The sequence below is a fragment of the Haliotis rufescens genome, unplaced genomic scaffold, assembly GCF_023055435.1.
Source record: "Haliotis rufescens isolate VD_foot unplaced genomic scaffold, xgHalRufe1.0.p SCAF_23, whole genome shotgun sequence".
NCBI classification, from domain to species: domain Eukaryota; kingdom Metazoa; phylum Mollusca; class Gastropoda; order Lepetellida; family Haliotidae; genus Haliotis; species Haliotis rufescens.
Window position 1 is genome coordinate 10,414,369 of NW_025963924.1, and position 72,089 is coordinate 10,486,457.

The following is a 72,089-nucleotide window of genomic DNA, read 5'->3' on the forward strand; positions in this document are numbered from 1 at the left end:
GTGGGACAGTCCACCCCACTATACCAGGGCTGTGTTGGACAGTCCAGTCCACCCCACTATACCAGGGCTGTGTGGGACAGTCCACCCCACTATACCAGGGCTGTGTGGGACAGTCCATCCCACTATACCACTGTACGACATACCTTGGCCTTTCCTGGGGCCTTGAACCTTGGCCTTATACAGGATATAGGCCTGATCATGAAAGAATTCAGAACAAGAAACATTTATATTTTTACAACATCATTTAATGTTCGTATACCGCATAGTTGTAAATGTGAGAAAAAAAATTGAAGATATAAATTGCACCAATCAAATGTTAAAAGATTCACCTAGCTGGTCTCCTAGTAATGAACATGGCACATTAAATATAGAATACTAAACGAGCTCCCGTGTAATACCAATTTTATGAAACGAGTGAATAGTTGTGGTATCTGACGAGCGAAAGCGAGTCAGATACCACAACTATTCACGAGTTTCATAAAATTGGTTTTACACGAGAGCGAGTTTAGTATTTTATTTATAACTTGTCATTTATAATGTTTTTAGAATTATACTGTTGAGTGTAAATAGGCTGACACCTACACGATCCATGGCATAATCCAATTGAGTTTAACAGAATAATACTTCAAACACGTCAAAAGTTGAAACGTATGAATTTAATATCATACAATGGTCCACCTTTAGAATTCAGGCGCTCGTCCCACAAAATTATCGTAGTGCTAAGGCTATCACAACTCACATAATTTAACTTAGACTAAAGACTCTCGTTGCGCTAGAGTACGATCGCCTTGTGGAACGGGGCCTTGCAGCTCAAAGTTTACAATGACGTCACAATACCCGATGACGTAATTTGTTGAATTTTATTGCAAGATCCATCGGCGAAACAATGCCATGTGACGTCAGCCTAGCAACAAGGTTGCTGGGGTCATCGAGTGTGCATAAGCTCCTCCCAGTGATCTATTATCTCCACACACAATGTCGTTGAATACGCCAAGGGATGTTGAGAGCTTTCAATATTTGTTCGTGAAACGTGTTCCGAGAGTACATAAGCACGCGTTTTGGTATTACACAATGTGTAATAAAGCTGAATGTTTATTAAACGGGTGATCTCTTCACGGGCAAGTAATAATAAACAATAACACAAAGATGGAGAGAAAACTAACCATGGTCAACAAGGTACAGACCACAATGAGCTGTGTATCTGCATAACATATGCAAATATATTCACTGTTTTAATTAGTTTAATTTAATGAAGTTGATGAAGTTTTATAAAGTCAAATATTTCATATCTTGTCTAAATTACAAATATCCCTCAAGTTGATACTGCCAGGGAGGCACTAAGGCAGTACCATGTGACCATGGCAGGTTTTTGCAGTGTTCAGTGTTATACCAAGCATACACCTGGGTCTAATAGCTTGAATAGAGGTCCTAACATGTGTACAATTGTACAGAAAATGTTCCTGCAAAGTTTTAACGAACTGACTGAATTAACAAACTTATTTTTTAGCCCCGACTATTTGTTGTATATATGCGGTATGTGCTTATAACGAACTACGGCTATTACGAACTAAAATTAGTGGTCCCCTCTAGTTCGTTATAACGGTAGTTTACTGTACTGCTCTGAGATGTCACTTGAGCTCCTCTGCTATTGCAGCCATCTTAATGACGGGTCTCCAAGAATGGACTTCATAGTGTGCCCAGATTCACATCAGATGGGATGAAGAAAAAACACAATGTTGAAGAATGAATAATAACATTTACGTTTGCTAATGAAAAATACTTTTACCAAAAAGAGAGCTTTCTCTATATTATACCGGTATTTCATAAGCAGTACAACTGTGATAATAGTCTAAAGTGTAAACAGCTATTGCACTGTTGTCAGACATTATGTCTCAGATAGTTCATGCATATCATTATGATAATGATTATTGTAGATTTTTTTTAAAACAATCTGAAGTATGTACACAACAACAAAAAATACAACAGAATCTTGACTCATCAGCGTAAACAGTTGAAGCAAAAATACTTTGAACACATTATTGAAACAAAAAACAATGTTGACATATTTACAAAATCAGAGCCAATACATTGGCTCTCACTGTCTCAAACACGGGGAAAACATGTTTATCCCACACCCAAAATCCCAGCAACAGATCCCCTGGATATAACATCACACAAGGTTAATCAAAGATTTTGTTGTTTGTTAGTTGCATAACACTGCACTCAGAAATAGTCCAGTTATATAATGGTGGCCTATTAATAATCAAGTCGGAACCAGACAAATCCAGACTGTGCCCAAAACTTGAAGTCCGAAGATCTGGGTCAGACTTGATCTTCAGCAACCCATGCTTGTCGTAAGAGGTGACTAAGGGGATCGGTTGGTCAGGCTTGTTGATGCATGTCATTGTATCCCAGTTGCGTAGATCGATGCTCATGTCAAACTCTGGATTGTTTGGTCCAGACTGCCGTCAAATATTGCCAAGTTTGGGGAGAACAAACAAAACAGACCAGAAAGGGTTTCTGCAATCTGTAGTTATGATATTTGAATGACTGACTCAAAAGAGAGGGCACTTCATCAACAAGGGATGTACCGACTTGGCTCCAGGTGCTGATGTTACTCATCAACTTACAAGGATTGTATGTGATACAGATGATGCTCCTGAGGAATCCACCATACTGTACCTGTTGTACCTCTCAATCATTCTGTTACAGAAAATCATGAACTATCAGATTCTGACGTGTATCTCAATGTGTATGTCAACATGCATCTTCCAGTTAAGTGACCTTGTCGAACTAGGCTGGAATTATGGAGTTATATTTGGCTGGACTAACGAGTCAATGCATTGTGCAATCAAAATTCTGAAGGGTGAAACTTGAGTCAGTTAACTCCCTTGCCTCTGGAAGCTGGTTAACATGCAATACTGAAACCCTCCCTGTATCATCCTCAATAATCCAGTGTATTAAATCTCCAGGATAAATACCCTGGGCCCATCACTGCCATGGGTCCTCGCCTGTTTCAGCAACCAGGAAAACATCTTTTCCAGACAATAGTTTGTTTTACTTGATTAAATCTCAAGGGATTCCTCTGAGAGTTTGCATGTAGAACTAACCAAACAGGTGTTTAGTAGAAGCTATTTGATTGGTCGGTTAAATCAAGCTCATGATTGAGAGAAGTCCAGGGTCCCGTTCCACAAAGCGATCGTAGCTCCAAGACGATCGTAACTGCCATACTTTAACATTGACTTACGGCAGTCTTAGCGCTAAGATCTCTTTGTGGAACAGGGCCCTGGCCCAAGTTAGTGAGGGATTAAGATGGTGACATCTCTTCCTAAATGAAGCTTTGGTGATGAGTAGGTCCAGGGTATTTGCCACAAAAGAATTAAGATTAAATACACTGGATAATTCAGACAGTCCAGACAACTGTACACAAATGATGGATGTTAAAGTTCAAGATGCCTGTTTCGTCTCTGGTGTAGCCCAGTCTTTGAACAGCCTGCGAATTGAGCGTAGCCCGACCACCATAGGACTCTGAAACGAACAAGAAGCATGTCTCATGTGCTATCAAACTGTCTCACGTACAACAAACTGTCTCATGTACATTCTAATCCTTCTCTCAAATTGTGTCAGCTAAAGCTAAAACTATATGCTCTTTGTTTAGACTAACACTTAGCTTCTGAAAGTATAAATATTTGACAGAAACAAGCAGCTACATTTAAATTGAAAAGGAGCCCCAGAGAGATGGAGATCCTGAACCCGTGGAAAATCTAGACTTGCTTCATTTAGGGCTATAGCATTACAGTAAGGGCCGGATGGAAGGGAAAATAATATGGTTCTGGGACTGTGAGACAGACTACTCTTTGCTATGCATATTGGTACTTGGTTCACAAGGCACAACATAGGCAATAATACATCACTGGGATACAACTAAAAATAACAAGTTGTTTATTACCAAACTTAATTCTTGTCAAATGTTCATGTAATGATATACCAAAATAAGATATCTGAGTGAAACATCGCAAAGAACAATGAAGAACAAAGCAGTGTTTATTTCAAATAAAACATTGTTCTATCATGAACTCATTGTTTGAGATTCAAAAATGCGCTCGCAACTTTATGACATAGTAAAGAGGACGACATTATTTTTGAGATGAAAGTATCTAGTGAGTTGTTCACCGTAGATGTACCTGGGCAACACAGATGAATGCTATGGCCAAATGATCACATTCAAAGGTGGGTGTAATATGACAATCGGTATTGGGAGAAAAGGTACAGATAATCATTACGAAATATGTGAGGAAATGTGGAAAATACCAAATGTAACAACCCTGTTCAAAAAATGGACTACCCCGACATTGTTGTGGTCAGGCAGTGTTCAGGGAGTCAACATTATTAAAAAACAGGTTAATATTTTTATAGCTTGTACATTTTAAGAACATCCTTATAAAAGAGGCTTTACAAAATGTTCATATCTCATATAAGAAATAAATTGAATAATTGAAAAGACTAAATAATAAACTATTCTTTTCATTTGTTAACTTGAGAAAGACAATCAATACCAGCTTGTAAACAATCTAAAATATCTGTATGGCTGCGGAAACTGTATCTAGGTTCATCTGTGTAGTGACAAGTCAGCTTCAGAATCATGTATAGGGACAGCAGAGATACGGTTACCATGGCGACATCTGAAAATCTCTTCAGCTGAATCCCAGTAAATCAGTGAGTTCTGTTTTTTTCAGGCTTTTTGCCACACACAGCAATATTTCAACCATATGACGGCAACCTGTAAATAATCCAGTCTGGACCAGATAATCCAGTCACTGATATTATGATGAGTAATGATCCACGCCAAAGGGGTCAGTGACACACATCCACCAAGTCATCGAGTCTGAGCACCCAATCCATTAAGTTGCCTTGTGAGACATGGATAGGTTCATGGAGACCAATTCTAACTCAGAATCCCCTCTGGGTTTCAAAGAGCCAAGTATGGAATCTCACCTTTCTGATTGTTTTGGACAAGCTTTCTCTATCATTGGACAGGAGGCAAGGAGCAATGATGTTGAGATTCTGAACCCATCCTGGGATTTTCATACCCTCCTTCCTCTGCGGGGGGCCTGGGGATACACAGCTATCATCACTTGTGTCAGAACACTGAGAAGAGTTGAGCCCCGGACTATGTGTATTCTGTGACTTTGGCCCGGGACTCTGCTTAGTGTTAGGCTGTGAGTTGTTTCGAAACAGACTTGGGCTCGTCTGTGAAGTGGTGTTGCCTGCTAAGGATTGAGAATTGTCGTCCTGTTCATGCAAGGTGATCCACGGGCAGAATGTGCGATGTTCATCAGAGGGATCAAAACTGTCTTTCTTTTCCTGTAGACCAAAGAAGACATGTTGTTATATTTGGGATAACACTTTCATATTAAAGTACAAATTCTAGAACTTTTTTGGATTGTGTTATGCCACATATATCATTTGTTACATTTGACCACTTTGTGCATTGTCTATTCATAATAAGCTTTTATTCAAGTCAGCCTTCAACACAATGATAACATCAAAGTTCAGAACCATTGTGATAACAATAATCATGAAAACATTGGATCTACCAGTGATAAAGAACTTAAAGATCAATGATTCAGGCAAATTACTTTAGTTTACTGATTTTATCATCCTCATATTATAAAAATGACAATGCATTGAAAGAACCATCTTCCTGATGCAAGGGAGTTAACTGACTTTAAAGTTTCCACCCTTGCCGAACCAGAATGAAATTTCAAGGCCCGATTGTAGCGCCACCAGTTACGAGTTCTTTGTCCCTCCTATTGACCAATCAGATTCTATCACTTCTATCACTTATATTTGCTTCAAACAAGATGGTGGTGCCCAGTCAAGACGATCTGATTGATAATCAAAATCTACTTTGTAATAAAACACGTCTTACTTTGCAAAGTGCATCAAATCAAGTGAGCACCTTGATTAAAAACATGAAAAGATTTGGAAAATATTTGTTGATGCCGAGTTGGTGGTACACATGTTTTGCAAATCCTGCAACTGACCGATATCTGCATGGCAGTTTTCGAAGAGGATGTCAATGTTTTGGTTGAACTATGCATTAACTCATTAGTCCAGTCAAAATATAACTCAATTTTCCAGCCTAGTTTGGTAAGGGTGGAAACTGGACTTTCATAGTCAGTTAACTCCCTTGCTAAGGAAAGATGTGAAAGAACAGAAAGGTAACTTTGTGAAGTTCTTATCAAGTATGCAAATTCTCTATGTACCAGTACATCTTTTACAATGAAAAATGTTTGTGTTTAGGAAAAGGTACTTTGTGCAATCCTTTTTCTAATCAAAGAGTATCACTATCAGGGGAAAAACGTTTTCACAATGTACTACTTTGATTTACAAACCAATTTCTGTTTCTTCAGGGGAGGATCGGAGTCTCCATTTTGGTCAGTGCCATTGTTGATCTTCACCTTGAAATTCCACAGCCCTGCATGCCTTTGACAATACTCACACACCAGGGTATCGTTATTACTGAAATGACATATAATTTGATCAAATTTTAGTAAAATCTAAATATTTTTTACTTTTATAATACTTTTGTACTTATCCTGCATTACCACTCTTATTTTCCTGACCTAGGAGACGGAGCTGTGATAGTTCCTGGCTACAGAAAACGTTGTACTTACCAAATTGTGCGGCTTGCACCCTAACAGCTACCCCACGTGACCGGAAGTGATGTGAAGAAGATATGTCTGTGAATTTGCTCCCCAGGTCAAGAACCAGACAGCATCCTCTGCTTATCTTTTTGACATATCCTTGGATAACCAATATGTTCTCTATCATGTAGAGTTTATTCTGGTGTACTAGGCTGGTCCAGTTAGGCATACGATAGCATGTTTAGACTACCCACGGACGTACATATATTGTATATACGTCTTTGGACTACCTTAGGTTTTCCCACACTTTTTACAAAAAATTGCAGCAAATTAATAACGGTTCTTGCCAATGAAATTAAAACTTTGTGAATATTAGTTTTCTAAATGTGGAACAACTTCATTTTTCTGAGTGGCGGTCGGGTAGCCTAGTGGTTAAAGCGTTCGCTCGTCACGCCGAAAACAACTTCATTATTCTGAATAGAGATGGCTGCAGGTAGGCCCACATTTAGATACTGAATAGGTGTAGTATGTTGAGTGTGTTATGCACATCCTCTTAAGTTGTTTAGTGCTGATAATCAACTACTAAAATGTTGGCCCAGTTTATCCCCCTGTCATATATTGTGATGTAAACAACTGGGCCCAGTTTCCCCCCTGTCATACATTGTGATGTAAACAACTGGGCCCAGTTTTCCCCCTGTCATACATTGTGATGTAAGCAACTGGGCCCATTTTTTCCCCCAGTCATACATTGTGATGTAAACAACTGGGCCCAGTTTTTCCCCCTGTCATACATTGTGATGTAAACAACTGGGCCCAGTTTCCCCCCCTGTCATACATTGTGATGTAAACAACTGGGCCCAGTTTCCCCCCCTGTTATACATTGTGATGTAAACAAATGGGCCCAGTTTCCCCCGTCATACATTGTGATGAAAATACAACGCGGCCCAGTTTTCCCCCCTGTCATATATTGTGATGTAAACAACTGGGCCCAGTTTTCCCCCTGTCATATATTGTGATGTAAGCAACTGGGCCCAGTTTTCCCCCCTGTCATACATTGTGATGTAAACAACTGGGCCCAGTTTTTCCCCCTGTCATACATTGTGATGTAAACAACTGGGCTCAGTTTCCCCCCCTGTCATATATTGTGATGTAAACAACTGGGCCCAGTTTCCCCCCTGTCATACATTGTGATGTAAACAACACGGCCCAGTTTCCCCCCCTGTCATATATTGTGATGTAAGCAACTGGGCCCAGTTTTCCCCCTGTCATACATTGTGATGTAAACAACTGGGCCCAGTTTTCCCCCTGTCATATATTGTGATGTAAACAACTGGGCCAACATTTGGAAACTACAAAGCTTCATTAGCATGATTAGAGCTGATAATTCATTTCTAAATGAAGGCCAACCTATTTCCGTCATACTGATTGCAGCAGGAGGGACCACATTTATTAATCCTGAAGCTTCATCAGGTTGGCTAACTGATAACCATTGTCTAAACTAGGGCCCACTTTCTTCCGCCACATATAGTTTACGAAAAGGTGGGCCCACATTTGTAAAACATGAAGCTTCATTCGATTGGTTTAGTGGGCCCACATTTGTTGTCTTATTGCATGGATATAGAACTACAGATATTATTCTTGTTTTGCTATATTCATGCAAAATGTCTGCAAATTATTAAGTGTCATGACCTCCACAATAGAATGAAGTTTGAACAGGGTCACCAGCTGATCACTCATTCGATAACACAATTTTCCGAAAATAGTTACAAAGCAAGAAACTTACTTCAAATTAAACTTCAAGAGACATTACCAACACAACACAACAATCTATTCATAATAGTCGTTCGCCATATGAACAGGAAATTTATGTATAAATTTGGATGGAACTCGGACATGAGACAAGTCCATGCTTGATGACCTAAAACGTTTATAAAAGACAACCACTCATGAACATTTATGAGCCAAAGATTAAGTTTTGTGATGTTTTGAGTTCTGCTGTAGTTTCTACACATTTCTACCTTCAAATCCAATTAAAAGTCAAGAAAATTACTTTATGTTAACAAAATAGTAGATCATAAGACACGTTTTTGGACGTAGTTCATATTTTTCATAAAGAAGAAATGCCTTCAGTTCGAATGTGGGGCCACCTTGCACTTTCAATTAGGGAAGCAGAGTTAGCTCCCTTCTCGATCTATCAATATTGACGTTTCACCGATAATTTTATTGAAATCAAGGATGTATAATATCTAGGGCTGGGACGAGTATATATTTACTACCCGGGTACCCATCCCCACTTACCCCCTTAAAAAAGGGTACCCGCTGTAGGTCTGAAGAGATGGGTACAAAATGACAGATTTGGAACCGTTTGACCAGGGCTACTTGCAAAAAAAGTATTTAGGTACACTATAAATGATCTGGTCATGCATACACTGGAGTTGACTAAAGCCTTTACTTTATTCAAACATACATACTCGTATATAAGTCAGAAGGAATGCGTTCATAGTAAAAGAAAATGCGAACATTAGTGACTTGTAGTGTAACCATGGATGTGACTAACCACGGGTCCTTGGCAATTCAATATATTTCATCACCTGAATGGTAATGACAACTGGGCTGCAGTCAGCAATATTCCAGCTAAATGTAGTCATTAAGATTATGTCTTGACCAGGCAAACAGCTGCCTGACAGCATGTTCAGTGATTTACAGCATCTGGGAACAATGACAAACCATCATCAAGTCACACACCAACTGATCCCCTTACAACAAGCACCTACTGCTCTGGATGCATGTGAGATTGGGCATTTTATTTTCCTAATGAACATTAAGATGCTCACCAGAGAGGTAATTTTAACTCTTTCCCGAGAAGTCAATTTTTAGCAGTTGTTCGTGAGGTTATTATAGCAATCTGGTCCTACTGAGAAACCCTGGAAGTAGCAGGCAAAGCCAAAGATTGATGGTTGACTGTTTGTTGTTTAAAGCCTCACTCAGCAATATTCCAGCTATATGATGGTGACCTGTAAAAATCAAATCTGGATCAGACAATCCAGTGATTGATATTACGAGCAACGATCCACGCCACATAGCCCAGCCACCTGATCACTGGCCTCTTCTGACAAGCATAGGTTGCTGGGGACCGATTCTAACACAGAATCCCTACTGGTCCAAAGAAAACATAACCATCTTGCAGTGGCCTGGGTCATAAGAATGCATGATGCCTATGAAATAACATAACTGTCTCCAGTTTCTCACCTAATGGCCCAGCCAGTGACTGCGAGCGCTGCGGCCACCTTCGTCCCCTCTTCACTCGACTTATCCAAGGAGAAGGTCAGTCGCCCACAGTGATATGTGTCAAAACCCTGCAACATTCAACTCAGTCTTACAATTACGAGACCTAACTATCGGTAATGTTGCCGTTGTTCGGTATCTACACATCTGGACCTTTTCCGTCAGGCAACTCAAGTAAAGAAATATTTGATGAAAATACTGCTTCTAATTGGAAGATAACTTTGTGTGGTTTCAGACTTTGGGATGTTTTTGAGTATATTAATTATGACCGTATATCTGGAAAATTCACTTGGAACTGATACACACTCCCCGTCAGTTTTCCCTACCGAAAACCAATAATGCTGCCGTACTGACTGTTTTTCAAGATCTGAAGAACGTGGTTAACTATTGTGTCATGCACTATGCACATGAATCCAGGGCCCACTTGCACAAAGCGATTTTAGTGTAAAGATGATCGTAACTCCCATACTTTAACACAGGCTTACGATAGCCTTAGCACTAAGATCCCTTTGATCCCTGAGTGTCTATTCACGTCATCACTCACATTGGGTATTGATGGTTTTCTTTGGGTGTTCAATTTGTCCCTTGGGTCCAGTCTATTGGGTATTGTTAAACCAAGGAGTTAACTCTTTTGCTAAAATGATTCTGTTCAAACTTCTATTTCAGGTGATTTCTAATTTGCATCTGTTCAAGTTTTTCCCAGCTCACAACAGAAAAATACATGTCTCCATTATATCCCCCGCCCCTGTTGCAGAATTTATGACATAATTAAATCTAAACAAACCCTAACCTTTTTTAACCGAGGTGGAACTTGTCATGAAAATTGTAAAAAAAAGATGAGTTTGGAACCTAAGTCCATCTTGTTGCCATGGAAACGTAAAAAATAAAAATTTCAAAAATTTCTCAATAGCAAAAGGCACCAGTTCAGCATGTACCTGACAGACCTGCAACGTTTGATGAAAAAATATTGAACGGTTTATGAGTTATGCTCCGGAAATGAAACGTGACGGACGGACGGACGGACGGACTGACGGGCGGAGCCCGTTTCTATATCCCCCACCAACTTCGTTGGGCGCGGAATAATAAACAGGATGTAGTGCTTTTGTGCACAGTTCACTACATTAAAGTTCATGTACATGTTATGCCAGAATTCAATCATTAACAAAAGATCAGAAAAACAACACAGGCATACAGTCATAACAAGCTATTACATGTTGTTTTTTACAAGCATATTTGTATGCAGGCAACTTGAAATCAATTCGGTAATGGTGAAGTGATTTGTGTATTTCACCCAAATATGCAAATCATGTGTGTACAACTTACAAACTTGGCCAGACTGTCGTAGTTGATGTCTGGTAATGTTTCCCTGGCCTCCTTCAGCCCCTTGTACCGGGTCTGGAAGTCACGCCTCACCTCCTCCGGGTCAAAGTGGGGAACATGCATGTACCAGTCTGAAACACACATACAGCATCACAGTTACCATGGCAACCTGCATGTACCAGTCAGAAACATAGACATACAGCATCAGTTACCATGGCAACCTGCACGTATCAGTCTGAAACACACACATACAGCATCAGTTACCATGGCAACCTGCACATACCAGTCTGAAACACACACACATACAACATCACAGTTACCATGGCCACCTGCATGTACCAGTCTTAAACACAGGCATACATCATCACAGTTACCATGGCAACCTGCATGTACCAGTCTGAAACATGGCAATAGACCTGTATGATCAAGCCAATCAACTCACATAGTTTCCATGGTAACCTGCAAGCAAAAGTCTGAAAGACCACAATTGGCACTCTAAACACAACTATTTGTACAAGGAGTAAAATAATTTATTTTATCTGTAAGCATGATAAGTATAAAACATCAAAGTTAGTTAGTCCTTATGTTCTAATAAATGCATACTTTTCCTCCATGATAATACAAAGAATATAATGAGTGAGTATGGTTTTACACCGCTTTTAGAAAATATTCCAACAATATTCTGGTGGGGGGGCACCAGAAATGGGCTTCACATATTGTACCCATGTGAACCTAGGCCTTCGGTGTGACGTGTAAATGCTTTAACCACTAGGCTACCCCACCACCCCTAGCAGTGTGTGTATGACCAGTAGTCCGACAGATCACCTGGAGCAGGGTTGGTTGACCAGGAACAGATCTTCTCATGACTGGCACAGACAGACTTCTTCAGCTTCACCCAGGCTTCCTTATCTGGAACACAGGCATCATGACATGACTATGTATAGGAGAAACCATTTCTACGAGGGATTACCAGCGATTGTAAACCCTGACATGAGGTGTCATACCGAGGGGGCCGTAGGCCGTAGGCCCCCGAGGATTGTCACCGAATGTCAGGGTTTACAATAGCTGGTAATCTTGAGGAGAAATGGTTTGTTCAACTTATAAACCAACTCATCGCATAGACAACATTTTTAATCAAATAACTGTAATAAAAACTCTCAAATGTATAACCTGTATTGGAGATGAAATATCGCCTGCAGTCGTGAACTCTGTTCAATGAAACCGGTGACCTCAGCACGTGGATTTCGCAACGGTGCGAAATCTGCACGTGCATCTCGCAATGGCACGAAATCTGCACGTGCGTCTTGTAGGCTGTTCGTAGTTTTTGTTCTATCAAGGGTTTACAATGATTGTAAGCCCTCCTGCGAGGTGTTACAATCGTTGTAATACCTCCTGCGAGGTGTTACAATCAATGTAATACCTCCTAAGAGGTGTTACAATCGTTGTAATACCTCCTACGAGGTGTTACCACAATTTCAAAAATTCCATATCGAGTTACACAAACAGCCAGTAGGTTTATAATTAGTTATAATGATAGAGTCCAGCGCAAGAAATTGGCACTAGTCCTATAGTCCATGCCAAACTGCCCAATAGTTAAGGTGTCATAAAGACTAGTAGACATTTACTATTTTAGGGGGTTGCTATATGTTGTCATCACAAGACTAGTTGTCTAAAACTTTAGTTTCTATCACTGATAGAATCATATGAAAAGGTAATGTGTCAAAGTGAGTATGGTTCGACTGTGTATTTATATGTCCCATGAGAAACTCAAACCCAGGTCTTCTCATGAGGCAATGGCTTACCCACTTGGCCACCCCAGTTCTCCTGCCATGTAGAAGAGAACACTATTTTGACAATCATTTTAATGATATGTAGGATAAAGTCACATGAAAATGGACTGTTTGTTGTTGTTTGTTGTTTAACGCCTCACTCAGCAAAATTACAGCTATATGATGGCGGTCTGTAAATAATCGAGTCTGGACCAGGCAATCCAGTGATTGATATTATGAGCATCGATCCATGCAAATAGGATATGATGACATGCATAAACCAAAACAGCGAGTCCGAACACTTGAATCCGTTAGCAACCTCTTACAACAAGCACAGTTGCCTCTTACAGCAAGCACAGTTGCCTCTTACAGCAAGCACAGCTGCCTCTTACAGCAAGCACAGTTGCCTCTTACAACAAGCACAGTTGCCTCTTACAGCAAGCACAGTTGCCTCTTACAGCAAGCACAGTTGCCTCTTACAACAAGCACAGTTGCCTCTTACAGCAAGCATGGGACTGATGCAATAAGGTGAAACCATATAATGAAACTCCAATGCACCGTGGGGGTTCGATCCCCGGCCGCGTCATATCAAAAGAAGTTAAAAGATGGTACTTGTTGTTACCCTGTCTGGCGCTCGACATTAAGGGGCTAAAACAAGGACTGGTCGGCTCGGAGTCAGTATACTGTGTCTGAGTTGGGTATTCATGTTAAACTGCATGGTATCTCAGTGAGCTAGCACTATAAATCGGCATCAGTCCGGACTAGTACAAGCAGCCACATTCAAACACACGTGCATGCACGTCGCTATATAAGTGCAATCATCTTGGACGCGACGTTAAACCCAATTTCACCTCACCTCACCTCATCAATGCACCGTGATACGTTGCCTTGGATACATTACCCGATACATGACAAATATACATAATTTTGACTCACTTAACAAAGAATAACACTCTATTGCTACACAGGCTATGTGCTCTTAATAAACGTTCACCAGCCGTCAACTTTACATCTGTCTTTTTAGTGGTTCGTGTTCACTCAACTGCCAATCACAAGGCTTTAAACATAGGGCACTTTACACACAAGCTAAACATTGTGTATGGGCATAAATGTGGGACAGATATGAGAAGATTGCGATCATAAAGATTAAGTTATTTAATTTTTATTGTTTAATTCTTATAAACATTTCGTTATATATCAGCATAGCCAGATACATATTGCTTTCGGCCTTCCGTCTTGTTGCACCTGAATAGTGAGTGAGTGAGTTGAGTTTTTAACGCCGCTTTTAACAGTATTCCAGTTATATCACGGCGTGTCAGCTTAATGTGGGAGGAAAGCCCTAAGTGATGCAGGTCTCTGACGTTTACCACTTCGGTGAAACCAACAAGCATGGGTATGGTGCTGACAAACCTAGAAACATAATCAGGGCAAACTGGGATTCGAACCCACAATCATAGGTTTCTGGTGTGCCCAAGGGATGCAACTCTGCACAGCGAATCGTGGTGCACCTGAATAAGTGAGTGAGTATAAGGTTCTACGCAGTTATTAGCAGCACTGCGGTCATAACCAAGAATAGACATGACACCATGTGGGGAATAAAACCTGGGTCTCCTGTATGATAAGGCAAAGCTAAAACCACTTGGCTACCAAGCATATACCATTTCCAAGACTGTAACGATAAAACTGAACATTGAAGATGCATATTAGGTGTTAAAGGTTGTGCTTGTTCACAAACTGTGAAATTTTCTTCTTTTAATCTTGACTGAAACTAAAGGCCTAAAACTGAGATCTGAATAATTTGTTGTCATCATTGATTTGAAGATAAATGCAAAAGTTGCAGTTACCATGGTTACCATGGTTACAGATTCAGACAAAAGATATTAATGCACTAAATAATCAAATGAAGGACAAGCTATGATACAGCTCACTTTAGTTTGTGTAAGTTTAAAGTGGATTACCGTATTCGACGTAATAAGTGCCCACGGCAATATTTGCTAATATATTGGCTAGTGAACAATCCCAATTAGCACCCCTTCCGATTGATCAATGTACACAAGACCTATTTATTCGTGTATAATACGCACTCGTGTGTAATATATGCCTCAATTATGCGCAATTAAATTCTGGAAAAATATATCTGTCGTATATAAACATTTCAGGTTTTTTTCACCAAAATAATATTCTAATAAGAGCCCCCTATTTATAATTTTTAGAGCGCCCTGGGTGCTTATTACGTCGAATACGGTAAATTGCTTTAATCCACAATACTCACATGCAACCTGGTCGGTGTTGTCAGGCAGCTTCCCACACAGGAAGGACTTACAGCTGACACATCGCAGCATGTCCATCTCCGTGTTCTCCCAGCCATACTGAGCACATACCAAGGGGGACAACTCTCCTGGTTTAGCAAACCAGGTCAGAGGCTAGTTGTAGATTAAGGACAAATTATGTGGGCATGATAAGCTATTCTAGTCCTGAACACTCTGTGTAATTTACTCATGTAACATGGTCATGAAATATATGTAGGACTCAGATCTATGGTTGGACTCTAATCTGTGATGTATTCTAAGGATCCATGGCAGATTCTCATTGTTAAATGCTGTCATGTTTGCAATGATCTCTTTTCCATGAATGGACAATCACTCAAATGACATCATGCTTGAGATGACGTCACAACACCTTGCTTGTGATGACGTCATGTAAGTTCAACGTCTATTACTGATACTGGTGATAGACACTGCAATCAGTGGGAAACGATGGCGCTGGACACCACAGAAAATGAGAGGTTTCTTATGACAGATCCATGCCGGCAGAGGAAGAAAGGAGTATCGAAAGACCCTAACGCCGAATCAGTTTCAAATGATATTTAAAACGAAGAAATTTCTTGTGTAATCCCGCAGTGGGGAACCGTGAAAATATTCAGGATTTTATCAGCTCCGGCAAATGTGAGGATGGTGCAGAGTAAAAACAATTTCTACAATAAAACTTTGGCAAACGTTTTTAAGAAAGGTATCGGTATGCAATAACTGCACCGATGATGCTATGCCAATGGAAAAACCATAAGAATGACCCAGAAAAATCACAACTTTGATCATTGAAAGTCTACTGCTATATACAGTAGAACACGGATATAACAAACTACTAGGGACCAGAGAAATCAGTTCGTTATATCCATTGTTCGTTATACACGTTTTCGCTCGGAAACGTCCACCATCTTGGATAAGACAAAACACAATACACACGTAACTGCAGCATTGATTTGTATTAGCAGTGATCATTCAACTGATATCAATTTACAACATTCATTTAATAACATTAAATTCATAACATTTTCTGAAGATTGTTATCAAATACATGTACAAAATTTAAACATATTTATCATTTTTCGATTTACATACGAGATGTGTAGTCTGTGATTTTACTTTGGCCTCGTTTCGCTGACTGCATTCTTGAAACGGCATCATTCAGATCCGCCAAACTGTCAAAAACTGTTTGTTTTACAGACAAGATTACATGTACAGGTAAGATTAACACAATGCAAATTTAACAAGGTTGATCCGTCACCACTGATTGTATTGATTCGCCGCCATTGTTTTGATTCGCCGCTGATTGCATACAGCCAATTGTCAGTGACACTTGACACTGAGTGAGATTTCTCAGTTCGCTATACACGTCGCTAATAAGTGATAAATGGGCTTGTCGGTGATCAGGTATCAGTTCGCTGTATCCGTTAGTTCGCTATAGAGAGTTCGTTATATACGTAAATTTTATATGATATTATATAGGAGATAAATCGGGGATTTTTTAACAGTTCGTTGTATCCGTTTGTTCGCTATATCCGTGTTTGTTATATCCGTGTTCTACTGTATATGAATCTATACAACATTTAGCGCTGTAGAAATTACCAATTATTAATATTATATGATAATCTGCCATAGATCTGAGTATACACCAATATCCACACTATTTGAGGAATCTGCCATAGATCTGAGAATCCGCCATAGATCTGAGTCCTTCATCAGGCCTCAAAGTTTAAATTTTCACCAAGTAGCCATATGGCTACAAGTATTTTTTTTCAGGTAGCCAGTGGTAAAATCAAGAAGTCAAGCCAATATTGATCTTTATCAAATAACTATTATAATATTTACAAGTGACAGCACTAGTCTTGAAATTGTATCTTAATGGAAATGTCCTCGCTTATTCAATGAGCATTGTTAACTAAAATAAAGTACTTACATTAATTTTTATGTATTTTGGTTCACTGTCGACTTTAGAAGGAATTATTTGCGAGTACAATTATTAGCAGACGTGTTTTCCAATATCAGCCGTTATTTATTTTTGTGTCTACAGGTGTTTAGCAATAGAATTTAGTCGCCACAAGATATTTTTCTAGGTAGTCATTTTCTGAATTTTAGACAGTAGACAAACTGAAATTTAGGTCGCATTCGCTACCGTTTTAGTCGCAACTTTGAGGCATGTACATACATATGTAATAAAATAGAACCGTTACCTACACCATGTCCATATACAGTTGGACGTCTCAAAATATATTTCTATCAACAACAAACCATTGTGACTTTATCATGTTTATTAATTTAATTTATTGCAATGAAATGATGAAATTATAAACTATCCATCATAAAATGGATGCACAATGTTCCTGATTTTTGTTTGTGTATGTGTGAATGAGTGCATGTGTATGTGTTGTTTAATGCTGCACACAGCAATATTCCAGCTATATGGCAGCATTTATTCACCTGATGAAGGAGTAAGTATATACTCTGAAACATTGTGTTCCTCATAATAAAGAAATTGTAATCTATAAATTCTCTTCCTTATGTGTATCACTACTTAATTAGGCAAACTTGCAGCTCAGGCACTTTGTTGTCAATGTGCGAAAGCCAATGAGAAATGCCAACAATAACAAATTCACAAACTACAACCCTCCTTGACTAGGCGCCATCTTCAGTTATGCACAAATGTCCATAAGACAAGCAAGAAGCGACTTGATCAGATTGTTTCATAGGCAGAGACGCAGCAGTCTTCAAATGAAAATATTTACACTACTGATAATGGCAAATGACAAGAGCGGAAGAGCTGCTTCCCTTGAATTGAGAAATTGATTGATATTTTGGAGTTGATGGCAATTATTAAAAAGTAAAATAATAATTTTTCAGCCATTATTTTTTGTCAAATCTATGAAAAAGAGTTGTGGTGGATCAGTAAAACAAGAAAACCCATTGGTCTGGCCTTACTTCAAAGGATACAGAAAATGTGGCTACTCTGGCAAAGAAGGCATCCCTGCTTCTCAAATTAGGACTACTATCTTGCTTCTTCTCTGTGACCTTATTTTCCTTGTTGGGCTTTGGTATTGTTCCAGATGCAGTAGCCGTAGTTTCTGACCTGCTTCTAAAGGACAAAAGCGAAGTTACAATAGAGTAAAAATGTCCCCCATGTACATCATTCCAGCACATGATGTATGTCGATAAAAGTACATGATGTTTATGTTCATACAAAATTGATAAAAGTTATTTCTTCCTTAGGGGAACAAGACCTTGTCAAAATGTACCTGGTGCTGGTTGACTCCACTGAGTCCACTGAGATCCCATGCCGCAGTTTAACATATATACCCCACTCAGACACATTAACAGACTCAGAGCCAATCAGTCACTGTTTTATCCGTCACATAAAACATTTTATCTTGTCACATTATAACAGAAATGAAACCAATTTATTTCCAGGGACAGAAAAAAGTTCATTTGCTCACAGTTTCAAAAACACAGAATTTACAAAAAACAATAGCAACGGGTCTGTGGCCAGTAGGAACTTGAACAAGAATTGAAGTGATGTGTTGTTGTGAGCATAAATATGTTCCAACTGAACATTTGTTTTGTTGGAAGCGATATACCAGGAGTTTTGTACCAGTTGAATTTTGTTCCTGGGTATATATTCTATAGGAAGAAAACTCCTGGTAATATCCTTGCGTAACATAAGTTCGATCACATAAGCAATCCCGCGCCGTACTAGCGGGAAACAAAGCAAACATAAAGAAAACGAAAGCTCACCTTAATTACTGTTTATTAGCGTCCATATTGGCAAAGTTCCAGTGAAATCCACTGTCAGATCGATCGCTACTTCGCCCGCCATGTTTGAAGTAAACAAACATGACCTAGAAACAACGTCACATAAGTTCGGTCACCTGATTGGTTGGCTCGCTCTCCCGCATACAGTGGAATGTATGGAGTCCTATCCGTGTCACAGTACATCACACAATGCCACGTTGTCGGATTTATCGTTTTTCTTGTAATGTTTAGAGAAAATCCCACACAAATGTTAAAATTTGAAGAAAACATGAAAATTAACATATTTACACAAGATACAGTCTGGATATTATTCTTCTTTTTCGTTATGACAAGGGCACCAGAATTCTGAGTTTCTTCTGACTACACGCACTGAAGTGCAATAACGAAGGTGTACCCAATGCTGACAGGTTGGATGAGTGCATTGAGCCCAGCTAGTGTAAAGTTCTGAATAACAGTTGCCAATTGCCTGTGGCTCACGTTTGCTGCAAACACAACACACTTCATTATCTGCCTCTCTGTCGCTGTCAGAAGACCAATCCAAAAGATCGCTATCGTTGATAGATACAGGAGAATTATTTGCCGCTTTGCTTGTTGACGGTCGGGGCGATGCCTGGGTGCATTTCTTCTTCTTCGAAATTGGTTTGGAGGTTTTAGGTGGTTGAGATTTCCTCTTTGGCACATATGTCTTAGCCTGATGTGAAACTATTTTATCCAGAATTGAAGACTCTGTTATCGGCTTACCACCAACAACGGCACTGAGAACGTTTCTTTTCTTGGTAGGCACTGCCTTCTTGCTTAAAACATCTTCTTTGTCTTGAAAGAAAGTTGTAACATCTGTCAAGGAACTAGTTTGATCGCCGTCATCGTTTTCGCCATTCGACTTTGAAGCTTGTTTAAAGACTGTAGACGGGGCAAAGTTGATTTTGGTAGTAGTTGACTTGTCGAATGGATAGATTCCACATTTTCGGAAAGAAGACTGTAGATTAGAAGTAGTGAGTGAGAGATTATAGGCCTTGCATGCTAATTCACAAATCGAGTGTTTGTCAATTGATGATGAAGCATTCTCACGCATGGACTTGTGACGAAGGTTGTTGTAAACCTTAGAAAAGGGTCCAAAACAACCAACATCCATCGGCTGTAAAACATGTGAAGTATGAGCTGGAAGCACAAATAGAACAATATTATTTTCACGCGCCCAGGTAATAAGTGGAATGGAAATATGGGACTTGTGACCGTCGTACAAGACCAACAACGGAAACTCTTCAGAAGCGGCGACAGCGTGTTTCTTGAAATGAGATTGTAGATAATGCTGGAAAACTTCCGTGTTTGACCATCCAGTCTCCGTAACAGTTCCAGTCGATCCTGGTGTACAACCTGACAAAAGCTCCTCTCGCATTCTTTGTCCCTTAAAGACGAAAAACGGGGGAATAGCATTTCCTGACGCATTACCACATCCGATGACAGTTGTCGTGCTTGACCTCGGTGCTACAACAGCTGTTGGCACTTGTTGACTTGAAACTATGGAAGGTGGAACGTGATTTTCTACAAGTCCCTTTTCATCTACATTATAGATTCTCTGTGGACTGTCCTCCAACCTATATTTCTTCAAAATGCTGCCGAGTTCATCAAAGTAATGGGTAATGGTTTCCTCGGATGTTGCCTTGGCTCTTTGAAGATCTAAAGATCGGGGCTTCTTAACACGAAGATCAGGCCATCTCTTAACAAAACCGTAAAACCACTGCATAGAAAGAGGTGGATCATCTTTACTTCTTTTTCCAAGATGGATCGCAAGATCAGTGGCAATAGCGGTAACCTCTGCCCTGGAGTAACCATATCCAAAGTTAGCCATGACGTCGATGTGGTCAACTAATAACTTTTCTTCCTCAAGTGAAAGAAGAGGCTCCCTTCCAGTTGTGACACAGTCAACTGACACTTTCCCGCTAATCCGATCATGTAAAGTTGAAAACGGTACACAAAATTTCTCAGAAGCTCTCCTTATAGCCATCCCATCAATAACAGCTTCATATGCCTTGTCTAGTGCGTTTGACATATATTGACGGTACTGGCCCCTCCCTGTTGGTTCTCCATCGAAGATGGCCTAAAATATTAAATTCATTCTTTGAAATAACTTGCATACACTTTAAAACCCCTAATATAAAAAGTTCACGTCGACCAAAAAGCTTTAAATTACGTGGAAATCGAAATAAGATATGGCCCAGTGAAGCTTCCATATATTTTTAATCTGGCGAGGGCGTGACCTATTGTGTCATGTGACTTCCATTGACCAGATAGTAAACAAAGCAGACGACGTTTTCTCTGACATTTACGATGGCTCATTTCTTTAATATTAAGATGTTTTGTTTGTGGAAAAAGTGAGTTAAGGAATCCTTGGTTAAAAGTACATTTTTTTATAATAATTTGGATTAAACTTACGTTGTGCATTTTCACACGAAGCATATTTAGTCCAGTCGAAGCGAAAGGCTGCCCCTCTCGATGAAAGCTCCAGGTACCGCAAAATCTCGTACAACAACGCGAGAGTAAGTGATGAAAATGGCTGATCGAACTTATGTTATGATCGAACTTATGTTACGGAAGGATATATAGCTTCCACCAGAACAAATGTTCTGCATGGACACATTTATGTTTACATTTTACACACCACGTTCGTGTTAGCTAATCGGTATAGCCCTAGCTATAGCTTCAAGCTGACAGCGCCAGTTCGATCCTCCTCTACAACTGCGGCGCTAATTGGAATGCGAAAAAGTACCCTCGTGCCCTGCACTGAAATAAAACATTAAGTCCCAACATCACAGGTGACAGATGTTGTGTCTTGTGATAAAAATTATTCGACATTTTTTGAGAACCTGCATCATTACAGTTGACCAGAATACCATAAACGTCTCACATCACGTACTCATTGTCGTTTCCTTTTTTCGTTCCATCGCTCAAAAACGATGAAAGAATTTTTCGAACCCGCTCCGGCGTTACAGGACATGCATTGGCAGCCATGATGTTTATGACAGGAAGTGAATTAACTTACTTCCTTAACAGTTATGAGGTGTTTTCATTGGTTCAGAGAAACGAGACTGTCCAATGAAAGGATTGATACAGTATAGTATTGGCATGATAAATATGGCGGCGTCCATGGATGTTTACAAATTTTCGCATATAGAACCATCAGTTCCTGATGGACAACGTATGTAATAAGACCTTTGCTTTCAAAACTACTGTCACTTCACCCTGGTGTCATCATCTTACCTTTTTTTCATTTTCATTCGATTTTCATTTTAAAGAAATTGTGTCTTCGTGGTCTTGCTCGTCATGTTCATGAGTTATCTGTCAAAGCTCCTTTACTTGCTCTTCCTTCAAACTCTCTCAGCGACTTTAGGGTGATGTGATACACACGATCAGTATAAAAAGCTGGTATACTCACTTAATAATAAGACTTGTCATTGCTGTATCTATTAAGAGGGTTTACCTTGACTGACAAAACATTTGTCCAGGGGACACCCAATACAGGGCAACAATGCAGTTAACCGGGCGCAGCCCGAGCTCTACCATCCGCTCAATTACCGCGCTATAGTGCCACCGCTGTCTCGTTATACCGTGACTCTGGTGACTCTCGCTTCACGATCCAACACCCGTTTTGGGTCTTAGGGAAACTTACACATCTTTACGATCAAACACCCGTTCTAGGTCTTAGGGAAACTTACACAACTTTACGATCCAACACCCGTTTTTCGGTCTTAGGGAAACTTACACAGCTTTACGATCCAACACCCGTTTTCGGTCTTAGGGAAACTTACACGTCTTTACGATCCAAAACCCCTTTTCGGTCATTAGGGTCAGCTGGCTTTGGGCAAGGGTTAGCCATAAATTCTTACCTTTTCAAGCGTTAATCCAGTTAATCCCATTGGTCGGTCATGTTGACATAAACAATTGCGGGTGTGGTTTCAAGAAAAGATGAATGGGAGAGCAGGCAGTGACGTCACACGCATGCGCAATTCATTGTTTACTGAATTACGCATGCATGTCAATGGGGATTCTAATGACCTGTTAAACGAGCACTGATTACATGTGATAGCGCCTGTGGTTCAGTGGTAGAGCGTAGGCTAATTAACGCATTAATTAGCAGAGCCGGTGAGCCGGCGAAGCGCGTTCGAGCCCCCCCAGCGCTAATTGGATCTGAAAAAGTGCGCCCAGTAAAGTGCACTACTCCCCAATACAGTAGAACACGGATATAACGAACTACAAGGATTTGCCCCGATTATGTTTCTAGGTTTGTCAGCACCATACCCGTTCTCGTGGGTTTTACCGAAGTGGTAAACGTCTGAGACCTGCATCACTTCAGGCTTTCCTCCCACATTAAGCTGACACGCAGCGATACAACTTGAATACTGTTAAATAGCGGTGTTAAACCAAACTCACTCACTCACTCTAAACAGGGAGGGAGTATGGAAAATTGAATTTGATGTTGAGTGTTGACCAATCTGCCTTTTTAGTTCCTCTTTGCTGTCAGTTACAGAAGACAAAAGTTATTATTTACAATGTCTGCTACTAAAACATTACTTAAAGAGACAGGAATTCAACCGTTCTGAAGCTTTGTTTGTAAACAATAGCTGATAACTTACTCTGCTCTGTTCGCCTTTTTCCGTGACAGAATGTTCTGCTCCAGTGACCACACCACGGGTGTAGGCTCATCACATGACCAGACTTTTCTCTTGTTTCTAAACAGACACACATTTTCTCAAATAAGAACACACAAGCCTTCAGTGCGCTTTACAAATTATTTTCATTATTATACAGACATACTTCTTCAACTGCGACAGTGAGGTGCATGACAATATAGCTTTACACCTCAAATATAGTGACCTTATCATTAGCTCTCCAAAGGGCTTCTATGACAGCTCGTGGAGGATAACCACACAAATGGAAATAGTTTGTCACGTTTCAGGATATTTTGTCAATGAAAGTTGTGTTTATCTAAATGTGTAGACTCATAAAAAAATGAAAACATGAATGGACTGTGTAAGATGAGACAATGTGACAAAAAATACAAGACTGGCCCCAAGGAACTCTGGGTAGGAGAGTGATTGGCTTCATATGACAGAAGCCTACTTAAATTGTAATCTGTGCTTTGATAAACACTGGCTTTGAATCTAATCAAGCTGACAATTAGTATTTTGTAACTCATCTGTAAGAAAAACACACAAACTTTCACTTAAATTTACGTCTAATAAAACATTACTGACACCGGTTTAGTCTGCACAGCGCTTGCCTTGTCAGCTACACTATGTGGAGCTCCATTGTTTTGGTTTGAGAACTGAATTGGGCATGTGACGTCACACTCGGGAATTATTTCATGCATGATTTTGAAAAACACACAACCATCAACATTCTATCCCTTTTAATAAACAGCTGACTTGGCTGAAGATTCCTGATCAATAAATACTTCCTATGTTGCAGGTGGTGAGGGTGACCTCGCTGATCAAAGTATACCGGTAGCGAGGAGCGGACATCGTATAGTGGTGACAGATGGTGACTTGTACTCTCTCGGGGGCTACAATCCCAAGTACTGGGATGTGGAAAATACAGAGGAAACTTACTTTCCACTTTTCAAGGAGGCAAGTTATCAATTGGAATTCATAAATTATCAGATTTATCTCAGGTTGTTTTAATTTTTGTTTAAGCTTGTAGCTCACCTGACTGAAAATCAGCTGAGCTTCTGTTGTAGAAGGTTATCCGTCTGTCCGTTGTTAACTTTTGCATTTTTGACATCTCACAAACTAACAGACTTTTGGTGAGGTGAGGTGAAATGGGGTTTAACGTCGCGTCCAAGATTATTGCACTTATATAGTGACGTGCATGAACGTGTATGTGTGTGTGGCTGCTTGTACTAGTCCGGACTGATGCCGATTTATAGTGCTAGCTCACTGAGATACCATGCTGCAGTTTAACATGAATACCCCAATCAGACACAGTATACTGACTCCGAGCCAACCAGTCCTTGTTTTAGCCCCTTAATGCCGAGCGCCAGACAGGGTAAAAACAAGTACCATCTTTTAACGTCTTTTGGTATGACGCAGACGGAGATCAAACCCCGGACCTTCCGCACTACCACTAGACCATGGAGGCGGTCTAACAGACTTATGGAGTTGAAAGTGTTTAAGGATGTTCCCATCTATGGTGCTCACAAAATTCTGATCCATTTTTAAACATGGTTACCGTTTTGGCTATTTGAAAATGTCACTTTGTCCGTTACTCGGCCATTTCTGCATGTATCATTATGTAATTTGTAATAGAGCAAGTATGTGTTGTGCAAAATAGCATATATACGTTTTGTGTCATATTTTGAATTTTGATCAAGCTACCTTTGACTTTAATCATATTCATACTCCTGTTTTTCAAGTAGTACTGCATTTTCGGCATATCCTCTGAAACAACAAGGGCTATGAAGATGAAACTTTGTATTAATCATGTTAATGATAGCAGCTTTAGTTTCTCTAAACAATTTTAAACACAGCTGCCACAGTGTTAATTTATGTGGTCTTTTTTTACCATTCACCCTATAATAGTGTGAACCACTGATTAGCTGAATTTATCCTAATTTTCTCCCACCATGTCTAGTTATGGCAGTTCAACTTTGTGTCGCGGAAGTGGAGGAAGCTGAACACAACAGGACACATGCCGCTGGAGCTGGCCTCACATGCAGGTGGGTGGACCTTGTACCTTGTACCTTGTACCCATGTCTCACATGTAGGTGGGTGGACCTTGTACCTAGTGGCCGTGTCTGACATGTAGGTGGGTGGACCTTGTACCTAGTGGCCTTGTCTCACATGTAGGTGGGTGGACCTTGTACCTAGTGTCTGTGTCTCACATGTAGGTGGGTGGACCTTGTACCTAGTGGCCTTGTCTGACATGTAGGTGGGTGGACCTTGTACCTAGTGGCCGTGTCTCACATGCAGGTGGGTGGACCTTGTACCTAGTGTCTGTGTCTCACATGTAGGTGGGTGGACCTTGTACCTAGTGGCCTTGTCTCACATGTAGATGGGTGGACCTTGTACCTAGTGGCCTTGTCTCACATGTAGGTGGGTGGACCTTGTACCTAGTGGCCGTGTCTGACATGTAGGTGGGTGGACCTTGTACCTAGTGGCCGTGTCTGACATGTAGGTGGGTGGACCTTGTACCTAGTGGCCTTGTCTCACATGTAGATGGGTGGACCTTGTACCTAGTGGCCTTGTCTCACATGTAGGTGGGTGGACCTTATACCTAGTGGCCGTGTCTGACATGTAGGTGGGTGGACCTTGTACCTAGTGGCCGTGTCTCACATGTAGGTGGGTGGACCTTGTACCTAGTGGCCGTGTCTGACATGTAGGTTGGTGGACCTTGTACCTAGTGGCCTTGTCTCACATGTAGATGGGTGGACCTTGTACGTAGTGGCCTTGTCTCACATGCAGGTGGGTGGACCTTGTACCTAGTGGCCGTGTCTCACATGTAGGTGGGTGGACCTTGTACCTAGTGGCCGTGTCTGACATGTAGGTGGGTGGACCTTGTACCTAGTGGCCTTGTCTCACATGTAGATGGGTGGACCTTGTACCTAGTGGCCTTGTCTCACATGTAGGTGGGTGGACCTTGTACCTAGTGGCCGTGTCTCACATGCAGGTGGGTGGACCTTGTACCTAGTGGCCGTGTCTGACATGTAGGTGGGTGGACCTTGTACCTAGTGGCCGTGTCTGACATGTAGGTGGGTGGACCTTGTACCTAGTGGCCTTGTCTCACATGTAGATGGGTGGACCTTGTACTTAGTGGCCTTGTCTCACATGTAGGTGGGTGGACCTTGTACCTAGTGGCCGTGTCTGACATGTAGGTGGGTGGACCTTGTACCTAGTGGCCGTGTCTAACATGTAGGTGAGTGGACTTTGTACCAAGTGGCCGTGTCTGACATGTAGGTGGGTGGACTTGTACCTAGTGGCTGTGTCTCACATGTAGGTGGGTGGACCTTGTACCTAGTGGCCGTGTCTCACATGTAGGTGGGTGGACCTTATACCTAGTGGCCGTGTCTCACATGTAGGTGGGTGGATCTTGTACCTAGTGGCCTTGTCTCACATATAGGTGGGTGGACCTTGTACCTAGTGGCCGTGTTTCACATGAAGGTGGTTGGACCTAGTACCTAGTGGCCGTGTCTCACATGTAGGTGGGTGGACCTTGTACCTAGTGGCCTTGTCTCACATGTAGGTGGGTGGACCTTGTACCTTGTGGCCTTGTCTCACATGTAGGTGGGTGGACCTTGTACCAAGTGGCCTTGTCTCACATGTAGGTGGGTGGACCTTGTACCAAGTGGCCGTGTCTCGCATGTAGGTGGGTGGACCTTGTACCTAGTGTCTGTGTCTGACATGTAGGTGGGTGGACCTTGTACCTACTGGCCGTGTCTCACATGCAGGTGGGTGGACTTGTACCTAGTGGCCGTGTCTGACATGTAGGTGGGTGGACCTTGTACCTTGTGGCCATGTCTCACATGTAGGTGGGTGGACCTTGTACCTAGTGGCCGTGTTTCACATGTAGGTGGGTGGACCTTGTACCTTGTGGCCATGTCTCACATGCAGGTGGGTGGACCTTGTACCTAGTGGCCTTGTCTCACATGTAGGTGGGTGGACCTTGTACCTAGTGGCTGTGTCTAACATGTAGGTGGGTGGACCTTGTACCTAGTGGCCGTGTCTCACATGTAGGTGGGTGGACCTTGTACCTAGTGGCCGTGTCTCACATGTAGGTGGGTGGACCTTGTACCTAGTGGCCTTGTCTCACATGTAGGTTGGTGAACCTTGTACCTAGTGGCCGTGTCTCACATGTAGGTGGGTGGACCTTGTACCTAGTGGCCGTGTCTGACATGTAGGTGGGTGGACCTTGTACCTAGTGGCCGTGTCTCACATGTAGGTGGCTGGACCTTGTACCTAGTGGCCTTGTCTCACATGTAGGTGGCTGGACCTTGTACCTAGTGGCCGTGTCTCACATGTAGGTGGGTGGACCTTGTACCTAGTGGCCTTGTCTCACATGTAGATGGGTGGACCTTGTACCTAGTGGCCTTGTCTCACATGTAGGTGGGTGGACCTTGTACCTAGTGGCCGTGTCTCACATGTAGGTGGGTGGACCTTGTACCTAGTGGCCGTGTCTGACATGTAGGTGGGTGGACCTTGTACCTAGTGGCCGTGTCTGACATGTAGGTGGGTGGACCTTGTACGTAGTGGCCTTGTCTCACATGTAGGTGGGTGGACCTTGTACCTAGTGGCCGTGTCTCACATGTAGGTGGGTGGACCTTGTACCTAGTGGCCGTGTCTGACATGTAGGTGGGTGGACCTTGTACCTAGTGGCCTTGTCTCACATGTAGATGGGTGGACCTTGTACCTAGTGGCCTTGTCTCACATGTAGGTGGGTGGACCTTGTACCTAGTGGCCTTGTCTCACATGTAGGTGGGTGGACCTTGTACCTAGTGGCCGTGTCTCACATGTAGGTGGGTGGACCTTGTACCTAGTGGCCGTGTCTGACATGTAGGTGGGTGGACCTTGTACCTAGTGGCCTTGTCTCACATGCATTACCTTGTACCTTGTTACCATGTCTCACCCTGTTACAGCTGGATTTTGATATCATCAGCACTTTTGATATTAACATATCTCAAATTCTTAAAGTACCAGTTTTGGGGTTCTGTACAAATCTAATGGTAGATTTTCCAGATATGTTTACTACACCTTGTCAAGTTTTACTTATGTTTTACTCATCCGCCCTTTGAGGATTAACATTTTTTTAATGGAAACATCAGACTCACGTCAGATACTGGTGCCTTTAATTGTGAAATGTTTGCTTTCCTTGGAACATGAAAGATTGTTACATGAAATACTTTTGGCAAACATTGTGTAAAAAAGACATGGGACAGAGCTCTGTGACCATAAAAACTGTTTGGCTTGGTGAAAATATGAATGTAGATTTGAGCATCATCTGATCATATTGGTGTTGTTTTATAGTCACTGATATGTCACAGAATATTTTTGCATATTAGGTAAGAGGATGCGTGATCCAACCAATGATAAATAATGGCCTTTGTGTAGTAATACCAATAGTAGGATGTGACTCGGACCAGAGACTGTTGTGCTGATGTGCAGGATCTTGAGACAAGTTCACGTCACCATATCCACAAGGAGTGTAACGATATATTGAACTAGCGATGCTTTGCAATTGTTTGCCTGACGATTGTACTTTATCTATAGACATTTAAAGACGCGATGGTATTGTTGATAGCAAGCATAACAATAATTAGTTTCAATAGTCACAATTAGATATAAATAAAACATAACTTATGCATCAGAAAACACAGTTTTTAATGTGGAATTTCAAACTACCTTGTTGATTAACTTAATGTTAGAGTTACTTCCCTTTGGATTGAGCAGCAACAGGGAGGAAAATGGCTGACTTTTTTTTATTGTCAGCAATACTTTATTCATTTCTGTTACATTGATTAATATATAATAATCAAGACTTACAGTTGGTTAATTCTATCACAATACTATTGCAATAGTTGACGTCTATCACAATACTATTGCAATTGCATGGGTTACTTTTTAATACTAATATAACTATCTCAATAACCCTAATAGTCACCCCTAATATCTATTATATATTTTGTATATCTCCCAAAATTAACAATGATGTATCAAGCTGATGTTTACTTCTTGTTCCAGCTGTGCGAGACAACAACAAGCTGCTTGCCTATGGAGGTACTGGAGTGCCGTTCGGCGAGGCCAGCAGCAATGACCTGCATGTGTGTGGCCTTACCAGCCACAAGTGGCAGCATTTCAAGTGTACAGGGCAACACCCAGAGAAGAAGTATGGCCATGTAGGTGTCTGTGGTCTTGGTGTTCCTGGTGATACTCAGTAGTGCGCTGATTCATTGATACATGGGCAGTCGGGTGGCCCAGTGGTTAAAGTTTACTCGTCATGTCAAAGACCCGGGTTCGGTTCCCGACATGGGTACAATGTGTGAAGCCCATTCCTTGCGTCCCCTGCCTTGATATTGCTGGAATATTGCTAAAAGCAGCGTAAAACAATACTCACTCACTCACTCATTGATACGTATCAAAGTCAGGATGCGTATTGAGACAATGCAGTAGATCGATAAACAGTTACATTTCATGATATGTCATGATGCAAAACCTTTAAACAGTCACAATAAATCAATATATGTCAGAGATTTGTCTCAAGCCTGCAGCACATGCAGCCAAAATTCCCAAATTGTTCAGACATACGTAATTGTGAAAGTGTTGGCCTCCTCAAGGAGAAATTTTCAAAACAAAATACAGACAAGTAATTGTACGACTGAATGAAATGTATCAACACAGGTAGCTTGGGTTGTATAATGAAAATCAAGTGCACTATGATTATTCTCTCTCTCACTCACTCACAAAATACTGAATATGGGACTTATTTTGGTGTTATTTTCATATTGATGGAGTGAGTGGGTGAAGAGGTTACATGTACATCAAACTGTGCCTTTTGGTGTGACAAGCAAACACTTGAATAACTGGGCCACCCCACTGCCCCTCATATTGATGGAAATTGTCACGTTGTTTGTAGGCGATGCTGCTCATAGGCAGATACCTGTATGTATGTGGGGGCACTACCGGGTTCGTGTACAACATGGACGTCCATCGACTCAGTCTCGACACCCTGGTGTGGGAAAAGCTATCCTCGGACCAGGAGAGTCCCTCGGACCCAGACGGCAGGTAGGCACAAAAGTAGGAGCGTCCAACTGATCAGAGCTCAGGGACAGGAGAGTCCATCTGGTCCAGATGACAGGTAGGCACAGGTACAGGAGAGTCCATCTGGTCCAGATGACAGGTAGGCACAGGTGCAGGAGAGTCCATCTGGTCCAGATGACAGGTAGGCACAGGTGCAGGAGAGTCCATCTGGTCCAGATGACAGGTAGGCACAGGTACAGGAGAGTCCATCTGATCCAGATGACAGGTAGGCACAGGTACAGAAGAGTCCATCTGATCCAGATGACAGGTAGGCACAGGTACAGGAGAGTTCATCTGATCCAGATGACAGGTAGGCACAGGTACAGGAGAGTTCATCTGATCCAGATGACAGGTAGGCACAGGTACAGGAGAGTTCATCTGATCCAGATGACAGGTAGGCACAGGTACAGGAGAGTTCATCTGATCCAGATGACAGGTAGGCACAGGTACAGGAGAGTTCATCTGATCCAGATGACAGGTAGGCACAGGTACGGGAGAGTCCATCTGATCCAGATGACAGGTAGGCACAGGTACAGGAGAGTCCATCTTATCCAGATGACAGGTAGGCACAGGTGCAGGAGAGTCCATCTTATCCAGACAACAGGTAGGCACAGGTACAGGAGAGTCCATCTTATCCAGACAACAGGTAGGCACAGGTGCAGGAGAGTCCATCTTATCCAGACAACAGGTAGGCACAGGTACAGGAGAGTCCATCTGGTGCAGATGACAGGTAGGCACAGGTGCAGGAGAGTCCATCTGGTCCAGATGACAGGTAGGCACAGGTACAGGAGAGTCCATCTGGTCCAGATGACAGGTAGGCACAGGTACAGGAGAGTCCATCTGATCCAGATGACAGGTAGGCACAGGTACAGGAGAGTCCATCTGATCCAGATGACAGGTAGGCACAGGTACAGGAGAGTTCATCTGATCCAGATGACAGGTAGGCACAGGTACAGGAGAGTTCATCTGATCCAGATGACAGGTAGGCACAGGTACAGGAGAGTTCATCTGATCCAGATGACAGGTAGGCACAGGTACAGGAGAGTCCATCTGATCCAGATGACAGGTAGGCACAGGTACAGGAGAGTTCATCTGATCCAGATGACAGGTAGGCACAGGTACAGGAGAGTCCATCTGATCCAGACAACAGGTAGGCACAGGTACAGGAGAGTTCATCTGATCCAGATAACAGGTAGGCACAGGTACAGGAGAGTCCATCTGATCCAGAGAACAGGTAGGCACACGTACAGGAGAGTCCAGGCAAAGGTACAGGAGAGTCCATCTCATCCAGATGACAGGTAGGCACACGTACAGGAGAGTCCAGGCAAAGGTACAGGAGAGTCCATCTCATCCAGATGACAGGTAGGCACACGTACAGGAGAGTCCAGGCAAAGGTACAGGAGAGTCCATCTCATCCAGATGACAGGTAGGCACACGTACAGGAGAGTTCATCTGATCCAGATAACAGGTAGGCACAGGTACAGGAGAGTCCAGGCAAAGGTACAGGAGAGTCCATCTCATCCAGATGACAGGTAGGTTCCTGCATGGAAGAGTCCATCTGATCCAGTCCAAATAGATGGTGGTCACACAATGCACTTGGTCTTTGGAGTGAAGCTGACCAGCAGTTGTCATTGTTGTCATGAGTGAGGTTGTTGAAGTGGCCCACCAAGTGTGCTGTCTGACATCAGCATGGCCAGAATCACGTGAACAATGCTGACCTAGGTTTATATACACTTTAAACTTAAACATATGCTATACGTTCAACTCAGGTGACATTCTGAACAATGGACGTCATCATTTCTTGTAGACTGCCTCCATGGTCTTGTGGTAGAGCGTCCGCCCGGAGAGCGGAAGGTCTGGGGTTCGATCCCCGGCCGCGTCATACCAAAAGACGTTAAAAGATGGTACTTGTTGTTACCCTGTCTGGCGCCCGGCATTAAGGGCCTAAAACAAGGACTGGTCAGCTCGGAGTCAGTATAATGTGTCTGAGTGGTGTATTCATGTTAAACTGCGGCATGGTATCTCAGTGAGCTAGCACTATAAATCGCTATCAGTCCGGACTAGTACAAGCAGCCACACACACACGTGCATGCACGTCGCTATAAAAGTGCAATAATCTTGGACGCAACGTTAAACCCAATTTCACCTCACCTCACCCCATCATTTCTTGTTTGTGTAAGTTTGTTAAGTTATTTTGATCAATCTCACAAATGTGGCATAAATTTAAATGTTCATTCCAGCCAGGCTGTTAACGTATTTCAAAATAAGTCAATATAGGAAGGGAAGTAATCGTTTTTATTTTATTTATGTTTCATATCTTTTCTATTTCAACCATCCAGTTAGATTTTTTAACTTATCCTGCAATACTCCTATATGCATTTCCTGCTTTCTTTTGACAGGAAAACAAAGCTGTGTGAGGTCCAGCTGATGAATAAGTTGTTCCAACCAGTTGTGAGGCAGATCCCATCTCAAAGCTCCCACGTGACCATGGAAGTGATGACATCACGGATACTTCACATTACTGCTTGACACCGGACAGACATGTTGTGTTAATAAATTTATTCAGTAAATTTTGTGTAACCTGTTGATTCTTTCATTGTATCAAAATAAATGTGAATTATCTCCAATCATCATCCAGTTGGTGTTTTCATATTCTCCCATGTATTTTTTGCAATAGCATTAATATTTTGCACCTGAGGGTGACGTGTATTCACTGTAATTCTCATGTGATTTGTTGTTCCACTCCTTCATTTTGGATATTTTGTATGGTCTCTTACATCGAGGCATATGTTTTTATTCTTTTTCTGGCTTGGTAATTATGTATATTGAATTACTTAAAGCTTCTCCTTGACGTCTACGTTTATTTAGTGTAATTATAACCATTTAATTTGATTAAGTCTCTGGATTATTATCCTTCATATTTGGGTACATTTTGGTTATCGCAACTTCTGCTTATATTGCAGATTGTTGTGTCTTCCATTGCCATGGAAAAAAGTCACTTAAGGACCCAAACCCACGGTGTCTTGATTGTACGGGTATCTGTTCGAGGGGACTGAAGTGTAACTTTTGTTCTCCCCTACGCCTGTCGAGCTTTGCAAAATATCAACAGGTCTAATAAAAAGCGCCGTGCACAAATGACCCTACGACATACGAGGAGGATGTCAGACTCTCAAGAATCCCTTATGTAGGAGACTCTAAAGACTTCTGTTATTGCATCGCAGCCACCTAAATTGGGAGGAGCGCTACATACGCCATCTCATCTGAGCGCTACTCTATCTGAGTAACCATTGATGCTAGATATTCCACTGCTCCCTCCGCCTACCCAGGCGCTGAGCATTGTGTCACTGGATGGCCGACCACCTGGCTGCGATAGCGCCTCCGCCAGATACGGGAGTTGACAAGAATGACACAATATGCTGCATATGGTCACAGCGCTGGATGAGGACTTTGTTCAGCTTTCTCCAGCCTTCAAGGCCCAGGTTCAAGAGGGAAGACTTCCCCATCCATGCTTTTGAGGTGGCAGACCCTGGTCAAGTCTTGGACGAGAACCTTCATTGGATGATGGTTTTTTTTAAATCAACTACCTGGAAGATCCCTGATTCCCGATTGGCGTTCATCGAGACGATATTAGGTGCTCTCTGAAACCATTGTTGGATCTGACTTCTTCATCTCGTGCCATAGACCAGGTTCTGATTGAGATGAACGTCAACCAAGGGGAGCATCTCCAGACGGGTGTCTATTACCAGAAGCAGGCAGATTGACCACATTTGCCCTCATCAACTGGGTCTCAAGTTATGTCCAAGATGAGACGGCTCTCAAAGCACTTGAGTATGTCACCCAGAACTCAACGTTCTTCTAGGACTGGCAACTACCGTGCTCAGTGCTAGTACCTGAAAGAACAGGCTCCTGACCAGTGGTCTTTTCAAGGGAGGGGATGTTTGAAAGGGAAACCTCAGGGGTCCTATCAATCCCACAGTGGCAAGTTCCAGGGCAGGGCTGGACCCAGGAAAGGGAAATAGTGAACCCACAGACAACCACGACTGGGTCCTCCCACCCCTAGTCATCCACTTCTGTTCGCCAGCATCAATGTTTCGTTGAACATGAAAGCCAATTAGATTGTGAATGCCCCAGCCATATGTGCAGCACATATGGCACATAAACAATCTGGAGTTGGAAGCACTGATTCTAGCGATATCACACTGGCAGGATTGCCTCCAGATCACCCAGCTTGCCATTTCCACCGACAACATCAAGGTGGTTTGGTGTCAACCAAAGGACAACTCACTCTCACTCCTTGCTACAGCAGATGTTCTGTTTCTTTCATCTGGTTATTCTGCAAGGGCAGCGAAACCCATTGCCATGGCACAGAGACCTTAGACCCGGGGCCTTTATGATGATAAGTGCTACTCTTTTGAATCTTATGGCAAGGAAATAACATCAAGACCCCATTGCTGCGTCCCCACAACTCTTGGCTGAATACCTGTTGTATCTGTGTAGTAAGTGACACCTGAAGGGCAGCACCATCATGACCTGTCTGGTGGCCATTTGCTTTGTCTGCTCCTTCTGCCCTGAGGATCAGAAGGCCACGTTTCGTCCTCCCACTTGGGATCTGAACGTGGTAATTTGGTTTCTGTGTGGCCCTCCATTTAAGCCTCAACTCAACCTCCTTCTATAACCTCACCCAGAAGATTATCTTACTCTTGGCGCTGTCTATGGCAGCAAGGGTCAGCAAGCTTCACATGCTCGACGTTACCCGTGTCCAACTTGAGGGCAGGGAACAGTTCACCTCGGGCTGTGATGCGCTGGATGGCTGCCTTGATGTTCTTGAGGGTCTTTTTTTGGTAATGACCACATCTGAAGGTATTCCCACCGCTGTACCTTCAAATTCAGATGCATTAAACTGTAATACAGGATAACTTAATAATTTACTATTTGTATTGTTAATTATCCTGCATTACTACGTCTGAGGGCCGACCTTTCACAGAGCTGCCTCCCCACGGTTTCTTCAGATGTTACGATTCAAGCAGTAATGTGAAGTTTCCATGGCATCATCACTTCGTTGGTCACTTTTGAGCTGTGAGATTGGGTCTGCCTCACAACTGGTTGGAACAATATTTTCTTCAGCTGGACCTCACACATCTCTGTTTTTCTGTCAAAAGAAAGCAGTAAATGCTTTAAGGAGTTATGCAGGATAAGTATGCAAATGTAAAAAATATTTAGATTTTATTAATTTTCTTCGATCATACAGTTTAATAAAAATAAAATCTAATGACAAACTAAGTTAAGAAAAGAGGCCTAATATTGCAGTAAATAGTAAGGCAGTGGCGTGGCCATTGTTTTGATCATTTAATGAATTAAAATTTTATCAAAGAATGAGACAATTTTTACATACAGTTAGACTGTATGATGTCATAATGCCTAGTATTGTGTACAGATATCGACATGAGATGGCGTGCTTCCAACATCGACTGTATATATTTGGTGGAGGAACGGCAGGGGAGGCCTACAGGTTTGAGCTGGTATGTACAACACACTGCTACTGAACTCATTTCTTCTGTACTGCTTAATTTATGTTTGTGAACAGTTGTAGAGATTAATAGGCAATTACATGAATGGGTTATAACTATTGAATAGTTGAACAATGGCTGAATATTTTATGTTGATAAAGAGGATTCATTTTGAGTGTTTTTTTAATGAGTGTTAATTAATTAGTATTTGTCAAATATTTGATAAAAACTACAAGTGGTTTATTCTAGTTATTGTTCCCCCTTAAAGTTTTCACATTTTAAAGCAAATACCGTATTCGACGTAAAATTTTGCTTTCAAAATTAGAAATAGGGGGCTTCTTATTAGAATATAATAATAGTTAGAAAAAAACAATTGAAAGATCGTAAATTTCGTGGTTTATGCTGACAGCCTTTAATGATACAAAAGAAAAGTCTGTGCGTATTAGACACGACAGATATATTTTCCAGAATTTAATTGCCCATAAGTAAGGGTGCATATAACACATGAGTGTGTATTATACACGAATAAATAAGTCTCTTGTACATTGATCAATCGGAAGGGGTGCTAATTGGGATTGTTCACTAGCCAATATATTAACAAATATCACCGTGGCGCTTATTACGTCGAATACGGTACACAAGTTGTATTCTATTTATGCATTATCAGTTTTCCTTCAATAATAGCTGTGTGAAGCAACAAAAAGCAATACCTTTTGGTGAAAATCCATTTGCCAAGTAATATGGAAGATTGACTGTATCACGGTTTTAAGCCAACCCTCCAATTGGAAAAACAACCCACCTTCATGATCAGTGCTTATGAGTTTTCTCAACCCAGTAGTGTTGTTTACACCAGGAGACTTGAGAAGCTGGCCACTAAGTTGTTTTGCTTCCATCCAGATTCCGACGTTCTGTCTGACAGAGCTGGCGTGGGAGAACATCTCAGCTGTACCTGATAAACGATTTGGTAGGTGCCAAATGGAAAATCTTGAAACGTAAATTCACAGGGACATTTCATCACCCCTTTTAGTTGCGACTTAGTTGTAGTTCAGTGTCTGCAATATCTTGAAAATTATAAACAAAAAATATTTGCAGTCCAAGAAAGTCTTTATCATTCATTTGGATCTGATAATGTACAAAATCAACTTCAGCAAAACATATTCTTGAAATCAACGGGATACACACTGGTGAAGTAATAAAAATGGTGGTTTGTGAAATGATTGACGAGATATATGAGCAGTTCTTCTTCATTTAATTTTATTGACCATGGAACCCTTTTGACACAGTTTGTTTCGTTACGTAAGATTAGAACTGGCTCATTTGAAACTGCCATCAATTTCAAGGATATATACTGTTTCAAAATACACTTTTGATAAAGAAATAAGACTGTTTAGTGTAGTATGTGAAGTCAATGTTCTATCAACTATTGACAATTCATTAAACTGACACAATTCTTATAAACCAACTCAAGTCTGCTCTCGTATCCCAGGATTCCCTGCTCCACGCAGATGCCACAGTTGCTGCCAGCTGAATAATGGTGAGATAAATGGGTACTTCTCTTTGCCAGTCTGTTCATGGTTTTTCCCCATCCATCTTCTCAGTTATGGCAGCCTTCGAAATTGGCACTAGTCCTATAGTACTTGCCAAATTGCCAAATAGTTAAAGTATCATAAGGACTAGTAAAAATGTGCTTTTTAAAGGGTATTGCTGTATGTTATCATTATAAAGACTGTTTCTGTTTCTGTATGGCCATCTCCTGGTGACTCCAATGGGTATCGGTTGGTCACAAGAGGTCACCTGGCTGTTTGTGTGCCCCAAAGTTGTGGATTGACAAACCCCTGTTTCTTCTTATCCTGTATCACTCTGTGACGTGATGCGCAAGTCTGAATCCCCAGTCTAGTAACTTTTCATTTGGTCCAGTATACTCAGCTAATGATATCACACATTCTAACCGTTGAGACCAAATTAAAAAAAGGTGATGAAGAGATGACTTAATTGGATCTGATCTGAAATTGGTCTGATTGGTTGATTGCTTGTCGTCATACAGGCATGGGATATTTCCGTCTAAAATCGTAATCGTCTTTTTTATCATTTTGATTGTGATATTTCTATATCGAACATGCATCTTTAGATTTTTGGTTAGATTAAGATTGTCTTTCTTCGACCACGTGCCTGATCATACCTCAATGGCATGGGATGCTGCTCATAATATCAACCCCTGGTTAGTCGGCCAATACTCCATGACTTAAAGGCTGCCGTGATATAGCTGGAATATTGCTGACTGCGGCATTAAACAACAAACAAACAATCATATTTGAACACAAAAAATCTACTGATAATGATGCCAGATGACAAACAAATTCAGTCCAGCAAACTTGGGTAGATCGTTGTGGCACGGCAGATAAATATTACAACAACCTCATCGGCATGACATCACTGGGGATTAGAACTGGTCCTCAGCCATACCAGCTTAAGGGATCGGGTGATCAGACTCGATGATTGGTTCAGAGCATCCCTTGTCCAGACTTGATTATTTATAGACTTCCATCATATATCTAGAATATTGCTGAGTACAATGTTAAACTGTAAACAAATGACACAATAATTCACTGTTCCTGCCCGGACAGATGTGTACATGTGTGGGGGGATGGACGGGGTGAAGATCCTGCCGGACCTCTGGCGCTTCTCCCTGGCCACCCACACCTGGCTCAAGATGTCCCAAGACATGGTGCTGCCCACCTACTTCCACGCTGCTGACATAGCTCCGGTAAGTATTACTGCCCACCTACTTCCACACAGCTGATATACCTCTGTTAGTATTACTGCCCTCTACTTCCACACAGCTGATATAGCTCTGTTAGTATTACTGCCCTCTACTTCCACACAGCTGATATAGCTTTGTTAGTATTACTGCCCTCTACTTCCACACAGCTGATATAGCTCTGCTAGTATTACTGCCACCTACTTCCACACAGCTGATATAGCTTTGTTAGTATTACTGCTACCTACTTCCACACAGCTGATATAGCTCTGTTAGTATTACTGCCACCTACTTCCACACAGCTGATATAGCTCTGTTAGTATTACTGCCCCCACTTCCACACAGCTGATATAGCTTTGTTAGTATTACTGCCCTCTACTTCCACACAGCTGATATAGCTCTGTTAGTATTACTGCCCCCTACTTCCACACAGCTGATATAGCTTTGTTAGTATTACTGCCCTCTACTTCCACACAGCTGATATAGCTCTGTTAGTATTACTGCCCTCTACTTCCACACAGCTGATATAGCTTTGTTAGTATTACTGTCACCTACTTCCACACAGCTGATATAGCTTTGTTAGTATTACTGCCCCCTACTTCCACACAGCTGATATAACTCTGTTAGTGTTACTGCCCCCTACTTCCACACAGCTGATATAGCTTTGTTAGTATTACTGTCAACTACTTCCACACAGCTGATAAAGCTTTGTTAGTATTACTGCCACCTACTTCCACACAGCTGATATAGCTTTGTTAGTATTACTGCCCTCTACTTCCACACAGCTGATATAGCTCTGTTAGTATTACTGTCACCTACTTCCACACAGCTGATATAGCCCTGTTAGTATTACTGCCCACCTACTTCCACACAGCTGATATAGCTCTGTTAGTATTACTGTCACCTACTTCCACACAGCTGATATAGCCCTGTTAGTATTACTGTCACCTACTTCCACACAGCTGATATAGCCCTGTTAGTATTACTGCCCACCTACTTCCACACAGCTGATATAGCTCTGTTAGTATTACTGTCACCTACTTCCACACAGCTGATATAGCCCTGTTAGTATTACTGCCCTCTACTTCCACACAGCTGATATAGCTCTGTTAGTATTACTGCCACCTACTACCACACAGCTGATATCCCTCTGTTAGTATTACTGCCCTCTACTTCCACACAGCTGATATAGCTCTGTTAGTATTACTGTCACCTACTTCCACACAGCTGATATCCCCCTGTTAGTATTACTGCCACCTACTTCCACACAGCTGATATAGCTCTGTTAGTATTACTGCCCACCTACTTCCACACAGCTGATATAGCTCTGTTAGTATTACTGTCACCTACTTCCACACAGCTGATATCCCTCTGTTAGTATTACTGCCCTATACTTCCACACAGCTGATATAGCCCTGTTAGTATTACTGCCCTCTACTTCCACACAGCTGATATCCCTCTGTTAGTATTACTGCCCTCTACTTCCACACAGCTGATATAGCTCTGTTAGTATTACTGCCACCTACTACCACACAGCTGATATCCCTCTGTTAGTATTACCGCCCTCAATTTCCACACAGCTGATATAGCTCTGTTAGTATTACTGCCACCTACTACCACACAGCTGATATTGCTCTGTTAGTATTACTGCCCTCTACTTCCACACAGCTGATATAGCTCTGTTAGTATTACTGCCACCTACTACCACACAGCTGATATTGCTCTGTTAGTATTACTGCCACCTACCGTATATCGCTGTGTATAAGGCGAGTTTTTCGTACCTAAAATAAGGGGGCTAAGAAGGGGGGTCGTCTTATACACGGAGTCGAAGATCTAACATTTTTTTCCCACTGGCGATGTCAACCGGCGTCTGATAGCCAGCCCAGCATTTGACAATATAACTTCGCATTTCGTCCTCAATAACTGTTCCAATAACTATTTCCATACATAAACATGATTTGTATCTCTTTCCCTTGAATAAAGTTTAATAATTTCTGCAAATAAAGTTGAAATGACCCTCGCCTCGATGCAGATTGACACGGTAAAACAATCAACATCCGCGAGTAGAGAGCCGGAAGTACCGGTAAGCATTTGCATATTGCACATGTGACCTAACATGTGATAACCGGTGAAGCTGAAATCAATTCCCGCTGTTTTTATAGTTGTATTAACAAGTGTTGGAGACGGTGTGTACAAGTGATTGTGGAATAAACACGCTGAATGTGAAGCAAACATAAGTCTAGTTAGTTACAACATAGTTAATTGGCGATTAAATTACTCACCATTGTCTCTTATATGTTATTACTTCATAAATGAATTTTATTTTACGGGCCCCAATTTGGTGTCGTACCGTGTAAACACAAAATGGCGACGTGTGCTGGAGTTACACACGCGACCTATCGTTGTAGAAAAAAAACAACGCAAGATAAACATATTTTTATTGCATATATAAGGTTTGTGTGCGCACTTGTAATGTGTGCGAAATACGCATCAGTCGGAAAGCGCACGTTAAATCTCCAAAGTAACTAACTAACTTCTGATGTCCGTGTGCGAAATACGCTACAGTCGGAAAGCGCACGTTAATCTTCTATATCAGTCAGACTTGTGATATGTTTCATTCCCGGTCGCCTTATACACGGAGTATAGGATTTTGGGTTGATTTTTAAGGCGTGTACAGGGGGGTCGTCTTATACGTGGGGTCGCCTTATACACAGCGATATACGGTACTTCCACACAGCTGATATAGCTTTGTTAGTATTACTGCCCACCTACTTCCACACAGCTGATATAGCTTTGTTAGTATTACTGCCCACCTACTACCACACAGCTGATATTGCTCTGTTAGTATTACTGCCACCTACTTCCACACAGCTGATATAGCTTTGTTAGTATTACTGCCCACCTACTTCCACACAGCTGATATAGCTTTGTTAGTATTACTGTCACCTACTTCCACACAGCTGATATAGCTTTGTTAGTATTACTGTCACCTACTTCCACACAACTGATATAGCTCTGTTAGTATTACTGCCCTCTACTTCCACACAGCTGATATAGCTTTGTTAGTATTACTGTCACCTACTTCCACACAGCTGATATAGCTTTGTTAGTATTACTGTCACCTACTTCCACACAGCTGATATAGCTTTGTTAGTATTACTGTCACCTACTTTCACACAGCTGATATAGCTCTGTTAGTATTACTGCCCTCTACTTCCACACAGCTGATATAGCTCTGTTAGTATTACTGTCACCTACTTCCACACAGCTGATATAGCTCTGTTAGTATTACTGCCCTCTACTTCCACACAGCTGATATAGCTCTGTTAGTATAACTGCCACCTACTTCCACACAGCTGATATAGCTTTGTTAGTATTACTGTCACCTACTTCCACACAGCTGATATAGCTCTGTTAGTATTACTGCCACCTACTTCCACACAGCTGATATAGCTCTGTTAGTATAACTGTCACCTACTTCCACACAGCTGATATAGCTCTGTTAGTATTACTGCCACCTACTTCCACACAGCTGATATAGCTCTGTTAGTATTACTGCCACCTACTTCCACACAGCTGATATAGCTCTGTTAGTATTACTGCCCACCTACTTCCACACAGCTGATATAGCTCTGTTAGTATTACTGCCCTCTACTTCCACACAGCTGATATAGCTCTGTTAGTATTACTGCCCTCTACTTCCACACAGCTGATATTGCTCTGTTAGTATTACTGCCACCTACTTCCACACAGCTGATATAGCTCTGTTAGTATTACTGCCACCTACTTCCACACAGCTGATATAGCTCTGTTAGTATTACTGCCCTCTACTTCCACACAGCTGATATAGCTTTGTTAGTATTACTGTCACCTACTTCCACACAGCTGATATAGCTTTGTTAGTATTACTGCCCCCTACTTCCACACAGCTGATATAGCTCTGTTAGTGTTACTGCCCCCTACTTCCACACAGCTGATATAGCTCTGTTAGTATTACTGCCACCTACTTCCACACAGCTGATATAGCTCTGTTAGTATTACTGCCCTCTACTTCCACACAGCTGATATAGCTCTGTTAGTATTACTGTCACCTACTTCCACACAGCTGATATAGCTTTATTGTTATTACTGTCACCTACTTCCACACAGCTGATATAGCTTTATTGTTATTACTGTCACCTACTTCCACACAGCTGATAAAGCTTTGTTAGTATTACTGCCCACCTACTTCCACACAGCTGATATAGCTCTGTTAGTATTACTGCCCCCCTACTTCCACACAGCTGATATAGCTCTGTTAGTATTACTGCCACCTACTTCCACACAGCTGATATAGCTCTGCTAGTATTACTGCCCCCCTACTTCCACACAGCTGATATAGCTCTGTTAGTATTACTGCCACCTACTTCCACACAGCTGATATAGCTCTGTTAGTATTACTAACCCCCTACTTCCACACAGCTGATATAGCTCTGTTAGTATTACTGCCCCCCTACTTCCACACAGCTGATATAGCTTTGTTAGTATTACTGTCACCTACTTCCACACAGCTGATATAGCTTTGTTGGTATACTGCCCCCCTACTTCCACACAGCTGAGCAACCTTGTCCCTGCTGTTATCAACTGCACTTGATTCTCCATGATCTGACTCCAGACAGTTATATGTATCAACAATTAAATACTCTCCAATGCTGATTCCTTGCCTCCATGTTTCAGAATGGGTGCATGTACATATTTGGCGGAGTCACAGCGATCGACAATGTCAGAACAAGTGAAATCTACCGGATATGGCTGAAAGTCCCCTCTCTACAAGAAATAGCCTGGAATGGTTTGATTGGCGCTCTGCCAAACACGGACAATGTTGATAAACAGAATCTGGCAGAGCTTGGAGTTCCAGCTCACTTTCTTGACAGGATTTCATGACTGCAAGGATTGTCTCCCTTTGTAGATGTTATTCCCGATGAAAGGACAAAGAATGACCCCATTGCTTGAAACCTTTTTTGCAATGGAGCTTACATGTTATGACGTTTAATTTATGACTGATAGATCGTATATTCATGTGTATGTAAGCAAGGCCTGAGTACAAAGCTTATGTGATATATTTGTGAAGTCTTTCATCGACAACTGCACCATCACCAGCCATCGGTTAACTCACCATAGACTGGTTGTGCTGGATAATGGTATGTACTGTAAATCTTGAAATTAGTTCGAATTTAGTCAGGGCCTTTTCCACAATCTGATCTTAGCGCTAAGATTGTAACTCCAATACTTAAACATAGACTTACAAGACCCATAGCACTACGATCGCTCTGTGGAGTAGGACCCTGATCTTTTCCTCTGATACGAGAAGTGTGTGAAGGTGTGACCACCTCACCATAAGAGAAGAAATTACATGTTGGATATTTGCATCCTGTGATGTATATAAGGGGGTGGGATAGCCTAGTGGTTAAAGCGTTCGCTCATTCTGTGTTTTACTGCAGTCATGGGTACAATGCATGAAGCCCATTTCTGGTGTCCCTCGCTTTGATATTGCTGGAATATTGCTAAAAGGGGCGTAAAACTATACTCACTCACTGTGATGTATTAGTGATATATTCAAAATGGCCATACACCATCATTTATTCTTTAGATACCTGCCCCCCTGTCACTGCAAGAGTACCGTATGTCTTTAGATTAGAAACAGGATATATTTCACTGACTGTTGAAACTACCCAAAACACATAGATTCAAGCACTGGCATAGCATTCATTTTATTAAACATGCTAAATTAGAAGGAAGGAGTGGATGAGATTGGTTCAATGCTTCTGTGAACATTGATTCAGTTTTGTCAAGGCATATCAGGTACAATTGGAAGAAAGTCCCAAATTACAAAGGCTGTATGTATTTCCCATGTTTGTAAAACCCCAGCATGGGTATGGTGCTGACAAACCAAAGTTCACAATCAGGACGAATCAGGGATTCAAACCCACAATCATCAGTAATATCAACACAGCAAAGGGGTGCAACTCTGCACAGTAAATTGCAGCACTTTATACCCCTGGGCCACATGTGTAGAATGTAGACATAACAAAAGCTGGGTGCCGGCATTCTTTTCATCTTCTGCACTGTGCACATTTCTGTCAGGATAATTGCTGAGTTTGGAAAAGCTTCTGATGAATTGGTTATGGCATGTCCTCAGATCTTTGTTTTGGGGTTGTTTTGTACAATGGCACCCAGGTCTGCCCATACTGCTAAAAGCAGCGTAAAACAATACTCACTTACTCACTATGGCGTGTGATTCTCCAGATCCATCATGTGTTGTACGGGTGTGCACTGCCCATGAGAGTGTGTTTGTTCTTGTGTATTTGAACCCGTGAAGATCCGGGTTTGAACTGTTCTCATCAATTCATGCTTGTGGTAAGGGGTGACCATGCTTGTCGGAAGAGGCGACTAACGGGATCGGGTGATCAGGCTCGCTGGCTTGGTTGATGCATGTCACCGTATCCCAAGTTAAAGGTTTTGTTGCTTGGGTTGCTGAAATAGATTGAAAATGGATTATGTAGAATTTATCAATGTTGACTTGTTCATCTTCACAAAGGTGATTTTGCTGATGTGTTTGAATTGTGATTGATGTCATCCTTAGTCTGCATCAAGTAAATATGTTGTAAATATATTACTAAAATCGGGTGACCTGCATGATCAGTAGTGCATTATAGAAGGTTTAGGGCAGTTTAGCGGATGAATTACCTCCCTTTTCAAATGATGGCTGCCAAACAAAATGGGAAAAGGGGCCACTCGAATATAGAAAAAGACTTGAACACTTAGCATAACTCTTTTCTCAATGTTGAAAAAGTCGATGGTAGTCCTGAGTTTTATTAAAAAGAATTTTGCAAATTGAGGTTATTTTTGGACAAGTGTCCATGATCCAGGATTCATGTGACAGTCACATTACAGCGCTTCCTCACTGGTGCTACACCAGCACACTTTGAAAACTCAAAGTGTATGTGAAGTCAGTCCAGAAACTATTTATGTGGCCACATGTCATCAACCTGTCTGTCACGTGTTTGTCACTGGTGCAAACCAGAGTGCATCATTGCTCAGAATATCAATCACTGGATTGTCTGGGCCAGAATCGACTGCCATGATATAGCTGGACTATTGCTTAGTGTGGTGTTGAACAACACGCAAACTTGTTTATAGTGTGCTGCATCAACTGAGGTCATGTATCACTACAATCAGGGTGAAATAGTCGCAAGATATTGCCAACCAGGTGGGCTAGCTACTCTAAAATGTTACTAGCCAGTTTCAATTTTCACTGGTTGAATATGCAACAATTTGTTCTTTTGGGAATTTAATTCTGCAAAGATATCAATTAAAACCAAGATTGAAATGAGGAAAATATTGTAATGGGGGATAACTCTGATCTCGCCACCTCTATTCATTACGGATAATAATTTGATTTTTGATGGTTGTATTGATCTACAGAAATGGGAGAAGTTTTATATTTTGAACAACTAAGAGGTGTGCATACAAAAATCATTGTTAAAATTTCAGTAGCCAGTTGGCTAGAGACATTTTAGAATCTTTGGTCCTGCCTAAATTTTGTAGCCATGGACTAGTTGGTGGCCGGCTTTTTGACATACTGACTCCTAATGAAGACTATGTAATATGTGAATCAATTGATTTGTTTGTTTATGATTATGATGATGTTCTGTTGTCTTCCCTTCCAGTATCTGTAAATATGAACCAAGTCAGTGTGTACTTCTCTGTGCTTATGAAGACACAGAACATTCTGCAGATATCAAATGTCTTTTCTCACAGCCATGATCATCTTCCCCAGGCAAAAGAGTTAACTGACCCTTGCCGAACTGGGCTGGAATTCCTGGACTCGATTGTAGCGCCACCAGTGGCTATTACTAGTTATGTGCCTTCTAAGCCTCTCCTATGGACCAATCAGATTCCACCCCTCTTATCACTTGCATTTTTTTCAAACAAAATGGCGGTGCCCAGTCAAGACGACATGATCGATAATCAAGATCTATATTGTGATAAAACGAGTCTTACATCGCGAAGTGCATCAAATCACATGAGCACCTTGATTAAAAACGTAAAGATTCAGAAAATATCTGTTGATAAGGAGTTGGCGGTGCACATGCTTTGCGAACCAGACTTCGATTTCATTGCGCAATTTTGATTGGACTATGCATAGACTCATTAGTCCAGCCAAAATGTAATTCCATAATACCAGCCTAGTGGAAACTGGACTTTTATAGTCAGTTAACTCTCTTGCCTGGGGAAGATGAGCCATGATTGGTATTTGTCTTCATGTTAATTTGTTCACAATGGTCATTACATGTATATTCTTTTGCATTTAAAAAACATATTGAGATAAACCGTGGCCACAAATTGTCTGCATCTGGGCTCAACGCACCGTTTATCTTGAGATACTCACTGGGCAACCTTCTTTGGTTGGTGTGTGCATGTATGATAAAAGGTTAACTCATGACACCTTTCTCAATAAACTTAAACAGAGTTTAATGTACCCTTGTTTTTCAGTCTGTGTTAATGAGGGGATGTTTCTCCGTGTTGCTAGGATGTCGTCATGTGTGGTGAATTTCACCTCAGTGGTTAATTGTTTCTTGTGGGATTATCGAATAGGTTCTCGGAGACCCGTGCTTGTCTCCATGTGGGGATTCTTGGACAAATAGGTTCTTGGAGACCCATGCTTGTCTCTAAGTGGTGATTCTGGGACAAATAGGTTCTTGGAGACCCATGCTTTTCTCCATGTGGGGATTCTGGGAGAAAAAGGTTCTTGGAGACCCTTGCTTGTCTCCATGTGGTGATTCTGGGACAAATAGGTTCTCAGAGACCTATGCTTCTCTCCATGTAGGGATTCTGGGACGAATAGGTTCTCGGAGACCCATGCTTGTCTCTATGGGGGGATTCGGCAACAAATAGGTTCTTGAAGACCCATGCTTGTCTCCATGTGGTGATTCTGGGACAAATAGGTTCTCAGAGACCTTTGCTTCTCTCCGTGTAGGGATTCTGGGAGAAATAGTTCTCAGAGACCCATGGTTGTTCTCTATGTGGGGATTCGGCCACAAATAGGTTCTTGGAGATCCATGCTTGTCTCTATGTCAGGATTCTTGGAGAAATAGGTTCTCAGAGACCCATGCTTGTCTCAATGTGGGGATTCTGGGACAAATAGGTTCTCGGAGACCCATGCTTGTCTCAATGTTGGGATTCTTGGACGAATAGGTTCTCTGAGACCCATGTTTGTCTCCATGTGGGGATTCTGGGAGAAAAAGGTTCTTTGGGACCCATGCTTGTCTCTTGTAACAATGTAGACAGGGGACTCTTGTAACAATGTAGACGGGGACTCTTGTAACAATGTAGACGGGGACTCTTGTAACAATGTAGACAGGGGACTCTTGTAACAATGTAGACAGGGGACTCTTGTAACAATGTAGACAGGGGACTCTTGTAACAATGTAGACGGGGACACTTGTAACAATGTAGACAGGGACACTTGTAACAATGTAGACAGGGGACTCTTGTAACAATGTAGACAGGGACACTTGTAACAATGTAGACAGGGGACTCTTGTAACAATGTAGACGGGGACACTTGTAACAATGTAGACAGGGGACACTTGTAACAATGTAGACGGGGACACTTGTAACAATGTAGACAGGGGACTCTTGTAACAATGTAGACAGGGGACTCTTGTAACAATGTAGACAGGGGACTCTTGTAACAATGTAGACAGGGGACTCTTGTAACAATGTAGACGGGGACACTTGTAACAATGTAGACGGGGACACTTGTAACAATGTAGACAGGGGACTCTTGTAACAATGTAGACGGGGACACTTGTAACAATGTAGACAGGGGACACTTGTAACAATGTAGACAGGGGACTCTTGGATCAATGTAGACAGGGACACTTGTAACAATGTAGACAGGGGACTCTTGTAACAATGTAGACAGGGGACTCTTGTAACAATGTAGACAGGGGACACTTGTAACAATGTAGACAGGGGACTCTTGGATCAATGTAGACAGGGACACTTGTAACAATGTAGACAGGGGACTCTTGTAACAATGTAGACGGGGACACTTGTAACAATGTAGACAGGGGACTCTTGTAACAATGTAGACGGGGACACTTGTAACAATGTAGACAGGGGACTCTTGTAACAATGTAGACGGGGACACTTGTAACAATGTAGACAGGGGACACTTGTAACAATGTAGACAGGGGACTCTTGGATCAATGTAGACAGGGACACTTGTAACAATGTAGACAGGGGACTCTTGTAACAATGTAGACAGGGGACTCTTGTAACAATGTAGACGGGGACACTTGTAACAATGTAGACAGGGGACTCTTGGATCAATGTAGACAGGGACACTTGTAACAATGTAGACAGGGGACTCTTGTAACAATGTAGACAGGGGACTCTTGTAACAATGTAGACAGGGGACTCTTGTAACAATGTAGACGGGGACACTTGTAACAATGTAGACAGGGGACTCTTGTAACAATGTAGACAGGGGACACTTGTAACAATGTAGACAGGGGACTCTTGGATCAATGTAGACGGGGACACTTGTAACAATGTAGACAGGGGACTCTTGTAACAATGTAGACAGGGGACTCTTGTAACAATGTAGACAGGGGACACTTGTAACAATGTAGACAGGGGACTCTTGTAACAATGTAGACGGGGACACTTGTAACAATGTAGACAGGGGACTCTTGTAACAATGTAGACGGGGACACTTGTAACAATGTAGACAGGGGACTCTTGTAACAATGTAGACAGGGGACACTTGTAACAATGTAGACAGGGGACTCTTGGATCAATGTAGACAGGGCATATATATGGCCTGATGAGACTCGTACGTGGTACGAGTTGAAAGCGCTAGCCTATTAAAACTGTGTTCAATCTTACTCCACTTATTTAATTATTACTATATATATATATATCCTGCAGTTTCCAATATGCCTCTGTTACTTCAGTTATCATCATCATCGTCGTCGTGGTCGTCGTCGTCAATTAGGGCTGTCAAATTGGTTCAGGATATTAACTGGCACAGATGGAGCGCAGTGTCTTAGAGATTCAAGATGAAAATTACCATGAAATGGCATCATCGGTCATAAGGGAAACTATTCACCTCATGTAACAAGCAATGCCGTGCTGGTGAAACAACCCATGATTACCAGTACTTGCCGTGTAGAAAGAGATTACATCTGGTTTCGTTCATCAGTGTCTGACAATTTAGACGATAAGCAGATGACTTTATGTCTTGTTCGATGGATTTTCTTGGTTAATGTGAAAAGAGACAGGAGCCACAGACTTGCTGTAAATGTTGACATATATTAAAAAAGGAATGAGTTCAATACCCTCGGGATAGGTCATTACCGGTCTATGAACACTTTGACACCGTTCTTTGGCTCGTTTTCATCAGAAAAGGGGAGCTTGCTATTATTTGAGAGAGTGAGTTGGTTTAAGCAAAGACGTATATACAATCTATATACAGGGTTTGGTTTAAGGCAGCTTTGAACTGTTTTGCAATTGTATTTAGTTTTTGTATTAAAGGCCGAAGTGATGCAGGTCGTTACCGCGTTGGTGAAACCCACATTCACGGGTATAATGACAACCCTAGAAGCATAATCAGGACCAGTCTAGGATTCAAACTCACGATCATTGGTTTCTGTGTTAAGGGGCGCAACTCTGCACAGCAGATTACAGCGACTCATCAAACAGGAGTGATATTTCAAAGAAAGATGACTTTGGGCCCGTTAAAAAGAAAAACAGTCAAAATTAAGGATGCCTTTTGACTGTAATGTTATTGGTATTATTTTCTTAAAATCATGTTCTTGAAGTGCAATAAAACTAAAACTACTGACGAGTTGAAAACCAAGACAGACGAAATCTGGCAACACCAACGAATGAAATATAATGATATTTAAGTGTTCATGACCTCGGAAACAACGCTTTGAGAGCTGACACAACTGACAGGTTTGTTACTTTTCATTTTCAATAAAAACATTACTGGATTTTGTAGGAATTTTAAACACATTGGCCTCTGTGGAATAGACATTTTAAGGTATTTGTACATTGAGATGCTCACTGCAACATGGGATTTTTATGTCGTAAACTTGAATGAATGTCGTAAAGATAATCAATTTCAAAGGCGATGCCGCAAGAAAATTGCTCTTGTAATTTTCAGTCCCAACAATCAGAAATAATTTCGGCCGTACATGCATTCACACACGGATGCACGCACGCACGCACATTTACACGATTAACACTTTCACTACGACGTAAAATTACAAAGTACCCGATTACAACGCCATGTCCTGTCCGAGACACAAGCGTTGAATATTTCTCACAGGTGTTCATCGACCAAATTGTCACGTGATGTCATGGTTACGCGATAACCAATCAGGAATCGCCTAGGTTGCACGCGCTTTCAGTGCGCGTTAATGCCAGACGCTATGAATGGAAGCAGAAGTGACGCCCCTTCAAGTATACACCAAATAAATTCAAGAAATGTGAAAATTCATTAGCAACCGAAACGAAAACGAAAATAGATACTTATTTCTGACGTTTCTACGACGGGAGGGCTACAAAGAAAAGTAGATACCTTTTTCAACGTGATTTCAAACGTAGACAAAACGATTTTGAAAGACTGATAAGATGTAACTATTCATAAATTCACCAGTTGTAACATTTCGGGATATGATGAGTGACTGAACTAGTCACTGGTAGATCAAGAGGTATGTGTGTGTGTGTGTGTGTGTGTGTGTGTGTGTGCGTGCCCGGTGCGTGCGCACGCGCCTGTGTGCCTCCCCCGCACCCAATCTAGTGGTAGAGCGTCCGCCCGAAGACCGGAAGGTGCTGAATTCGACTCCCGACAGCGTCATACCAAAAGACGTTAAAGATGGTACTTGTTATTACCTTGTCTGGCGCTCGGCATAAAGGGGCTAAAACAAGGACTGGTCGGCTCGGAGTCAGTAAACCCCATTTCACCTCACCTCACCCATCTTCTATATTGGCTGCGCCCTCGGTATTATGTGCAGCCCCCGTCTTCTAAATTCTGGATCCGCGAAGCTTGGTTCAACAGGGCGAGAGGTGCGTGTGTTTTGTCAAGTGTACATGTGCAGGTGGGGACTTGCTGGTCGTGTTTTCATTACAGTAGACCGTGAAGATCCGGGGAAGAATAGGTCTTCAGCAACCCATGCTTGTCGTAAGAGGCGACTAACGGGATCGGGTGGTCAGGCTCGCTGATTTGGTTGATGCATGTCATCGATCCGAATTGCGTGGATCGATGCTCATGATATTAATCACTAGATTGTCTGGTCCAGACTCGATTATTTCGGGACCGCCGTCATATAGCTGGAATATTGCTGAGTGCGGCGTTTAACAAGTAACCAACCAACCAATCATTACAGTATCGACGGAAGTGTTAAGCCATTGGTAGTTCTATCAGTTGATACCCGTTCCACGTTTAATCACGGAATATGGCTTTGTGTTTATATACTCTTTTTGTTATCATTCGTGCGTCAGAAATGGGCGTCCAGTTATCTTAGAAAAGTTTAAATACTCTTGAGGATTGCTCTACCATTGATAACACATAGAATAAAGTCCTTGAAGCGAAATGGGAACATTTGTTTTTAATATTTTGACTTGGAAGACCTGCTTTTTGGAGAAGGAGTTGAAAGATGGCCGAGCATCAAATGGTGAACTTCTACAGTTTAAAAATGCGAGCAGTATAATAGGACCCAGAATCTACTCAGTTTATCTTTAAACTGTATTGGCTTGCGACCAGTTTTCGCCAACAGCGATTTGTAACGCGCACGAGATTTGGACTCGGTTAATGTTCCTTCGTTTACATTTGGACTTTAAGGAATTGACTATTAAAATTGCTTCTTAATGGAAATGTACAAATTAACCAAATAAGGAATTTTGCTCCAATATGACTTTTGAAAAGACATGCACGAGGGAGGTGTACAGGTAAACAATTTTTTTGACTTTGTAGCATGGGCTTATTAACAAACTTTTATCTCTTGGAAAATACTTTTCTTCCCTATTTTCCCTCAAAGTACAACTGTGGTCGTGTATTGTTTGTCCAGCTCAGTTGAGTGAAAATAGTTCAATCCAACTATTCACGAATCTATATGAGAAGGGTATCTGACAAATGGGACGAGACCATAAGAACAGCCAACAAGGCTTGGCGAATTCCAATACACATAAAGTATAATATTACCAATTTAATCTACAAGTTAAAACCTGGTTCTAAGGAAAAACAGTGTTCTTACCTGAGCTAAGTAATGAAGACCTGCGTACGCGCAACCAGTGGGCAAATAAATGGTGACTACATTTTATACAAAAAAATACAATCTTCTAAAAACAAATCCAGTATGCCAAGCTAACTATAGTTTGCAAGCCACACATACCTTGACATATCACGAACACAACAACTAAAGTAAAAGTTCTGATCATAACAACATATCAAATATATTAAATGTGACCAATGGTGATGCAGAAGAAGTGATAACCTTTCTAGAATGTATTTGATTTTCTTTGATCCCTTATTTGGGTATCAACTGTACAGCTTAGAATCCTTGGACTGTAAAATGGCAAATTAATGTTATATGGTAGTTATATAACTAGATGTGTTACATTTCTTATATCGTCATACGACTTTTGCTCACAAATTGGTTGGTCAGGGTTATAACATTCAAGAGATCGCTTCCGTGGTCTAGTGGTAGAGCGTTTTCCCGGGGGTTCCATCCCAGGCCGCGTCATACCAAAATACGTGAAAAGACGGCACTGTGTATACTGTGTCTGAGTGGGATATTCGGGTTAAACTGCTGCATTGTATCTTAGTGGGCTAGCACTGTCGGCATTAATCTTGACTTGTCCACGCAGACACACACATGCACGTGCATGCACGTCGCTATATAATCATGAACCATTTCACATTGTACCCATGCAGGAAGTCGACCCCGGACTTTTGGTGTGACGAGGGGAATTTGAGTTCTTATATGCAATAAACAGAAACACCTTGTTAATTGATTTTCATTAACTCAATAAAAGGTCCATAAGGGTTATTGTCCTGGGAGAAACTGTTTCGTTACTAAGGGCCAACAACTGTCTAACTTTCCACCATCTGCAGCTAGGTGGTGTTATCATGAGGTAGGAGGCCCCTTGTTAATATGTATCAATTAGCCCTGTCAACTCCAGGAGTGTCACTATCTAATAGAGTCAACTGCAGGTCCCGTTCTGGATTTTTGCTACCATCAAGAAGCAACTTTGATGTCAATGTGAATGATTTACAACTGAAAAACTAAAAATATTAATTTTAATGGCATATTTAATACCCAAAACAAAATATATCCAACATGTCGCTAATAAACCAAATATGTACACTCTTAAAAAAAGAAACTCACAGGTGGTATGTAGTTCATTGAACCTGACTACACGAAACATCCGGCATATAAATTGGATATATGTTATTGGAATATGTTGGTGGCCTGATATTCGACAAACTGTACGTCAAATCGCAACCATTGTCGATTTGCAATGTCTTAAACGGCATTGTTTTCACACTTGTTAAAACATGTCATTGACAAAAACAGTAACGCAAAATGCACTTGCAAGTTATGGCCACTAACTCGTGGTTATGGAAAAAAAGGCAAGCATAAGCCAATAATTTGTCATTCAATTGTCGATATTTTTCAAGTTCGAAAATGCCGCGACTAAGAGCTCCCGATCGGAACATCGCCATAGGACGTATCCAAAGAGTGGAATCGCAGTCTTCTGTTGCACGCCCCTTCAACGTCCACCACAGCACCATTTGCCGCCTTTGGGACCGATACACAAAGTTCATTTCCACTGCAGACCGTCCGAGAACCGGCCGACCAAGAGTTACCACCCCTGCACAGGATCGCTACATTCGACTGTTCCACCTACGTCATCGCATTGCCACAGCTACGGAGACTGCAGGACGCATCCCTGGTTTGAGGGGGGATAACGGACCAGGCAGTCAGGAACCATCTTCGCGAGGCAGGAATCCGACCCAGAAGACAGTATCGTCCCTGTTTTGCAACATATCCATCGACAGCGACACTTGCGTTGGTGCCATACTTTACAGCCTTGGAATTTGAGAAACTGGAGACGAGTGTGGTTAAGCGATAAATCACGATTTCTTCTTCACCGGCGAGATGGAAGACAACGTGTTTATCGTCGTCGAAATGAGCGTTTTGCCCCACATTGTGTACGTGAATTCGACAACTTCGGTGGCGGTAGTGTCATGGTGTGTGGGGCCATATCCTACACCACGAGATCTGACCTGGTTGTGGTTCAGGGAAGTTTGACAGCAAATCGCTACATGAATCAAATTCTTCAACCTCACCTTCTTCCAATCATTGACCGCCAGAGGGAGCTGTTTCAACGGGACAACGCCCCACCGCACACAGCTCACGTCAACGCCTTGCCCTGGCCGTCGAGATCTCCAGAACACCTCTGTGATGACGTGTACGTCAACGTCAGAACACGCCGCAGACACCCCCACAACTGGCCAACGCGTTACAAGCAGAAGGGCGCAGAATTCCCCAGGACAGAATTCGTACACTTATCCAGTCAGTGCCGAGGAAATGCAGAGCCGTGATTGCTGCCCGGGGCGTCACACGAGATACTGACTTCAGCGCAACCTTGTGGCCTTTTGTGACATGACAATGAACAGTTTCCAATGCCTTTGTACAACGGCAACATGTGACTATCGAGCTCCAAGATTTCATATTTGTATCTATGATATTAAATTAAATATTCGACTTTATTAGGTACAATAAATTTACTAAAAAAATTTGAAGAGTGTAGATATACCTCCCATCTTAGCTGATTCGGGGCGGTGGGGTAGCCTAGTGGTTAAAGCGTTCGCTCGTCACGCCGAGGACCCGGGTTCGATTCCTTATATGGGTACAATGTGTGAAGCCCATTGCTGGTGTCCCCAACCGTCATATTGCTGGAATATTGCCTAAAAGCTGCGTAAAACCACACTCACTCACTCACCCCTAGCTGATTCATGAGCAGAACTGAGATGGGGAAGGATTGGCCTTGTCTGACATCGATCTTTTTTACATTTTTTTAAAAATAGGATCAAATAAGTTCCTTCTGAAATAAGTCCACTCTTCTGAAAAATGACATGTACGCAAAACATGATATTGAGGACCGAACCTGCGCACTATAAATGTACGCGGGTATCCAAACATCTGATCATGTTGAGCTCACATTAAGCAAGAGTTACCTCCCTTATACTATGCCGCTGTTGCAAGCCAAGGCGGATGTACCTGTAGTTGAGTGAGTGAGGTTGTGTTTACGCCGCTGTTATCAATGTTCCAACAATATCACGGCGGGGGACACCCAAAACGGGCTTCACACACCTATAAGTTAGTGACCAGCGAATGACAAATCCGTTTTATATACATACGTTTTTTACATACATAAGTGTTTCATAATATCAATAAACTGAAGAGAGTTTATGTGGGGGTAACATTTGGGCTCTTTAATGTGTACAGCAAATCGAATTCCGTGAGTGAAATTAGCATTTGCCAGCAGCATGTGCCAGCAGCATGCATATCATAAGGAAAATAGAGTATGTAGAATTGACTTTTGAATCGCTTGGAAATAAACTACTCGTACATCACATTAGCTATTCGTATTTACTTATGTCTAAAAGCGACTTTGCATACATGATTTGCAATTCACGCGTTATAATGTTATATACACCCATCACATGGCGGCGTGTTAATGCTTATATCTACATAACTAATCGTTTCTGGCCCTCTTTAGTCCACCCTGCTCGACTGTTTTGCATTTATAGGAGACATAATTGTGGCCAAGTTATAAAAATGAAATAGATAATTGGATATTGTCTTATTTCGCTTCACCTTTACATGATCTTGATGTATAATATGTTATAACAGATTAAGGAAATGAGGTCACACAAAGTCTACTGGGATCAGGCTAAACGGCCCTGCGTCAAAACGGCACCAAATTCATGACGAAAACAGCAGCCACTATATTATTTGGTCATGGAAAACAATAAATTTACATTTCACCATACATTTATTCAACATAGAGAACTTTTTTTACAACATTAAACCCAGATCATATTATTCAAAATAGACAACATCCGTCGATTCTAACTAATTCTAAATACATATACCATTTAAACTCTCACGAAACATGATTTCCTTATATATTTATTATGCCATTTATTAAACCTGAATTTATTATTCTGATAATAATAATAAATACGTCTGCTTAATATTGTTCTATTTGCAGGATATAACGTTTGTATCTCAGTATTTGTTGAAAGCTTTGTCTAGAACTGTATGATAGGCATTACAAAGTAGAGAGCCTTGCTTGACAACTGTATAAGGATCTATACCGAAATGTCGCCTTTACTGTGTCATTTACAAGCAAGCAATACTGTTAGGTCAAAAGCAATTATTTCTAAAATTGGCAATCGATGGATGAACTATTTTTGAACTCAAGTCCTTATAAAAATGAATGTTAAGATTACACAATCAGGTTTTCAGGTGATTTTGTAACCAGATTGAAATGTGAAAATAAAGTTTTAAATTGAATTCAAGTAAGTGTTTTCAATAACTTGACAGACATAATTATGTGACCGGGTAAACATGGTAAAGGCAAATTCTTATTACGAAACTGCACCCCTTATTTTCCAAAAGAAGCTGTAACTCATGATGTCGCGCACAAAATAAATTAAGTTAAACAAATTACATTTTACATAATCTCTGGTATTGCTATTATGTATAATTCGCCATAATAAATAAGATGGTTTTTTTTTTATATAATGGGTCGCCTACTAACGGGACGAAAACCAATATTCCTTATACTCGATCTACATAGACTTATAAGTAACATTTACTGTATTGAGTGAGTGAGTGAGTAAGTATGGTTTTACGCCGCTGTTAGCAATATTCCAGAAACATCACGGCGGGGGACACCAGAAATGGGCTTCACACATTGTACCCATGTCGGGAATCGAACCCGGGTCTTCGGCGTGACGAGCGAACGCTTAAACAACCACTAGGCTACCCGACCGCCCCTTTACTGTATTGATTGGCTACATGTTCAGGTTATGCATGTTGGAAACGGGGCTACATTGAACAGTAAGTCGCATTTCCGGGGAGAAATGAATGACCGGCCATAGGCTGTGAAAGAACTGAACGTACATAACCGTATTGGATTTTTGTTAACATGAACTCGTTACGTGACAATCCGCGTGTCTTTTTGTAAGGGTATTTATATAGCAATGTGTTTATCAGCTGCATTTTTGTTATATTTCCAAACTGGAGGCAATTATGCTTATATTTTTAAATAAATATTTCTCCCTACTATTGAAAAAGAGCCAAAATTTAACATGTCGCAACCATGCGCTATAACGGGGTTATAGGCGTGAGAACGTGTGCGTGCGTGCGTGCGTATTGCCCCCAAAACATCCGTAATTTGTCTCAAACTATTAAGATGACGGTTCATTGTAGATTGCTTTTGACTATGTATAAATCATTCATAATTTACCTGACCAACTTTTGATTATTGTGGTAATATATGGGATAATTTTACGATTGATCAATAAGGAAACAAAGTTCAAATCTCTCGGGGAGAAGGCGAAATCATTTTAAAATGGTGCTCTACTATCACGGGTAAATAGGTTAACTCCCGATTATCTTTCTGATCTCGTTCTGCCGCAGGATTCCATTTTAAGTTATTACTCCCTAAGGAATACTTCCAACTTATTTAATGCAGAACTAAAACCTATGAAAAATCTTTTATTCCCACTACCACTAACTTATGGAACAATTTATCGACAGATTTTACTAACGCAGGTTCCATAGGATCTTTTAAACGAATTATTAATAAAATTGATGATTACACACGACATTTATACTTGGACAATGGATGAAGAACATGCCAAATCTGTCACTCGCGACTCAGGCTAGGGGTAGTGAGTTGAAAGTGCGACAGACACATCCCTGAAGACCCTTCTTGTTCCAGTGGCTCCATATCCGAGGACGCTGCTCATTAATTCTTCATACGTCCAACTTATGACACCATGAAGATCCAACTCACATTTCTATACCATGGGATAGAACCTCAATTCTGCACTTTTTGTCAATTCCTTAGAAACCGCAAACGTTAACTGAACAATTTTGGCATCTGTTCATCATCACTAGTATATTAAACAGACAAATGGATATATTACTGACCATTAAACAGTTCATATAGATTATTACCCGCAACGACACACCTCCATCATATCCACTGGTATTATCTGGAAGTCATTGCTACCTTGACTGCATTTTAATTTATGATTGTGGGTAACTATACAAGTCGTACGACTTGTTTACCAATCCAGCCCGTGTATAACCACGGACTTGTATATAGGTCCACGGTATAACTTACGGAATTAAGATATTTTTAAAATCATAAAGGTTCATACAATTTTAAACGTAAGTATAAGAAATTTCAAATTGAAAACTTAAGGTACTTATTTTATGTAGTGTAATTGCAAAAATTGGTGCCAAGATAAATATTGTTCAGATTAGTTGAATTTGAAAATGTTTTCGATATTATTCAATTTCTTCAAAGGACTGAAATTGCATATATTATTGCAGCACATAATGTCCCCATACGATAAAATCATGTATTTTGCTAACCTGTGAAGCAATTGATGCTATTATTGTACTCTGTTTCAGCAATGATCCCCTTGTCCCCATCATTGCTGAAACACAGTACAATAATACGTCAACTGCTTGACAAGTTAGCTATGAGCCCCTTGTCCCCAAGATCCGGGGTAGAATAGGTCTTCAGCAACCCATGCTTGCCGTAAAAGGCGACTATGCTTGTCGTAAAAGGCGACTAACGGGATCGGGTGGTCAGGCTCGCTGACTTGGTTGATGCATCTCATCGATCCAAATTGCGTGGATCGATGACTGGATTGTCTGGTCCAGACTCGATTATTTACAGACCGCCGTCATATAGCTGTAATATTGCTGAGTGCGGCGTTTAACAACAAACCAACCAACCTTGGCCCAAACATACAGGGAATACATTACTATAACCTTTACCAAAAGGAATGTTTGAAGTCACCGAAAAAAGTTGGAATGCTTATGACCCAATAACACGTTTGAATATCCTTTAAAGTATTTTGAGACCAACGGAAAATGAAAATCTTTAGCATTTCGAACCTTTGGATGTGTGATAGGAAACCCCACATGACCCTGTTCCTAAGTTCAACCAAGGACATCACGGCCCGTGCGTGCACGTGCAAAATGGGCGGGCAGGTTGTAAATGAGAAGACACTGGCGTCAAGACAGGTTGGCCTTCATTCTTTATGTTTGCAGGTTTAGACAGATGTTGATATTACAATTTGAAGATATTACAAGTGTTTAGTGAGAGAATATTAATCGATAATCAGAATGATAAGGAACTTTCCAACAAAGCTGAAGGTCGTAAAAGGAACTCAATGAACTATGAACACGTCAGTGATAACCAGAGATCGGCGTAGAATACGTCACTCAAAAGTATAGTACACCTAACGTACGTCACAGTACCTGTACACCGGTCGATAGGTAGTATCATCACAATTGTGACATTTTAGATAGCACCAATTTCCAAGATAAATAATTGGTTTTGCTGCACCCCATTCGTTGTTTGTTTGAAATATTTAATCGTTTTCTAAAAACAGTGTTCAAAGTGAAAACGTTATCCATGAACGACAAGAGTAACAGGGTCATAAAAACAGCAGCACTAATCTATCGGAAATGTTGCCCAGGCGCAAAACTAAAAGAACTCGTTCGTTGTGGTTGTACTCCGATTATACAATGAGATAAACACGTACATGTTTCAACACAATCTGAGGTTATCACCGACCTGCTGAAAAGCATGTACCAATTGTCAAGGAGGGAGCTTATCACTGATGTGTAGAATCTGCCAGGGTCAAGTTATCGAACGTCTGATAGTCCTAGGTAGAACAAAGTTGATTTGTCACAAATTGTGTTGAAAAGAATCGGACAATCGCCAGCACTATAATCATTGGTTGTAAGAGTGCCTGCACATCTATCACTAGCATATCCATAATCCTTTGATGGTGAAGCTATCTGACACCTTCCAAGTGGACAATCATCATTTCATAAAGATGAATATTAATATTACATGTCATGCTATCTTTGGAAACAAAAGTTATATCTTGGCCTGAAAATGTGACATCTTTCGTACACATTTGTTGCAAAGAACAGCTAGGAATGTTTGATATTTAGGGAGAATTAGAGAAAATAAATTCACCTATGTCTATGCCCCTGTGGTATGAATTCCTTTGACTTGGTGTTAATTCTGGACTAGAATTGGTCTTCAGTCAAGGTTAGGTTTGATTTGTTGTTTTACGCCGCACTCAGCAATATTCCAGCTATATGATGGTGGTCTGTAAATAATCAAGTCTGGACCAGACAATCCAGTGATTTACATCATGAACATTGATCCACACAATTGGGATCGATGACATGCATCAACCAAGTCAGCAAGCCTGACCACCCGATCCCGTTAGTCGCCTTATATGACAAGCATAGTCGCCTTTTATGGCAAGCATGGGTTGCTGAAGAACTATTCTACCCCGGATCTTCACGGGTCCTTCAGTCAAGGAGGGACTGCCATTGGCGACATATATGGTGTATGCAAAAGGTGTGCATATTGTATGTTGAATGTTAGATATGACAGTTGATAAGCATATCAATAAACTACAACATGAAGTATGTGAAGGTATGGTGTAATGACTTTCCCACGGACTGAAGAACAAGGGGGTATTGCTGGTCCTGGAGTTGCCTCCCTTAAAGCATGCAAGGAACCTTTTATTGTAGGTTTCGAAACCTGGATTTGCCCAAATAACGTTTCTTGGTTTGTAAGGGCCATGTCTGCTTGTGGGTTTCACCAAAGTGGAAAAGTCTAAAAACATTCATTACTAGCTTTCCTCCAAAATCAAGCTGACAATTAAAGCAGGGTTAATCCAAACTCACTCAAGTGATAGTATGCCTGTTTGTTCTAGTGACCATGGGCCAAAGTGCAACAGCAAGGTACCTGCTAACTATAGACACGTGACAGTTTTGCTTAAGGTTCTGAAGGATGTACTTGTGACCAGATATTTTCAGGGATTTTTGTGTCAGTCCACAATTGTTTGAAAGAAACCTGCATTTTGTCAGAACTGACAATCAGTTGCCATAGTCATGTAGAATCAATATATAGGTTCAAAACTCAAGCCTAAGGAGACTGAAAGAAGCCACACTTCTTTGATGATTTCTTTAGCCCAAGAAACTCACAAACAGTTATCTGTGAACAAGATAAGCATGTTATCATTGTAGGCGTCGTTATTTGTTTGAAGTACTGAAGTAAGCAAATATTCTCATCCATGTAATATCTACTACACTATGTTCTCTGTATACAGATGTGTGCATTACTCTGAATCATTGAAGATGTAAGAGCATATTTATATTAGGACACGTATATTTAAGGTTCTGTTATATAATTCTGTTTGTATTACTGCAAATGTGTGTATTTGCCTGGAGAGATCAATCTTGCTATCTCACATAGAAAGAATGAAGTCATTAGACATCAAGAACAGAGCTGTACCTCAAAAGGCTCTGGCTCCCCAACACAACACATGACACTAAGAAAGCATGGCAGTATCTGCATCATCAGTGTGTGATTCGCTTCCAACTTGAAATGGAACCCAAAGGTTCCAAGACAAAACAACAGAAATGCTGAAATTCTTTCTCAATCTATCTCTGAGGCATTGTCCACATTTCTGGACTTGTTTTGTTGAGATGAACCGAGATATGACTGCCCTTGAAGGTATCCCCCTTTTGTCTGAATCCTCCATGGATGATCAGACAGATAATCTCATCAGCAGAAGCGGACAGACAGGATGGGCAACTGATGAGATAGCAGGGGTCACACACTTTCCTTAGGGAGGGAGGGGAGAGGAAGGGAGGAAGAGGTGCGTTTTGGTGGAGGGGGCTAAGTGGTCACCTTGGGGAATGGTGCTGCTTTATCACTGCTATGCAGTGTTTACAATGGCACCATGATAAAAGGGGTCACACACTTACCTTTGGGGAGTGGGAGGCAAAACAGGTGCATTTTGGTGGAGGTAGATAGTGTCACCTCAGGGAATGATGATTTATCATTGTAATGTTAGGTGTACAATGGTGCAATTGTAAAAGGGTCACATTAACCTTAGGGAGGGTGGGAGGCGAAACAGGTGCATTTGGGTCTAGGTGGATAAGTGGTCACCTTGGGGAATGATTTATCATTGTAATTGGGTGTACAATGATTAATGTGTTGTATGCTTTCCTTTGGGAAGGACAATCGTGGGGAGGGGGGAGTGGCCACCTTGGTGATGGTGTGAGTCCTGGGAACTGAAGGAGTACAGTGGTAAAGGGTCACACTTTGACCACTGTGGTTTTGTCAGTATAGTGTTGGGCGGGGTGGAACACGGTGAGGACCACAACAAGAACCTCTGGGCCAAGGTATCATGAGCATGCTGGGTAGAGGGTCATTGTACAGTTACACTCAGAGATCTTGAAAAGAATTAATATGTAATGGAGAAATCACTCAAATCTGTTGTTCCCAGAAGAAGAATGAATTTACCTCTTTCCGACTTAAACCTTGTTCTGGCTGATGTATGATTTCTCCATAGTTTTGCATGATGACCTATAGTTGCATCAGTGAAAATGCACGTTCAGAATAGCCAGTCAGTTTTTGGCTCAGAATCAAGTGCAACAACAATAGCGTGATGTCACCATAATGGTTGAATTATGGAGATTGATATTTTACTTGTCTAAGTTACAATTGTGTTTTGGGAAGTTGAAGACAATTCAGAGATTGCCACATTGATAGCAAACAAGGGCAGGATTACTGTTGTTTGAGGTTAAGGTAACGGTAAGTGGAAATGATTTTGTGGAACACTACAGACAGATACGAAGAAGCCTCCCACCCCATTTGGACACACAAATTGATGCTCTTGTGCAGAACCCAACCCTGTAGTACAAAGGGCACACATAACCGTATTTATATATGTATAGTGCTCACTTACAGTGCATTTATATAGTACAGTTGCTTTTACCTTCCTATCTTCCTACCTGCTAAATTACCCTATGGTGAAATTCAGTATTATCAGAACCACAGCCTTACTTATATTAAACCTAATAGATGGGAAGCTGAAAACAGAAGTACAAGAAGTTGTGTTATAAAACATAAAACCGTTTCATCATATTTTTGCTACTACTTTGTTACGGGGTCCCTGATCTGTTGGGTGCTCATCACTTGTTCCACTGATATTCTTGGGCTTAGGTGTCCCAGTTGGCTAAGACACTTTAACTTGCTGTGCAGTGTTGCATACCTTGGGCACACCAGCAACCTATGATTGTGTGATCGGCCCAATTATGTTTCTAAGTTTGTGAGCACCATACCCGTGCTCATGGGTTTCACCAAGTGGTAAATGTCTGAGACCTGCTTCACTTTGGGTTTTCCTCACACATTAAGCTGACATGCTGTAATGTAACTAGGTTACTGTTCAAGGTGGTGTTAATCCCAACTCACTCACTCAACTTATTTTCCGACCTGTTAATTGTTCCCACCTTTTTTCTGAGCCCAGTGGTAGGTGTGTTTTCATTTCATGGAAATAATCCAGGTTTATTCCCACCATGGGCACCAATTTCAGGCTTATTGTTATTGGTGTGTGCATCACCAATATAACAGCAGAACAACATTCAACAACACAACCCTCAGATATTGTCAGTTTCAACTGATTTGATAGAAATGTTTGAAAAAAGGTTCTCCTTGAGTCTTAGAGTCATGATTTGCTAAAGATGCAAGCATTACATATGGCAATCATTCCACACTCAAGGCTGGAGATGTTACTACTGAAAGCATTAAAATAAAATATAATGTTCATCAAACCAAGTCTGTTCTAGAGTTATTGATTGCTCGGCAGCTGTTGAGGCAAAGAAGCAATGGCCTGCTGCTAATGTTTCATGAATGCATCTTGTCAACTTGCAAATTCTGCTATTATCAATCATGTTTGGAAATGTTAAATTCCAAAAACATAATCACAGATAATGACCCAAGTTTGACACCTTGATAAATTTCATGTTGTGTTTTGAGTCCTTGATAATCTGTTGAAAGTACAAACAGGCCAGATGGATATTACTCTTCTTTATTTGTAAGATAAATGGCCTTTGTAATATTTCTATGCTATCGAGGCTTCTAAGGTCGTGAGTCTATGCATAGATAACGAGAGCGTGTTCAGTCTACATGTTTACTGTATAGCAATGGCGGTACAAGAGAGCGTATCGACATCCCTACGCCGGTGATATGACTAGTGGGGTAGTGGTGAGTCTTGCAATATAGTCCATATATCACATCCCCCTTCTTTTGATAAGGTACTTACGGCGTGTGGATATCAGTAGTATATGATGGACAACATGGAATTGATTACATTATGATTGATGAGAAAGTTGACGGATGGTCTCACTGTGCAAGATAAATGCACTTTCAACTAATTGCACTTTTAAAGTTCTTTGGTATTCTTGAGCAGTTCATGACACAGTAGGTTGAGGTAGATCACTTTGTACATAACATAACATAACATAACATAACATAACTGTTGGCTGAGCTATTCTAGTCTGCTACCCTATTTGGCACACTAGGAGTAACTAGTCTGCTTTTATATTTCACATTTATATTTAGAGTCACTCATTCAAGTGCTTTGGTCGTCGCACTTCTCTTCCGGCTCTTGTTCGACATACAACTGTCTCTGAGCTGGGATCACAATGGCCCTGCGATGTTGTGGTGGTTGGGCGCTTCTCGAACTTGTCTAGCTGTTTGTTGGTTGATGGTTTGTTGTCCTTAGGGTTGAAGGAGACCCGCCGCTGGTTTTGGTGGGGCGAGGTAGATTGGTTTCCCTGTCTCAGTGGTTCGAGTGGGGCAGCGCTGGTGTTTCTCTTTTCCTCAGTGATCTCCCTGAGATCACGTCGATTGCGACGTAGGATGGAGCCTTCTGTGGTTTCCACTATGTATGACCTTGGCTCTGGTGATTTTCCTACTATAGTGGCATTCTTCCACCTTCCAGATTGTTGGTCTCTGACACTGATAGGCTGGTTAGGGATAAGTGGCGGAAGCTCCTCACCTGCCCTGTTGTCAAAGTGTTCCTTTTGCTGAAGTTGTCGTTCTTCTAGATGGCGTCTAACGTCTTCCCGCATGGTGTTGTGGTTTTTGACCCTCATTGGTAAGTTCGATTTCATTTTCCGGGTGTTTAGGAGTTCAGCTGGTGATGGAAGGTTATGATCGATTGGGGTTGCACGTAATATGAGCATAGCCATGTTGGGGTCGATGTTGGAGAGCTTGGCTTTTTGCAGTGTTCGTTTTGTTGTTTGGATTTGCCGCTCTATGAAGCCGTTCGACTGGGGATAGTGTGGGCTGGATGTTATATGGGTAAATCCCCAGGCTTTGGCAAATTCTTGAAATCGTTCAGCTGAAAAATGTGGCCCGTTGTCGCTAATGACTTTCTCTGGTATGCCTTGTTCTGCAAATATGGCTTTCAGTGTTGAGATGGTACCTCTGCTGCCTCCGGACATCTTCCTGATTATGGGAAATTTAGAATAGTAGTCACTTACTATGATGTATTCTTCTCCCTCCATGTAAAATAGATCGGTTCCCAGCACTTGCCACGGTCGTGTGGGAAGTTCATGTTGGAGCAGGGGTTCTGCAGGTTGGCATTTCTGGAACTCTTGGCACACATGGCAGCTTTTTACCATGTTTTCAATGTCGGTCCCGATGCCGCACCAAAAGACACATGTCTTCGCTCTGAGTTTGGTCTTTTCTATCCCCTGATGTGCTTCGTGTAGTTTTCCTAGTATCTCTTGCTTCATACTTGTTGGGATGATGACACAATCCCCCTTCAGCAGTAATCCATCCTCAATGGATAGTTCGTCCCTGTATGCCCAGTAGGGCCTGATGGGGGCTGGTAGTTGCTTTGGTCTTTCAGGCCAGCCTTCCAAGATGATCTCTTTTAGAGCTTGTAGTGTAGCGTCCTTACTGGTCTCTTCTTTTAGGGACTGTATCTTTTTGTCGGAGAACTGTGTCAGGTCTACACGGATGTCCAAGTCGATTGTCTTGCTGGTCTTGCCGGGTGATCGGGAGAGGGCGTCTGCCACCTCCATCATACTTCCCGGTCTGTATTTGATGGTCACGTCGTAAGGCTGTACCCGTAGTAGCATTCTTTGAAGTCGTTGGGGGGCTGCTGACAGGTTTTTGAGGTGGATCATCTCCAATGGTTTGTGGTCTGTTTCCACGATGAACTGTTTCCCGTATAAATATGTATGGAAGCGTTCACACCCGAATACAACAGCGAGCATCTCCCTCTCTATGTTTGCGTACCTTTGCTCTGTCTCGCTTAGAGATTTTGAGGCGAATGCTATCGGCTTTTCGTTTTGCAGCAGGACTGCTCCGAGACCTTTCATGGAAGCGTCCACTCTGAGAGTGGAGTCCAGTGTGGGGTTGAAGTAAGTCAGCGTTACTTTCTTGCAGATGGTCTCTTTGATCTTGTTGAACGACGATTGGTGGGACTCTGACCACTTGTATTCCACGTCCTTCTTGATCAGTTCCCTGAGTGGTGCGGTTATCTGGGAAAGGTGGGGAATAAATGGTCCCATGTATGTTGCGATGCCTAAGAATTCTTGGAGCTGTTTGGCGTCGCTTGGGTATCCTATTTCCCTGATGGCCTTTACCTTGTCTGGGTCGGCGTGGACACCTTCTGCATCGAATACAAGTCCAAAGAATTTGATCTGGTCGGTCTTGATTTCGCATTTCCCAGGGTTGAATACCAGGCCGCTTTGTTGGGCGGCCTCCATGAGGTTGATCAAGTTGTTGTCATGCTCCTTTTTATTTTTGCCGAATACCGCGATGTCGTCTGCTATGCCAACTGTGCCTGGGCACTTTTCTAGGATCATGTCCATACTCTTTTGGAACACATCTTGGCTCAGATTCAATCCAAAGGGGAGTCTTAGGAATCTGTAGCGGCCAAATGGGCTGTTAAAGGTCGTCAGCATGCTGGATTCCTCGTCGAGTTTGACAGACCAATAGCCATGCCTTGCGTCCAGTTTGGAGAATACTGTCGCTCCTGAGAATTTGTGGGTTATCTCCTCAAGGGTAGGGGTTTTATAATGGGGCCTCTTAATGGCTGTGTTTAAGTCTTTCGGGTCCAGGCATACCCTGAGCTTGCCGCTAGCTTTCCTGCTGTATGCCAGGCTTGACACCCAGTCAGTTGGTTCCGTAACTTTGGCGATGACCTTGATTTTTTCCATCTCGTCGAGTTCAGCTTTTATCTCGTCTTTGAGGTGGATGGGGCATCTTCTTGGCGCATGTATCATTGGCGGTACTGAGGGGTCGACTGTAATATGACACTCTTTCTTGAACTGGCCAATGCCTTGAAATCTGTCTGGGTAGCTTCTTATTAGGTCTTCTTTCCCGTCAACCTTCTGCTTTGGAGGTGAGTCTTTTATTTCGCAATTGAGGGTTACGACTCTCAGCTGCCTACACGTAGGGAGTCCAAGGATGGCCGGTCCTTCTTCGCCTGAGATGAAGAAGTCTGCTTGAGATGTGTGGCCATTGAAGGTGCAGGGTAAGGATATTTTACCATACTGGGCTATTCGTGTGCCGTTGTAGGCTCTCAGTATGGTGCTGCTCTGCTTAGTTGAGTTTGCATTGGGCTTCCCATTGCTGTCCAGTGTATTTGGGTACATACGTTGGTATATGCGCAGGGGTAGGAGGTTACCTTGGGCTCCTGTGTCGACTTTGGCTTTGAGGGTGGCTGCTTGCTGTGGTCTGTCTTCTAGACTGATATTGAGGGTCACGAAAACCTCGTCTCTAGTGTCTCTGTCGTTGAGTATAGCATCAATTGAAAGTGACTCGAATGTTAGTGTTTCGAAAGCTGTTTCGAAATCCAGGTCATCATTACCTGTCATGCTATTCACTGAACGTTGTCCTTGTCGTGACCTACTTCTACCTCTGTGTGGCCTTCTAGTGTGAGGCTGACCACGACCTCTGCCTCGACTGTTGCCTCTTGCTCTGCCCCTGTATGGTGTGTGCTGTGTGGCGTTCCTTCTACACATCACTTTCCAGTGGTTTCTTATGCCACAGTTTTCACATTCACTGCCATAAGCTGGACAGCGATTCGGTGGGTGTTGCCGTCCACAGTATTTGCATGGCTGCTCTTTCCTTACTTGGTGAATGTCAGTCTTCGTTGTCTGTACCCCTTGCAGTTGGGCCATGTTGTTGATGGATGCCTCATGCACTCTAGCTATATCCATGGCTTGATCCAATGACATCTGTTCATCTTTGCCTAATAATTCCTTCTGCAACTCCGGAATCCTTGTCCCAATGATTAATTGTTCAATTAATCTCTCTTTTAATTCGGCTTCCCCAAAACGACATTTAAAGGCCTGTAGTTTGCATCTAGTCATATAGTTGTCGACTGATTCCAATGTGTCTTGCCTGTATCTTTGTAAGTAGAATCTCTGCACTCTGAAGTTACTTCTTGGCTCCAAGTGGGCTTCAAATTTCTTGAAAATTACTTGCGGGTCCTTCGCTTCCTCTTCAGTTAGTGTCCATGAGTTGAAGGCCTTGAGTCCGTCGTCTCCGGTGAACAGAAGAATGTGGTCGACCTGTTTGTCATTCTTGATGTTTTTCACCGAGAAGTACAGTTTACATCGTTGTTTGAAAAGCCTAAAGTCGTTTGCTATTTCGTCACTTGACCAGTTGAGCTTGGGAAGGGCCACCGAATCCATTTCCCTGTTTAAATACCGCTAGCCTTGCTTACAGGTGGGTATAGATGCTTGCCGCTATGTAGCGGATGTTTACATTATGGGCGCCGCCATCTTGGATCGCACGTGGTGTGTGATAAGGTTACGGTGTCCCTCTATCTTCCCGTATATATATAGTTCGTTTTGCTGAGCTTATTGGCGATGCAGATTCGTATTTTGAATAGAATGAACGGTCGATTTGATGCCGACACTTTCCTAAGCCGAAGCACAGAGTGACGAAATCTTTAGATTGTCCCGTTTTCTACATCAGACTGAATAGTTCGCACTCACGGTTTGCCGTTTGATATTTTGCACTCAAAGCTTGAATTTGCCGTTTCTTGACATGTTTCGTCTCCCATCTGGCGTAGATCGTTTCGCTAGCTGCCACCATGTAATATTTCTATGCTATCGAGGCTTCTAAGGTCGTGAGTCTATGCATAGATAACGAGAGCGTGTTCAGTCTACATGTTTACTGTATAGCAATGGCGGTACAAGAGAGCGTATCGACATCCCTACGCCGGTGATATGACTAGTGGGGTAGTGGTGAGTCTTGCAATATAGTCCATATATCACAGCCTTCAGATATTTGAAGCAGATGCTATTTTTGTTGTGAGATACAGATCCTTGTTTGTCATGGCTGTAGGCCTGCTGGCCTGCATCTGGTCAGGCAAGTCTTGCAGAAACAAAAACATTGCTACATTTGTGGTTAGCCACAGGCACTTAGATTTAAAATATTTGACTTGTGTGTACATTCCACAGATGCAACACATCAAGGTCCCAATGGGCGGGAACAGTAAACCGGAGCTCTCATCATTATGAGATTTCGATCTTGGATGGACATTTTGGATTTGACATTTCAGAGCGATATACAAGATTATGTAGATTTCAACTTCCTGTTTCAATAGTGAACCAGGAAGTTGACCTGTTTTCCCACTTGCTGAATAATCATGATAATAATAACTTTGTCAAGTTCTAAAACACAATAAAATTCCACTTGCCCAAAGGATTCCTGTTATGAAGTGAGGCAGATGGGTTTTGGTGAGAAATTAAGCCTTGAAATATTTTGTGTTTTACTTTTTTACATTGAATATTATTTATTGGCTCACTCATTTTGCAACACTCTTTGGCAACCATGCTTGCCGTAAGAAGCGACAAATGGGATCGGGTGGTCAGGCTAGCTGACTTGGTTGATGCATGTCATTGTATACCAATTGCATGGATCGATGCTCTTGATGACTGAATTGTCTGGTCCATATATATATATTGCAATATTGCAATTAAACAACAAACAAACAAATTATATTGTTGAGAGCGGAGTTAAACAACAAACATGCACCAGCACAATTTTGGTTGCAGGTGCAGATTGCACTGTTTGTTCAATCGTTCAATCGTTCAATGGTACTGTTTGCTCATTATTCTACATCTAGTTGGTATGTTTATTACAGGCAGTGGGTCCCTTTATTTTCATATCACTCTGAAACTTCAGGACATCTGTGTAGTGACAAGAGCAACTTGTAACTCGTCATGGCAACTGTGGGAGACTAGCAACCCTTGGTATCTGAAACGTCAGACAAGGCTGACAATTAGTGGAGAAGAGCCCGCTTCTGTCAACAAACATTCATTTGACTAATTGATCTGTGGATTGTTAGCACAAACCAAGCCAAACACTGTCATATTTGGAACCTCCTTTTGGTCAAATGGACACCCATCAATGTTGATCGATTGTGATAGTTAATGCTAGAGCCATTCTGTTTTGTAGAATTGCAGACCTGTCAACCCCTCATCATGACAATGTGGGAGATTTGACTTCAAAATGGGGGAGATTTGACTCCAAAGGGGGAGATTTTTAAGATAGTGAAGATAAGATAATTTCCAACTTTTATTTTTAATAATGTTACAAAGAAAACCAAATATTTTGAAACAATAAATAATCAATAAGTTTCTTATACGTACAGCTTGCTTAATTTCCGTTTGCATTTTCCTCCTCCAAAAATAAACCC

General features: G+C 41.7%; 4 protein-coding genes across 4 annotated transcripts; 1 reads left to right on the top strand and 3 right to left on the bottom strand.

Annotated features, from left to right (window-relative positions):
* Positions 1–1,269: 1,269 nt before the first annotated feature.
* LOC124133057 (nuclear-interacting partner of ALK-like) lies at positions 1,270–22,124 on the bottom strand. Its single transcript, XM_046497268.2, has 9 exons — positions 22,022–22,124; positions 18,292–18,433; positions 15,297–15,447; positions 12,081–12,164; positions 11,259–11,386; positions 9,900–10,006; positions 6,399–6,525; positions 4,996–5,364; positions 1,270–3,528 (listed from the first exon to the last, which is right to left on the bottom strand). Exons 1-9 carry the CDS (start codon positions 22,114–22,116, stop codon positions 3,448–3,450), a joined length of 1,284 nt encoding a protein of 427 aa, XP_046353224.2. The 5' UTR covers positions 22,117–22,124; the 3' UTR covers positions 1,270–3,447.
* LOC124139652 (MFS-type transporter clz9-like) lies at positions 19,086–21,960 on the bottom strand. The gene is made up of 2 exons (XM_046506913.2): positions 21,541–21,960; positions 19,086–21,205 (listed from the first exon to the last, which is right to left on the bottom strand). The coding sequence occupies exons 1-2, from the start codon at positions 21,562–21,564 to the stop codon at positions 19,415–19,417; spliced, it is 1,815 nt and encodes a 604-aa protein (XP_046362869.2). The 5' UTR covers positions 21,565–21,960; the 3' UTR covers positions 19,086–19,414.
* Positions 22,125–22,187: 63 nt separating the features above from the next.
* On the top strand, positions 22,188–47,087 carry LOC124133058 (kelch domain-containing protein 10-like). The gene is made up of 10 exons (XM_046497269.2): positions 22,188–22,303; positions 24,574–24,731; positions 25,735–25,819; positions 29,835–29,989; positions 30,727–30,875; positions 36,325–36,409; positions 37,295–37,361; positions 37,884–37,931; positions 39,022–39,161; positions 43,872–47,087. Exons 1-10 carry the CDS (start codon positions 22,201–22,203, stop codon positions 44,076–44,078), a joined length of 1,197 nt encoding a protein of 398 aa, XP_046353225.2. The 5' UTR covers positions 22,188–22,200; the 3' UTR covers positions 44,079–47,087.
* Positions 47,088–65,979: 18,892 nt separating this feature from the next.
* LOC124120006 (uncharacterized protein K02A2.6-like) lies at positions 65,980–70,074 on the bottom strand. The gene has a single exon (XM_048401583.1). The coding sequence runs from the start codon at positions 70,072–70,074 to the stop codon at positions 65,980–65,982; it is 4,095 nt and encodes a 1,364-aa protein (XP_048257540.1).
* Positions 70,075–72,089: the final 2,015 nt, after the last annotated feature.

What these genes read in the sequence shown, in the direction of transcription:
- LOC124120006 (XM_048401583.1), bottom strand. Translation starts at nt 70,074, where the DNA reads ATGGATTCGGTGGCCCTTCCCAAGCTCAACTGGTCAAGTGACGAAATA.
- LOC124133057 (XM_046497268.2), bottom strand. Translation starts at nt 22,116, where the DNA reads ATGGCTGCCAATGCATGTCCTGTAACGCCGGAGCGGGTTCGAAAAATT. An exon ending in AAAAAAGGAAACGACAATGA is followed by an intron (nt 18,434 to 22,021) that starts GTACGTGATGTG and finishes TTTGTCCTTTAG; the next exon opens with AAGCAGGTCAGAAACTACGG. An exon ending in GTCACTGGCTGGGCCATTAG is followed by an intron (nt 6,526 to 9,899) that starts GTGAGAAACTGG and finishes ATGTCATTTCAG; the next exon opens with TAATAACGATACCCTGGTGT.
- LOC124133058 (XM_046497269.2), top strand. Translation starts at nt 22,201, where the DNA reads ATGAAAGGATTGATACAGTATAGTATTGGCATGATAAATATGGCGGCG. An exon ending in CCCTCGGACCCAGACGGCAG is followed by an intron (nt 30,876 to 36,324) that starts GTAGGCACAAAA and finishes TATTGTGTACAG; the next exon opens with ATATCGACATGAGATGGCGT. An exon ending in TGTACCTGATAAACGATTTG is followed by an intron (nt 37,362 to 37,883) that starts GTAGGTGCCAAA and finishes CTCGTATCCCAG; the next exon opens with GATTCCCTGCTCCACGCAGA.
- LOC124139652 (XM_046506913.2), bottom strand. Translation starts at nt 21,564, where the DNA reads ATGCTTCGTGTGAAAATGCACAAC. An exon ending in TTCGTGTGAAAATGCACAAC is followed by an intron (nt 21,206 to 21,540) that starts GTAAGTTTAATC and finishes TTAATATTTTAG; the next exon opens with GCCATCTTCGATGGAGAACC.